At 35.1% G+C, this 72,089-nt stretch overlaps 1 protein-coding gene and 1 long non-coding RNA gene across 5 annotated transcripts; one reads left to right on the top strand and one right to left on the bottom strand.

Moving 5' to 3' along the window:
- Nucleotides 1-24,041: 24,041 nt before the first annotated feature.
- Nucleotides 24,042-42,401, bottom strand: LOC120086616. Of its 2 annotated transcripts, XM_039043351.1 has the most exons (28): nt 42,067-42,401; nt 41,645-41,873; nt 41,377-41,513; nt 39,440-39,556; nt 39,122-39,268; nt 38,212-38,915; nt 37,640-37,761; nt 37,447-37,538; nt 36,909-37,140; nt 36,730-36,799; nt 36,352-36,500; nt 36,169-36,242; nt 35,908-36,081; nt 35,734-35,805; nt 35,501-35,602; nt 35,297-35,386; nt 31,023-31,098; nt 30,826-30,922; nt 30,643-30,712; nt 30,364-30,543; nt 28,466-28,588; nt 28,057-28,140; nt 27,752-27,936; nt 27,534-27,672; nt 27,388-27,447; nt 25,225-25,329; nt 24,425-24,540; nt 24,042-24,206 (listed from the first exon to the last, which is right to left on the bottom strand). In XM_039043351.1, the coding sequence occupies exons 1-27, from the start codon at nt 42,163-42,165 to the stop codon at nt 24,427-24,429; spliced, it is 3,843 nt and encodes a 1,280-aa protein (XP_038899279.1). In that variant the 5' UTR covers nt 42,166-42,401; the 3' UTR covers nt 24,042-24,206; nt 24,425-24,426. The 2 variants fall into 2 exon arrangements, with proteins under 2 accessions (XP_038899279.1, XP_038899278.1); XM_039043350.1 differs by having other exon boundaries at nt 24,042-24,540.
- Nucleotides 42,402-49,788: 7,387 nt separating this feature from the next.
- On the top strand, nt 49,789-51,564 carry LOC120086387. Of its 3 annotated transcripts, none has more exons than XR_005484195.1 (5): nt 49,789-50,254; nt 50,349-50,414; nt 50,496-50,573; nt 50,660-51,401; nt 51,499-51,564. It is a non-coding gene; the product is annotated as an uncharacterized LOC120086387 (long non-coding RNA). The 3 variants fall into 3 exon arrangements; XR_005484194.1 differs by having other exon boundaries at nt 50,660-50,724; nt 51,499-51,562; XR_005484196.1 differs by lacking the exon at nt 51,499-51,564 and having other exon boundaries at nt 50,660-50,724; nt 51,239-51,492.
- The last annotated feature ends 20,525 nt before the right edge of the window (nt 51,565-72,089 follow it).

The raw sequence follows: 72,089 nt of genomic DNA, 5'->3' as shown, positions 1-72,089 counted from the left end.
GAACCATAACCCAATATCAACCCTAAAATAGAAAGAACTTGTTGTTGCAGAGCAAGATAGAATCGCAATAGGCGTAGAAGAAATAGGGCTAATAATAACAACGATCAAAACAACCAAGCAAGAATGAATGGAAGGTTTGGTTAACAACAGCAGGATCCTGTTTTCCAAATCTATATGACTTCTCACCTGGAATTGCAAGACCAACTGTTGATGAAAACGCAAGGTTTGAAATCAAGTCAGTAATGTTACAGATAATCTAGGATGCTGGCCAGTTTGAAGGACTGCAGGGGGAGGACCAATTGGTTGAGAGGTTCATGAAGAAGTTTTTTTCCCCTGTTGTTAACGGAGGAGATGGCGGGAAGCATTGAACTTTGAGCAAGTTGATAATGAAACCCTAAGTACTGCATGGGTAAGGTTTCGACGCTTAGTTAAGAACTGTCTGCATTTTGGTATCCCTGACTGTGTCCTTATGGAGACATTCTATAATGGACTAAACGGAGCAACTCAAGTAGCCGCAGATGCATCTGTAGTAGAAGGCTTCATGGACAAAACCTATATCGAAGCAAAGGTGATACTAGACCGAATCTTAAGAAACACTGATGACTGGATAGACGATGGCTATGGAGGCCAGGATGTTGAGAAGAGAAAGATGGAGGGCATAATTATTCCAGCAAATATCGTAAGTTCATTAGTTGCCCAGATGGTCGCAGTCCCATCCCTCCTTTAAACCATGGTGATAAATCAGGGTGCGTTAAATAGAAATGTTGCAGAAGTAAATAGTACGACGCAAGCTGCTATAGTCAGTTGCTCCAATGCGGAGAACCCCATTCAGCTGACGTTTTCCCATAAGACCAACAATCTGTATTTTCAATCCATAACAACCCACTTAACAATACATATAACCCTAATTGGAGAAATCACCCTAATTTTTGTTGAGGTGGTAGCACAGATCAGACAGGGATGAAGAACTCTCACCAAAATTAACAAGCACATAAAGGAAACCATCCTGGATTCCATCCACCGCCACAAGGCCACAAGCAAAACAAAAATCGACATTCGTATAATCACAATCAAGCATCTAGTTCTAACACTTCATCATCACTAGAATCTCTCTTGAAAGAATATATCCTGAAAAATGATGCGCTAATTCAGTCGTAAGCTTCGTCTATCAGAAATCTAAAATTCTAAGTCGGTCAGTTAGCTATGGATTTAAAGAGTAGGTAGCCAGGATCCTTACCTAGCAACTCAGAGGCCCCTCGTGGGAATGGGAAGGAGCAATGTCAAGCAGTGACATTGTGTAGTGGAAGGATAGCTGCCCCACAACCAGATCGCCTACCACAACTATTGAATCAACCCATAGAAACTATGGCTGAGACTACTAACATGGCCAACGTTTTACCTACTCCTCTACCAACAACACCAAAACTGAAGGAAATTGTGCATGCGGATTTCCATGAGCAGTGGAAGGATCCTTCCAAATTTCAATCGTATATATATTCACAATTACAGTCCACAAACGGAAACAATAGGCTATGTGTAAAACAGAAATTATGGCATGTTTTACTACACGATCAAGGGAAGAATTCACATACCTTTGAAGACTCATCTTCAAGATCCCTCGATCACAAATGCTCGATCAGCGACACTCGAATATTCGTACAACACGACCACTACACTGCACGATCACAGCGAACTCGAACAAACTGATCGCCAAGGTCACAAACACTCCGAACACCACGAACGGCCTCCACACAACCTCGACTGTGTCGATTGATTATGACACCACCAAAAAGGTTACCTTGGTAATCTCGGTGTGAGAATCTGGAGTGTGGGCTGTATGTGGACTTGGTTAGAGGCAGAGACTAGAGGAAGAGCAATCGTGTAAACGATTGAGCAAGTGGAAGATGTCAAAGCCTATCGTATAGGATGATGCCTAATTATTTAACAAAAGTTATGTGATCGTCTAGCTAAAGCTATGCGATCGTTTCACTCATCGGTCAGTTATCGTATAGAAACTCTCCACAATCTTCAAGTCTCTCCAAGCTGTCGTTTAGTAAATCTGATTTACTTGATAGTCTTTTTCGTGAGAACTTTCCGAGATTAGAAATCTCAAATTAACATTACTAAAATTAGGAAAACATTTTTCCTTTTATCTCACAGTTACCATCAAACTACCAATAACCTCCCACTTAATTGGTTATTAGAGAAAAAGAGATAATTATCCAATAATTAATATTATTATAAATATAAATGATAACCAACATATCATACTATATTTATAACCTATAGTTTTAATATTTCATCTCATGAAACATATAAACCATAGCTTTTTTTTTTCTATTTCATGGCACTTAATGTAAATCTCATTTACATTAACCCTTCACTTGATGTATCTCATACACCACATCGATCATATCATATATAATCGAATTACCTCTTGTCAATTTGAAACTTTCAAATCAACACCAAGAACTGATCCTCAACTTGAATCCATTGAGCTACCAAGGGGACCTTATGGACCCGTAGCTCAAAGCTCCAACGATACGTGAATAACTGACTAAAATCTTTGGTCACGGGATCCACCATCCGTTAACTGCCAAGCACTCCACTAAAGACCGACAGCTAAACTCTTCTTACTACAGATATATTATGTGCCCATCTTAACCAATCAGCAGCACGACAACCCTTCGCAGATCGCTCGTAAGTATAGCTCGACCAATAATCGTTATGCCTCTATAGTTACATCTAACTCCTTAAGTACCATCGATCCCTCTAATGAACATAAGTCATAGTCCTACTATGACTGAGTCCTCTTTTCTAAAGAGAAGTTATGGCCACTATGTTTAAGCCTCGGAATCAGCCCTTAAGGGAGCAATCTATCTACTTACCCCTGCTTCGGGGAAGGAGTGAATTCCATCTTATGTAATTGAGTTCCCAGCTCCCAAATCAAATAAGCCCCCAAAACGGTAGGCATATTGAGTTGGCAATCTAGCCACTCTCTCCTATACTAATCAAAGGACCGCCCTTAAAGGCAGGAGTTCTCAAAACACTCAAGATTGAGGTCATGTCACCTATGGTAGTTTAGGTGAGATGTAAGTCTCCAATATCAACGACATTATAAGTCTCCAATATCAACGGCATTATATACAGAGACGAATCATCTTGTGGTCTGGTCTTCTACAAACTCTTTGTATAGGATACTCCCGCTTGCATGTCTCCATATGAATGGTCAAGATCTATCATCTGTAGTAGTTTATAACACTTGTAGACCTCTACAAAGCGGGCCGTATCCGTAGTGTCACCAAGATCAGGTATCCCACTTTAATCATTGTACTACAGACCTATTTAGGTTATCACTTAAGGCATGATCTACTTGTATATCTCATATACATGCTTAAGTTTACATACAATAACCATGGAGCTTTGTTTATTGGATATGAGTAAATGCTAGAATGAAATAACACTTATTTATTCATAAAAATGTGTATAATTACAAAAAACGAGACTCGGGAGAATTAGGACACCAATCACAACAAAAACCATATCCAGAGAATGAGTCAACGCATACTAAATCTACTTCCTAGATCATTAGACCAACACACACTTTGTAAGCAACCAATAACTCTGAAGGGCAAGAATCTACTTAGGAAGTGAAGCAGGATCCTCTGCCATTCCCTAGTAGGTTGAGAAAAAAAGATAAAAGCAGACAATTCAAAATATTTTTGGATGTTTTAAAGCAACTCCACATTAATATACCCCTTGTGGAAGCACTGGAGCAAATGACAAGTTATGTGAAATTCCTTAAAGACATCCTTGCCAAAAAAAGTTAATTAGGGGAATATGAGACAGTGGCATTGATGCATGCAGTTACTGTTTAAGAATAACATTCTTGAGAAATTGAAAGATCCAGGTAGATTCACATTGCCATGTTCTATTGGAGGAAAAGAGGTTGGTCATGCATTATGCGACCTTAGAGCCTACATCAATTTGATGTTGCTTTCCATATTCAAGAAGTTAGGGATTGGTGAAGCTAAACCCACCACTATGACCTTGCAGCTCATCAATAGGTCAATAACGCATCCTGAAGGAAAAATTAAAGATGTTCTTGTGCAAGTAATCAAATTTATCTTTCCATCTGACTTTATTATCCTAGATTATGATGCAGACATGGATATCCCCATCATTTTGGGGTGCCCATTCTTAGCTATAGGACGTACACTAATTGACGTTCAAAAAGGAGAATTAACAATTCAAGTGGATGATAAGAAAGTCAAGTTCAACGTGTTTAATGTGCTAAAATACCTGGATGACATTGAAACTTTTTAGTACATTGATGACCTCAGAATAGAACATTACGACACAATGTAGAAAAAACTAGATGAAGAAGAAGTTGAAAATGATGCAATCATGTAAGAAATTTACATGTTGGTGAAAGCAGACCTTGGTTTTGAATCATTAAATCTATCTGAACTAACCATAGAAAAGACTAACCCATCTCTACAAGAGCCACCTACATTAGAGCTCAAAGCCCTACCAGCTCACCTCAAGTATGCTTACGGAGGGGATAACGACACCCTTCCTGACATCATCTCTGACGTATTGAGCAAAGAAGATGAGAAAGCCTTGCTAAACATACTAAGAAAATACACCAAGGAAATTGGTTGGACCCTAGCCGACATAAGAGGAATCAACCCTCTTATTGTATGCACAAAATTCGACTGGAAGAAGGAAAAGAGAGCTCGGTAGAGAGGTAGCTGATAACTTGAGAAATACAAGTTATTTATGCCATCTTATCTAGATATTGCGGCCAAAAGTTAGTAATTATTCGCCAATTGTATGAAAATTAACTTAGTATGACAATAATTATAAATGTTTGCAATTACACCCACTAACGCCAAAAAGATGGAGGACAAGCCAAACTTTACTCTGTTTTGTAGGAGACCAAGTCACCGCTTGCGCTCAAGGCTCATGAGAAACTAATCAACGCATCTCTATCACATTGCACCCATCAATCAACCTTGAAGAGACAATTATCGAAGTAACGGTGCAATGCGATGGTAGATCCATAGCTATGCTACGACCGCATGCGGTAATAAAAACAAACATCGCATGCGAACCTATGATCGAAAGATGCAACCGAGCAACGCGAAAGCGGAGGATTGAGACACGTGTACAACTAACGGTTGTGCAGAATTGATGGTCTGATTGCATAATAGAAGGAATAATATCCCTCCATCTACGAAATTACCATAACCATCAAGTGGGGACCACATAGCCGGAGTCAAAGGATCTGCTCCTATAAATACCCCAGAAAATTCAGAGAAAATTATGCTATTTGATACTGGGCTAAGTGCTGTAAGATTTTAGAGAGAAAAAGGCTGAGCTGAGTGCTAAAAAGAAGAAATCTGGGAAGAGAAAGAGATAAGGTCGAGAGGTAAATCTCAGATCCGACCAGCTGTATACCCAATCGAAGCTCTGTGCAAAGACCCCTGCTACCGGTGGAGCAAGCCTGAGAGGGAAGCTCTTCTTGCCATCAAAACCATCCTATCCGGCAAGTAGATCTCCATTGAATCTGTGCCAAGACATTGGCACCTAATTGTATCTGTTCTATCTCTCTTTCACTATATTCCATGTTTTCTTTATCTCTACATTCACACATCATGTATCAAACACTTAGTAGAAATATTAAATGTTTCGATAGATTTCATTTACCATTCTCTGTCTATTTCCATTCACCCATTAGTCACTTTCTCCATGATGTTTTCTTAGTCTCTTGATGAGCAATATGAATCACCAAAAACTTAATATGTATTAAAGTTATCAAATATGTTTAGCTAAAGCATGCTAGACGGCATCTTCACCTGTGAGAGCAGAAGTGAAGATGTCATTCTGATCTACCGAGAGAAGGTCAGAAGAGTGCGTTAACTAAAGCGAGTAGTACTTCCAGACATGGAAGCAACCTTGCGTTCATCACATTAGACTTTATTTCACCACGGACATATGGGAGACGCGGCCGATCACTGAAAGGTGTACGCCAAGAGAAGAGCAGAACAGTATTTGTACCTTCAATTCGATTAAGAACTTGTGTTGTTTGTAATACTTATCTTTCTCTTTCTAATCTGTTCACAATACTTGTCATCGCATTCCACGTCTTTGCACAACCTTCATAGCCAGCCTTAATCCTAGTATCTTGCATATAAACCTTGTATCTTGTAACATCTAGTTTAGGTTTATTGTATTTTCATGTTTTATCGCATCTTACTGCTTTCCTTTATTTTACTGTAATTTACATACTGTACACACTTTTATAAAGAATTGAAAAACCCGGTCGCATATACCATGAACATACCGCAATAACCGGCACCACTTTCTCGTGTTCGACCTCAGATCATACCGAGAAACTTGCGGTGGAATTACATTTGGTTTCATCGTAAGGAAACTTGTGACAACGTAGGGCATACTACTTGAGCATCTCTAATTAATGCATAAATAGTAGTAGTATCGCATCATCATGAGCATTAAATATCATACATACAAATCACGTTACAGTAACGCAGATTGAACCCTGCTATGCGCGAGGTAGTCAAGAAAGAGATTATCAAGTGGCTTGATGCGGGAGTCATTTACCACATTTTTTATAGTAGTTGGGTCAGCCCGATTCAATGCATACCTTAAAAGGGGGAATGACCATCGTGGCCAATAGCAAAAATGAGTTGATTCCCACATGAACCATGATAGAGTGGCACATTTTTATGGATTACCGCAAGCTAAATCCAGCCACAAAGAAAGATCACTTTCCTCTGCCCTTTATTGACCAAATACTCGATATACTCGTAGGGAATGAGTTTTCTTTTTTTCTATATGGCTACTCCGGCTACAACCAAATAGCTATTGCGCTAGAGGATCAGGAGAAAACCATCTTCACATGCCCGTTTGGCACTTTTGCCTTCCAACTATGCCATTTGGGCTCTGCAACAAGCCTGGCATCTTTCAGAGGTGCATGATGGCAATATTCTCTGAATTCTTGGAAATTTTGGTGGAAGTATTCATCTTGGAACAATGTCATAAGTCCCCATACGAAAGATATTTTAGAGGGCAAAGGACTGCAGCCAAAGTCATTCAATGTGGCTACTTTTGGTTAACTTTATTCAAGGATGCCCAAGCCCATGTAATAAATTGTGATCGATGCCAGAGAACTGTTAATATGTCCAGAAAGAACGAAATGCCGCTGACTTCCATCCTGGAAGTGGAATTTTTCGATGTGTGGAGCATAGAATTTATAGGTCCTTCCCCAAAATCAGAGGGGCATTAATACATTCAAGTTGCAGTTGACTATGTCTCCAAATGGGTGGAAGCAATCTCGTGCACCAAGAACGATGCGAACACAGTGGCGAAATTTTAAAGAAAAATATCTTTACGCGATTCAATACCCTCTGTGTGATAATAAGCGATGAAGATATGCATTTTATTAATCGCATCGTTACTAATATTTTATTGAAATTCAATGTTAGTCATAGGGTTGCAACAGCTTACCATCCACAAATAAGCGGTCAAGCAGAGGTTTCCAACAGGGAGATAAAGTCCATCTTGGAGAAAGTTGTCAGCACCTCCAGGAAAGACTAGGCACAATGATTGGATGAGGCTCTATAGGCATATCGTACTTCTTACAAAACTCCCATTGGAATGTCTCTATATGTGTTAGTCTTTAGGAAGACTTGTCATTTACCGTTAGAGCTGGAGCATAAAGCACAATGGGCACTCAAGAAGCTGAATCTAGACTTAACGAGTGTAGGGGAAGCCAGGAAACTTCAATTAAATGAGCTGGCTAAATGGCGCATCGCTACTTACAAGAATGCTAAGTTCTATAAGAAATAGACGAAAAAGTGGGATGACGACAAAATTTGTAAGAAAAACTTAGCCATCGGGCAACAAGTCTTATTATTTAATGCACGTCTTCATCTGTTCCCGGGTAAATTAAAATCACGATGGTCCGGGCCCTTCATCATCAAAAACATATTCCCGTAAGGAGTTGTCGAACTGACCAGTGAGGATGGAAGCAATGTTTTTAAGATCAATGGTCAACATCTGAAGCCTTACTTTGGAGGCTTAGAGGATCACAGCAAGGAGAACATTGTTCTAGCCGTGCAAGCTTGATCGCCTGCATGGATGCACTTTGCAGTATCATGTGTTATTATCTCAAAGGCATCCATCCCTACCCTTTTACTATTTTCCTAGATTAATCTATGATCTTGTCTTTTATTTGAACATGCTATTTTGCTGCTTACTCTAAGATTGGATTAAATTTATTTTAAATGGATTGTGATTATTTCTTACGATAATGGTCGCTTAACGCGCCCGTAATTCTGCCCCTCCCTAGTTCACGCGAATTCCTTAGGCGTCAGCACAATGACGGTTTATAGGTTACATTTTTTAGGCATCAAATATGCACCAATAGACGAAATGTCCTTTCGTCTACCAGGCATTTAATGATCCGCAGGATTTTGGGATTCCTAAACCTACCGATTATTCACTATTACAACGCTTGATATTCTCGATTGTCGATCTATTTTAACCCACCTCATTCCAATTCTCTTGCTTATACCTACATTTAGAGTAATCTACTATCTCTCGAATGTTAAGTCCTCAATTTTTCGATCACCCAAATCTCAGTTCATCCTTCGTGTCCTCTTCGAAATCAATGGCCAACCAAGCCTCCAACACCCATACTGCATAGACCTCGCCAATCGGAGTCCCTTCCTCCGTCTGGAGGGTCGCCATCCTTGTAGCCAGCTGCCGCGTTTCCACACAGCCAAAACCATTGCCCCGCCCTCCTTTTAAACCCAAAAAGTGAATCGTACCTTCCTCCGTCGTCGTCTCGTCGTCCCACAGCCGAAGGGGTCGAGTAAGGAGAGTGCCCCAGCCACCAATTCTATGGTGGTTGCATCACCGCTCCCATATAAAAGTGTGTTAAAGAGGAAGGATGATAAGGAAGTTTTTGGGAGCATTCTGAGTAACATGAAAGCGATGGTAGGTTGCCAGAGGCTAGAGTGGTGAATCAATCTATGTCCGATGAGGATACGGTAATTGTTGTACTGCATATTGAGGACCTTGCAATAATGGATCCCAAGGAGCATGCACCAGCAGACTCCAATGAAGGATCCATATGGGCTGTGATGGACGACGTAGAATCAAGACAGAGGGTTGACAAGGCTTAGCTTACCATAGAGAAGGAAGACTTGGAGGAATTGGAGCGAGCTCAACAAAGAAAAGAGAGAAGAGAAAAAGAAGGCTAAGAAGAAATAGTGCAACAAGGAAGAAAAGCGCATCAGGCGCAAAGAAGAAGAGCACCGTCAGTGGGCTAAAAGCCTGATTATTAAGGGAGAATCAACCACTGCAAGGATGGAAGAACCTTTGGCAGTGAAGAATGTTGAGCCAAATATGCCAAATCATCTCACATTCCCTCATGATTGTTTGGCTGCATCTGAGGCTCAACCGTGCGGCCCTCAGGAAGATGATGATGTGCCAGTTGCTCCACTCGTCCATCGATCAAGGAAGCGAATTGTAGAAATTAACAATGTCGAGATGGTGGATGCAACCCAAGCAGATGAGCTGGGAATAGACAGATAAGGGTCTTCTGTGGACCCAAAGAATGCGCAGGTACTTTGGCTTATAAAAAAACAAAGAAGAACGGGAGTGAGTGTTGATAGAAAAAGAAGCAAAGAGGGAGCAAGTGCGCCAAATCATCGCATCTGCAGATTTGGTAAGACGTTTACACGATGAAGAAATGCGCCGAGCAAATGCACTAGCAGGAGAGGAAGCTAAGAAAAAGCTTGAAGAAGAATGGCGCATAACAATTCCCTCTAAGCAATTAGGGCAAGAGTTGAAAGAGGAAGACAAAGCGGAGAGGAATGAGAAGGAAGAGAAGGAGACGTGTAGACAGGCGAAAGTCCATTGCAATATTGAGCTTAAAAGAAAAGAAAATGAAGAGTGAGAGAAGGAGGAGCAAGAACGTGAAAAGGAGAAAGCACGTGCAAAGAGGCAGAGGGCTCGACTTGTCGCTGTGTAAGTGAAGGGCAAGGAGAAGGTGGAAGGGAGTAGGTCATCTTCTGCTCGGGGGCATTCAAGATCTGGAAAGAAAGAAAATGATGATCTACTCATGGAGATGGAGTTCTTCCTGAAGTCAACTCGACTGCCAGATTTCATCATAAGCATTATGGTTGAGCTTGGATGGGAAGTGTTTTGCCAGTGTTCGCCCATCGTAATCCCAAGCATAGTGCGAGTATTCTACCAAGGCCACCTACATGAATCAACAGATGTGGTGGTCATTGGCGATTGGGCTTTTCCATTCAACTCCCAAGATATCAACTAGTTATATAAGTTAAAAGATTTCCCTGACGCACCCGGTAATTGGTTGATAGAGAGCCCTGATGACGAGCATTTGGAAGAAGCGTTGAGAGTGTTAGTGCAGCCAGGAACCCAATGGACCATTTCTTTGAACGGGATTCACACGGAAGCTTCCAACTGTCTCCTCCTCAAAGTGCGCCTATGGGTCTATTTGGTGAAGAAATGACTCATCTCAATAACACATGACAAGACTATTTCACAGGATCGAGTTATGGTCGCATATTGCATTGCTCATGGCATTCCAATCGATGTTGGACATTTGATCGCAAGGCAAATACGCGGATCAGTTGGTAGGCCTCATGCCAGCTTTTCTTTCCTTGGACTGTCACAAGCTTCTGCCTACCGATGGGATATGGAGTCAAAGAAGAGCCTATGGTTGAGGTCCACAGATTGATTAACACCAAAATCCTGCAGATTCTGCTGAAAGATTCGCCTCATTGCCCAAAACTCCCCAACCACCCAATCATTGACCTTAATGCACCACAACATCCCAAACCCAAAAGGTCACGCCAATCTTCCAAAGGGAAAGTAGTTTCTCTCGAAAGCCCCAAGGGCATCCTAATGGATGAGCACATAGACTCCCCTTCCCCTTTTTCAATTATCCCTCCAAATCCTCTTGCTCCTTTGTCACCTCTTCCAGAAGCCTTCACCAACCTTCTCCTCCTGCCTGATTGGGATCATCAGTCTCTAGCAACTTCACCCTACCAATCACTGCAACTCTATCCATCTCCTCCGTACTCGACCCATGTTGATGACCCACATAATTTGAATGTCAGTCCCTCTCATCAGCCCTAAACCACAGCTGGCGAGACATCTAGGGCATCGCCATATCATCAACTTCCCCCATCCATAGTTGTTACCATTGATGAGTTCTGAGCACTCATTAGCCACGAATTCTCCTTCTTCTGACAATTGCTTATGGAATTGCATTCTTACAATGCCACGTTGCACCAAGCTCTGGTGAATGTGCAGCACAACATATTCACCATCCGCCAGAATCAACGACAACAGGCTGAGCACAACCATGAGTACTTTAATTTCTTGACTGCATACTTACATAGCCTCGTGGTTCCTCCTTATTTACGTCATCCCTTATTCTTCCAAGAGCAGTAGCTCTTGCTCCACAAGCTCCACCCCATGATGCGCTGATAGCACCCCCCCCCCCCCCCGACAATGATCCTCTACCTCTATTGTAAATTTGGGGGTGTGTTTTGAAAGTTCTTCTCTGAATCTCTCTATTTCTTCTACTTGTAATTTAATTTGTGTTTGTTATAAGTATATGATAACTTGTAGAAATACAAGTTATTTATGTCACCTTATCTAGATATTGCGGCCAAAAGTTAGTAATTATGCACTAGTTGTATGAAAATTAGCCTAATATGACAATAATTATAAATGTTTGCGATTACACCCACTAACGCCAAAAAGATGGAAGACAAGCCAAACTTTACTCTGTTTTGCAGGAGACCAAGTCACCGCTTGCGCTCAAGGCTCATGAGCAACTAATCAACGCATCTATGTCACAATTGTGCTAGTTGATCAACCATGAAGAAACGATTACCGAAGTGACGGTGCAAGGCGACAGTCGGTCCAGAGCTCTACTTCGACCGCATGCGGTAATAAAAACAAACACCGCATGCAAACCTATGATCGAAAATGCAACTGAGCAATGCGAGAGCGGAGGATTGCGACACGTGTACAACTAACGGTTGTGCAAAATTTATGGTCTGATTAAAAAACAGAAGGAATAATATCCCTCCATCTTCGGAATTACCATAACCATCAAGTGGGGACCACAAGGCCGAAGTCAAGGATCTACTCCTATAAATACCCCATTGATTTCAGAGAAAAGTATGTTATTTGATACGCGGCTAAGTGCTGTAAGATTTTAGAGAGAAAAGGCTGAGCTGGGTGCTGAAAAGAAGAAATTCAGGAAGAGAACGAGATAAGACCGAAAGGTAAATCTCAGATCCGACCTGCCATATACCCGATCGAAGCTCTGTGCATAGATCCCTACTACTGGTGGGACAAGCCTGAGAGGGAAGCTCTTTCTACCATCGAAACCATCCGATCCGACAAGCAGATCTCCATCGAATCTGTGTCAAGACATTGGCACTTTTTTGTATCTGTTCTAACTCTCTTTCATTATATTCCATATTTTCTTTACCTCTTCATTCACAAATCATGTATCAAACACTTAGTAGAAATATTAAATGTTTTGATAGATTCCATCTACCATTTTCTGTCTATTTCCATTCACCTGTTAGTCACTTTCTTCATGATGTTTTCTTAATCTCCTGATGAGCAATACGAATGACCAAGAACTTAATCTATATTAAAGTTATAAAATACATTTAGCTAAAGCATGCTAGACGACATCGGTACCTGTGAGAGCAGAAGTGGAGATGTCATTCTGATCTATCGAGAAAGGGTCAGAAGAGTGCATTAACGAAAGCGAGCAGTACTTCCAGACATGGAAGCAACCTTGCGTTCATTACGTTAGAATCTGTTTCACCACAGACATGTGGGGAACATGGCCGATCACTGAGAGATGTACGCTAAGAAAAGAGCATAACAGTATTTTTACCTTCAATCCAATTAAGAACTTGCGTTGTTTGTAATACTTATCTTTCTCTTTCTATTTTGTTCATAAGACTTGTCGCCACATCCCACATCTTTGCACAACCTTCACAGCCAGCCTTAATCCTAGCATCTTGTACATGAAGTCTGTATCTTGTAACATCTAGCTTAGGTTTATTTTATTTTTATGTTTTATCGCATCTTTACTGCTTTCCTTTATTTTACCGCAATTTACATACCTGTACAAACTCCTTTATAAAGAATTGGAAACCTGGTCGCATCTACCATGAACATACCGCAATAACTGAAAACCATTTCCCCGTGTTCGACCTCAGATCATACCAAGAAACTTGCGGTGGAATTACACTTGGCTCCATCGTAAGGAAACTTGTGACAACGCAGAGCATACTACATGAATATTCCTAATTGACGCATAAATAGAAGTAGTATCGCATCATTTTGAGCATTTAATATCATACATACCTACGAGTTGACAATATATCTTACGCTCTATCATTTATACTTCTTAAATTCCAATGGAAATGCGTTTTTTTCCTTCCTCATATGTCTTTGTCTTATGTATTGCTCACTTATCCTCTTGAAATTCTTTCCTTTCAATCATCGTTTTGCGTTGTTTAGCAGTTATGACGTTATGTATGCAAGTATTTAATGCATCTCAGTAATCACATACTTCTTTTTACCCTCGAACCTGCTCCAATGATTCCCTCTTACCTTGTATTTCCACAAGCCTCTACTCAAGCCTCTTTTTCAAAACTTTTGAACAAGTGTGTTTTTTTTTTTAAATGCAATGAGGACCTTGCACCTCTAAATTTGGGAGTGGGAGATGTCTGAGCAGATGTGTTTACCTTTGATCTCAAAAAAAAAATACCAATAATGTATATATATTATATATATATATATATATATATATATATATATATATATAAATTAAAAAATCTAATAAACTCTATATATATATATATATAATAAAAAAATCTAATAAACTCCACTTTTAGCACAAAGGAAAAATTCTAACCTGATATGAGTTAAGTTGAGAAAGGAACTTGCCTATAGTTGGATACTTCGCATGACACCCGTGCAGGTAAGCCAAAATGAAAGTAGGCTACCAGGATCAACGCAATGCAAAAATAATAAAATAAAGGCAACTTCACTATCTGACAGGAGTAGAAACTTAGCCAAGGTAAGAGTTAAGTTGAGCTTGGAACATAAATGTAGATGGATGTCCGCATGACACCCGTGGGGACAAGCCAAAACGAAGAGTGTGACCAAGCTCAGCATCTTGAGTGCATAATAAATAATTTCAACCCAAATTATACCTCTCCCTACAGAAAATGCATGTTGTTTAAATCAAGAAAAAGAATTTTGAGCAGAAATTTGTTGAGTCTAAGGCTAAGAAAAGATTTCCTTGAAGAAGTGATAACGGGTAGAAATGCACGTTATTACAACGCAAATAAGTAAAACAATGAGGGAATACGACGGTAAAAAGATACAAAGTCATGTCCAAAAGTGTTAAACTGAGAAAATTGTGATCGCATGCACCCATCGCATAAAAGCAGTTAATTTACTTATTCTGTGCAGGAAAAATGCATTGGTGCAAGTAAAATTTCGATCCAAGGAATTAGGCGTCAGCGCGTATTGAAAGATTGCGATCGCAAAGTCATGCGATCGTATGCAATCGCGAGAAGTTTTTCAAGAAGGCGGCCGCATAAAGACTGCGCATCAAGGTGGCAGCATAATAAATCATGATGGGACGGAAAGCTAATGATGGTCGAATCCGAATTTAGTTGACAATCTGTTAAGACCACACTATAGCAAAGTACACTCAATTTTCGGTGACCATTAATCGGCGCATCAGAGCAAAAGATTTAATGACCACCCATCATTGCAATCATTAGAGAGAAAAGCTTCTTCACCTTGAGCTCTATAAATACTGAAGGCCACTAGGTTAACGGGGGGATCGTTATATAGAATACAAGATAGAGAGCCATTAGTATGTTCATATTCATACTTAGACTTAGAAGACGGAAATAAGCCAAGAGAAGAAGATGCCGAAAGATCATTCCCGGATAGCTCGAAAAACTGCCGGAAAGCGCTACAAAAGGAGAGAGGGTCAACATTTGCGAAAGCAACGATATTCATCTGGGAGAGTTGGAGTGAAAGACAGTGTAAAAGGCCATGGAAAGTAAGACATTGCTACCGGACTTCTTATCTCTACATTATATTGCTATTCTGTATTCTGCATTTAATTTATAGACAATAGAAATCTCATTTCAACTTATGTTCAATCTCTCCATATTTCGCATGAGTAGCTAAATTTCCGAATGGGTTGAGAAGTACTTAGCTATGACCTAAGATTTTCGCTTTATGTGATCATCTTGTCTTATGTATGCGTCATTCACCCTTTAGAGATACTTGAGAGAGTAGTCTAAAAAAATAATCTAGACTTGAGAGAGTCATATTAGAATCTAGGCTTGAGAGAGTCAGATTAGAACCGCATAAGCAAGAGATAGAAACTTAGACATAATTTTTGTTTGCTATTACGCATCGCATGCACCCTAGAAATAGGATATGATAGTATGCGGTCACCTTGTGTATATATGCATCATTTATCATCGCATAGACAAGAATAGAGGCTTAGACATAAGTCCTATCGACATTTTCGTATACATCACATGCGTCCTAGAAATAAGAATTATGGCATTTGCATGAGAGATGACATGTTGTTGTTTGTGTGTAGCATGATTGCATAACTTGAACGCAATCTTAGGAAGTGTTAGCTAAACCCCTTCTCAACTCGTTCATCACATACTCATTGTATTCTCGATTTTATCAACTCTTTATTCGAACTCCGTCGCATAGGAAACATACTTAATCAAAACACCATCCAACTTATTTGTTTTCACCACCGCAAAAGAATTAAAATTTACTATCGCATATTAACTCAGTAGTCTCTATGTTCGACTCTGGACTTACCAGGAAACCTAGTGAGGCTTATACTTGGGTCTTATTAGGAAAACTTGCATGTGCAATGCATAACACATTAGACGCAACTTCATACCATAATCTCATCACATTTACAACGCATCAAGAAGCGACCAAGAGTTAAAAGAAACAAATGATTTCAAAGAGTTTGTGTAAAAATGAAGCATTCTGAGCTAATAACTGGCATAATGCGATGATTTAAGTTGAGTTTGAATTTCTTCAGTATAAGATATGCTTGAGGACAAGCATTATTCTAAATTTGGGGGTGTGATAACGTGTAGAAATACAAGTTATTTGTGTCTCTTTCTTAGAACATGTGATAATGAGAAGGAAGAGAATGAGCCATTCATGAGTGAATTTATATGTAAAAATCAAAGTTGCGTGAAGGTACTTAAAATGCACCCGCTGACCGCATTTTATGGGCAAAGTACGCCAAAGCTTGTATTTTGTAGGAAAAATCTAGAGCATCGCATGCGCTGATCCTTTAAGAAGTATGCAGAGGACGCATGCCTTGGGATTTCTGAAGTCGTATCAACTGATACTCTGACAAATTTCCTAACCATTGGCCATGATGTAGCGGTGACGTTCTCACCTACCTTGACGAATGATAACAACCAATCACTGTGAGGATCCCAACATAAAGCAGAGCAAGGTTCTATAAATAGAGCCTCAGTGCTAGAAGAAAAGGGAGCCATCGACAAGCCGAGAGTCGCAAAGAATATTCTTCTATCACTTTCCATCCCATCTCATCAACGAAAAACAAAGATTCTGAGAGGACCTCCGCCACTTCATCCACTATATCAAAGCTAGCAGACTATTTATCGAGAGATTGATATAAATCACGAATCCATTTTCATTCTTCTGTTTTTAACATGCTGTAGTACTTGCTTAACTAAGACATTAGACAGCTTGTATTCGAATTCTTCTACTAACTTAATATCATCATCATGTTCATCTCTATCTCATTTCATAATTGCTCATTTGCCATTTCCTTCCCCATACATCACTAAACCCCATAGGACAAGAGGGAAAGTCACTCTTACGATTTAAATCAAGTTTCAAGGTTCTATCATGATTGCTTAACATATTGAGGTTACACTTGTCTATGAAAACAGAGCCAAATAGCATAACCATCGTCTCGAGAGAGAAATGGTAGCAAAACCTGTTAAGTAAAACAAGAAGTATTTCTAGAGATAGAAACAATCTTGCATTCTCCCTCTTGTGCGTCATAGAAATATGACCAGTAGAGGCAATCACCGAGAGTTGTACGCTAATCAAAGGTATGAACCATGATAGCATCTCAAATAAGATTTATTGAGTTAGTAGTCACTTTCCCTCAAGCCCTTTCACATCCATAAATTTCCCTCACTGAGTCTACGGCACCATACTTCTACTCAGTTGTAACTTTTACCCGGTTTCGGTTACTTAGAATTCCCTTGTCGCATTCATTTAAGCTTTCACATAAACATATCGCATCTTTTAATTCTCGTGCATGAATCACTGTTGTTCTGCAAAATCGTTTCAAATCCCTGTGTTCGACCTTAGGTTATCCTAAGCAACTCGTGATCATGTTTCACTTGACCGGTAAACGAGAAAACTTGTGATTGGTATATGTTTATTAAGATTTATCGCATAGACTCATTGTCATAACAGTTTTGAGCTACGAAATCATCACATATTTTATTTACAATAGGTACCTTATCCTAGTGACACTACAAATACAACCCACTTTGTAATTGTCGCAATTGTTGTAAAGTTTTATAAATAATCTAATCCTAATCATTCAAGTGGAGATATGTGAGTGGAGATATCCTATACAAAAAGTTGGTATAAGATCGGACCACGAAATGATTAGTCTCTCTTTATAACATTGTTACTTGAAGAGGCTTACATTTCACTAGGATGACCATAGGTGACTTGACCTTAATCCTAAGTGAGTTGTGAACTCCTTTCTATGAGAGCAGTCCTTTGATCTATATGGATGAGAGTAGTCAGTTTTACCAACTCAATAAGTCTACCATTTTGGAATTATTCCGAGGGGAAGTTGGGAACACAGCTACAAAAGGAGTTCATTCATTCCTGTTGCATAGAGTAAGTAGATAAATTATTCCTTTAAGGGCTGATTCTAGGTCTTGAACAACAAGGCGCTTACCCTCTCATTGGCTAGAGAGGGGTCTATTTATTTTTATGAGTTATTGGAGAATAAATTAACCAAAACAATCATGAAATAAAGTAAAATAAATATAAACATATGTAAAAATAATTGTATCATAAGTAAAAACAACCTACTTTTTAAAATTAATAATAAGTTTGGGTTGGTTTTGGTTATTATAAGTGAACCCATGAACCAATCCAACTCATAAAATTTTCATTTATTTGAACTCAACCCAATCTAAATGAGTTGATAACCCAACCCAAACCGTACAGGTTGGGTTAGGTTGATCAAAATTTTCAGATCATTAAGTTTTTTAACACCCTAGCAAGCACCACACTAGTTTGTAGGTTTTTTTCTTTTGCAGACCACTTTCTTCTCCCCTTCAAATAAATTTACTGTTAGTATCATGTGAAGGTCATGTGCATTTTCCTTGTCTAAAATTTGACATCAAACAGTTTTGAATATTCAAATATCAAATAGACACAAATTTTAAAGTTCAATGACTAAATTTATAATTTAACCTAAAATTTTATATTATGATTAAATTATAAGTTTAGTGTCAAATTTTCAAGTTTCTTATCAATTTCTTTTATAATATCCAAGAGACCCAAAAAAAAATATGAACTTTATTTTGGGCTGCATTGCACTGAGGATGGAAACTTACTTCTATAAGAAATTGATGTGTTATGGATTTAAAGACAAGAAAAAATGAGATGCCTTGCTATCGCCAATCTTAAATGTGGCATATGGATCCACCATTTCTTAGGCTTATTTCTCATTAAGTTCAACATGTTGATGTGAATTTGGACTTCAATTTTTTTTTTTTTTTTTTGTTGGAGATATAATGCTTCAACCAAGAGTTTACACACAATTGCAGCATTTATATTCTACCTCTGGCATTGATCACCAACAATAGTTAAATTGTTAAAATGAGTATAGCTCAACTGAAATACAAAATATACTATTAACTTTGAGGTCAAATCTTTGATTCTCCTTCTCCCATATCGTAAAAAATAAAAACAAAACAAAATTAAAAAAAAAAAAAAAGAAAAGAAAAAAAAAACAATAAGAGCATATTCGGTGGTAATTAAAAATACTCACTTTTTGAGTTTGGGAGTTCAAATGCGTTACCCTCATTGTACTAAAAGAAAAGGCAACCAACAATAATATTATTTGATGACTTTATATATGCACATGAGCATGTATTTATTGTATTTACTGTATTTGTTGTATTTATTATAATGAATGAAGTCCCTACATTTATTTAGTTCATACCATTTCCAATTAGAGTACATTAACCAATTTGGAATTGAAATAGAAAGGAATGAAATGAAAAGGAATTTAGCCATTACTTAAATAATGGTATTGTTTAGTTGCATTAGTAATTTATATTTCCTACATATATAACTTATAGCGGAGTTATATATTCGGGAATAAATTTATTTTAACACTTTCTTGTTTCAAAACAAAATAATAAATGATAAAAGGATTTCCAATAATAAACTATCCAATTTAATTAAAGTAACTGTTATGGATTTGATGAGTACAATGGCGCACAACGAGAATAGAATATAATATAATAATAATATATAATAAAATATATAAATATATAAAATAAATAAATTACAAAAGTAAATAAAATAACAAAGAATGAATTTCTCCACTCCTTCTTCCAATCTTTTTGGATTGATCACCAATATGTGTATTTCATAACCCACCAAATACCACTATAGGCAATTTCGCAAGTGAAGATGGATTACATGGACACTAATAGTATATAATCTTAAGACACATGGACAACAAATGGGGTAATAAATAAGTGACACATGGTTAATGGGCATCTACATTACACCTAATTTAACATATTTATAATATTCCCCTTAGATGCCCATTATATCTGAAATATGCCTCGTTAAAATCTAACTAGGAAAAAACCCAATGGGAAGAAAATCCTAGTGAAAGAATAAGAGTACATATTTCATATAATCTTATACTCTTTAAAAAGTATATTTACTCCCCCTCATGGAAACATCACTTGAGATCTCTGAGTTGCCGCATTCCAATGTTGTGCATCAGTTTTTCAAAGGTTACGGTAGGTAATACTTTTGTGAATAAGTCTGTCAGGTTATCTTTCAAACAAATTTGTTGTACAGTGATGTCATCATTTTCTTCAAGATCATGAGTGTAGAAAAGTTTCGATGAAATATGTTTTGTTCTATCTCCTTTAATATATCCTCCTAATTTTGGATATGCATGTTGTATTGTCTTCGTATAATATCGTCGGAAGATTTTTACTAGAAGACAAAGTACATGTTCCATGAATGTGCTAAGTCATTGATCTTAGTCATACACATTCTCGACTAGCTTCGAATTGCAAGAATTTCAGCATGTTTGAGGAAGTGACTGTTATGACTTGTTTCACCGATAGTCATGATATAGCAATTCCTCCACATGTGAACAAATTATATGTTTGAGATCTAACTTTGTATGGATCAAACAAATATCTAGAATCTACATAACCAATTAGATCAAAAATTGATTTATTTGAATAAAACAAACCCATGTCGATCGTTCCTCTGAGATAACGGAGTATATGTTTAATTCCATTCCAATTTCTTTTTGTTGGAGAAAAACTATATCTTGCTAATAAATTTATTTAAAATGCAATATATGGTCTTGTATTATTAGTAAGATACATAAGTCACCAATTGCACTAAGATATGATACTTCAGGACCAAAAAGTTCTTCATTATCATCTCGAGGTCGAAATACATCTTTCTTCACATCTAGTGAACGAACTTCCATTATAATGTTTAATGGATGTGCTTTGTCCATATGAAATCTTTTCAAAACTTTTCCTGTATAAGTTGACTAATGAATAAATATCTCATCTACTAAATGCTAAATTTGCAAGCCAAAAAAAAATTGTTTTTCCAAGATTTTTCATCTCAATTCTTTCTTAAAATATTCTATTACTTTTGAAAGCTTTTCAGGAGTTCTAATTATATTTAAGCCATCAATATATACAGTTATAATAGCAAATTTTGACCATGATTTTTTTATAAGAACACATGGGCATATTGGATTGTTTTGATATCCTTCTTTCAATAAATATCCACTCAGGCAATTGTACCACATTCGTCCGGATTGTTTCAATCCATATAGCGACCTCTATAACTTTATTGAATATAATTCCCAGGAATTTGATTTATATGTTTCAGGTACCTTAAATCCTTCTGGTATTCTCATATAAATATCATTATCAAGAGATCTATATAAATATGTTGTGACTACATCCATAAGATGCATATCCAGACTTTCATACACAGTCAAACGAATTAAATATCTTAGTGTAATTGCATCCACCACCGGAGAATACCTCTCCCCATAATCAATACCAGGTTTTTGTGAAAAATTTGTGCAACTAGTCTTGCTTTATATCTTGTGACCTCATTATTTTCATTTTTTTCCTCACAAATACCCGTTTATATCCCACAAGTTTGACATCTTCTAGTGTTCGAACTACTAGTCCAAAAACCTGATGTTTTGAAAGTGAGTTTAATTTTGCCTCGTTTGCTTCTTTCAACTGAAACCAATATTTTCTATGTCGAGATTCTTCAACATAGTTTGGTTCAGAATCCTCACTTTCAAATATATCAAGAGTAACACTATACACAAAAATGTTGTCAACAACTACATGAGTTTGGTTCCATCTTTTTCTTGTCATGACATAGTTTATTGAAATCTCATTATTATCTTATGTATTTTACCTTCCTCATTAGTCATGTCATGAATTTCTTCATAGGTATTTATATCCTCAACCAAGTCTTCTTCACTATTATTTATTTTTCTTTTTCGAGAATTTTTATCTTTGAAACCCACTGGTCTACCACGCTTCTGGTGTGTTCTAGACTCATTAGTGGTTGCTATGTTGGGATATCAATTTTCGATGAAAAAATTGCAGCTGATATATGTGGCTTAATTACTTTGCATCTATAAATGCATTTGATAACTAATTTATTATATTTTGCAAATGAATTGTATTTTGAACTTCAAGTTCACATTGATCTGTACGGGATCTAAATGAGGCAATAACGATGCATTCTATGTAATTTCTTTTTCCAACTTAATTTCTCCCCCTAATGTTGGAAAATTTGTCTCATTAAAATGACAATCAGTAAATCGTGCAGTAAATACATCACCCTTCAGGGGTTCAAGATATTTTATAATTGATGGAGAATTATATCCAATATATATTCCTAACCTCTTTTGAGGACCTATCTTAGTACGTTGTGGTGGAGCAATTGAAACATATACTGCACATCCAAAAATTTTCAAATGAAAAATATTTGGCACATGGTCATAAGCTATAATGGCGAGTACTTATGATAAGATACTGACCTAATTTTATCATCAATATCTTATCACAAGATACTGACCTAATGTGTACAAGTGATGTTGCATGCAAATAACATGTCCCCATACAGATGTAGGAAGCTTAGCTCACATAAGTAATGGTCTAGCAATTAACTGTAAACATTTTATGAATGATTATACATGAGCTATAAGATATTCAACACTTATCCTAATTAACATACAATAATTATCAAAAGTTTGGAATGTAAATTCACCAGCATTATCAAGATGAATGGTCTTAATTGTATAATCAAAAAATTGTGCTCTTAACTTAATTATTTGAACAAGTAATCTTGCAAATACAAGATTTCGACTTGATAATAAGCATACGTGTGATCATATGTTGGATGCGTCTATTAATACTATAAAATATCTAAATTCCACTTGGTAGTTTAATAGGTCTGCATGTATATATAAATTTATTCTAAAAAATGCAGGTGATTCAATCCCCCTTTAACTAGTGGTGATCTGATGATTAATTTTCCTTGAGAGCAAACATCAGATGATAATTCATTAAGTTCAAGAATCTTCTAGCTCTTCAATGAATGCCCATTTGAGTTCTCAATAATTCTTCTCATTATTATAAACCCTAGAGACCTAATTTGTCATATCAAATTGTAAATATGTTTGAATTCAAGTTCATTGTTACATATGTTCAATTACTCGTATATAACAATCCAGAAGATAAAGCAAACAACTCCTTCAGTATACATTTTTCACTGTAGATTTGATATAAAGATACTCCATATTATTCTTTTATCAATCTCAATATGATAACCGATAACCATTGCAACTTATATCTTTTAAAACTATGTAGATTTCTCTTTGCTTGACTAGAGAACGTGAAATCTAATATTGTATTGACTTTTACTGTGTAATACAGTGTATGCCAAACATAGATCCTCTTTACTTATTTTTTAGTCATTCAACATATGTAAATTATCCAAGTTTCTTCATTAAAAAAATAATTACAATAAGAAAAACAATATTTGAAATATGCAAAGATTAATATCTACTAAAAAGAAAAAAAAACAAGGAGATGAATAAAAAAAAACATTAGATCTAGATGTTTAACATTGAAAAGAAAATCTTTTTAAATTTAAAAAAAAAAAAAAAAAAAAAAAAAAAAAAAAAAAAAAAAAAACAAACAAACAAACAAACAAACAAACAAACCGAAATGGTTGACCCTAAACTTCCACTTCCATTCAATTAGACATTTATTTCACTGAATCGAAGTGCCACATATGCGATATGTTGAATTATAATTGACGTTGAAAAGATATTTTTTCAAGCAACATATTTTTAAAATGATATAAACATAATAAAAATGCAACCTTACTTCTGAACAGGAGGTTGTACAACTGTTCTTGAGTTATAAAATATAATAAAACATAAAACATAAAACATAAAAGTAGAGTAGAGTACTAGTTTATCTTCCATGAAAATATAGCGAGACAAATGTTACAAATTGTGCCCAGTGTAATACAAGCAAAAAAGAAACCATGTTACAAAAATGGGAATTATTACTTTCATTAATTAGTACAACATACATCATTTTATATATATACTGAATTTACCAGGTTAACCAGGTGCTACAGGAAAAGATGGAGAGGTTTTGGTCAAATTACCTAAGGAAATTGTAAAATTCCTACAAAAGCATGGAGAATTAAATAAATGAGGGTAGGAAAAAACTATATATGATACAATAAAGGGAATGTGGGGAGGGGAGGAAGGCCAGGGGTCAGGATCGATTTCCACACATCTATCCCCGATCTTCCACTCTTTTCGAGTAGTGGGGACGGGGTTTGGAAATCAAAGAAATGAAAAAGGAAAAGGGCAAGAAACTCTATACAAAGATACAATCACCTCTACATGAAGTAGCTCAAAGACTTCTTCTTCCTCGACCCACCTTCTCCATAGAGGTCGTTCCATTGGAGGAGCTCATTCATGTTTGTCGACTCCGATGAGACGCTCGCACACACCTAGTGATGTAGTGGCAAAGGTCATGGAATAAAGAAGACTAATAAATTTTAAAGAAAAACAAAAAACACATCAAGTCGTCTCTAGTTCTTTGGTAACCTTCTAGACTTGTGAAGCTATCCAAAGATCCCATGTGCAAGAGAAATTTAAGTGAAGAATTTGTGGTAGTTAAGGGTGTATAAGTTGGATTAAAAGAGGACAGGCAAAAGAGAGGATTTGTTTTGACTTTTAACTACATTTCTGTGTCGGCTCGGGTTGAACACCCCAGCAGTACTCGAGAAAAAAAAAGGCTACGTTATAGAATGCATGAAGCATTGAAACGAGGCTATCACCCCAGCAAGCATAACAATGCAGTTCCCCCAAATAAATGGTTGTGTTCACTTAGCATTTCTATAATTATTTCAGATCCTAGTTTTAATACTCCAAATGAAATAATAGAAATGCAGTGTACATTCTCATTCTACTACAACATTAATAAAGGCTAGAAATTTTTTGCTAATAATAGATGTAATCTCACTGTAACAAATATAACTAAAGAAAGATTTCAAGACATAAAGACAAGAACTTTGTAGTTGTCCAATTTAGAAACTCCGCAGGCTCTTCAAAGGGGGAAACCCCTTATTGTATCATCAATTGCCTTCACAACCCAAAAAATAAATAAATAATTCAGGGCCGTGTAAACCAACCTGCTCATGTGCAAATCTAAAGTCCTCCATTTTTAAAGGGCGAACGTCACTGCTGCTATATAGTGCTGGTAAGGGTTTGTTGTCAGTCAAAGCAGAGACTCTCTCCTGTAATTTATGAACAGAACTCATTGTACATCCATAAAAATACCATTATGTCATATAATTTTCTTTCTTAACATCAGAAAAGGAATGCCAGACGTGCTTGTTAGTTGAAATAAAAGAGGACAAAAGAATGCTTGCAACTACTGAATGTAAAAAGCAAAAAATGTTAAAAGGAGTGCCAGTTCCACTCCCTATCCAAGATACACCAATTTAAGTCAGTATACATTTTCCTACAAGGAGTGCCAGTGCCACTCCATATTTATTTCTTCAAATAACCTTTTCTTTTTGTATCATAAGGAAACCATAGAAGCGTGTCTTTTTCTCTAGCCTCTGTGCTGAATCTTGCTGGAAAGACAATCACTTTCAATACTTCCAATAGTATCAATATTAAGTAGTGTGTTCCTAAGAGCAGTTCGGTGGTGCTTTCCAAGGCATTGCAAAAGTCCAATGGACAAACACCATAGCAGCTTCATTATGGAGATTATCGTTCGAGAGGAACAAAGAACTCTTCAGGAGGAAAAAAACAAATGAAGAGGCTTTCGAGCTTTAGTCAAAATATTTGCACCTAGCTCCTACTTGGTGTTCCCTTTCAAGAACTTTCCGTAACCACACTTTTTCACCCAAATTTGTGCAAATGGGCAAGCCTCTTTGTCCTTGGCTTGATGGGGATTTTTCTTTTTTTAAATAAGAAACCAAACTTCCATTGTTGGAAGGCTATAATGCAAAGGAAAACAGAAAAGAAGCTGAAAAAACAACCAGCATCCCACCCAATTACAAAAAGGGGTCCCAAATATCCTCTCAGACCTCCCCACCAAACAAAAAATTCTACCATTCCTCTCAAACCAAATGCCCCGCATCAAAAAAAGACAAGACTGGCAAAAAGCCCACCCTTTCTCGTGGAAGGAAGGATTCAAGAGCACCTCCTCAAACTCCTAAGAACCCCTCCTATTATCAGCCGACACAGACCTGAAAATCTTAAAGAACCAATTCCACGATGAACAGATGAAATCTGGGGATACCTCAACTCCATGTTTTTTTACTACCTCTTTAGATGATGTTTTATTCCTTAGTAAAGAAAGAGGGAACTTCAGATATCTTTTAGATGTTTATAGGGAACTTCAGGGCCAAGGTTTTGGTTCTAACTAAGCTCCACAAGGTGCTCAAAAGGACTCTCCCAACGAACTCCTATACTTTTTACTAATGGGACACATGAGTAGTTAAGGCCTTCTATTACAGATCCATTGCCATCTTTCTGGAACTAAGATTGAAGGAGAAATCAATTGCCTCTTCCACAACATCCTCTGCTTCCATGTTTTTTGTCATTATTCTATTGATATGGTCTTGTATAGTTAGAGTCCTTGTGGTGGGATTCCCCCTTTTTGTCGGCTTGGTTTTTGTATGCCCGTGAATTCTTTCATTTTTTCTCAACTTAAAGTTGTTTTTATCAAAAACATCCTCTGCTTCCAGCCAGTAAACTTGCATCTCATGCATCCACTTCTGCACTTGTTTTAAATGATTTCCATCGTCAACTGAAGCCTCAACTACATTCTTCTAGACGCTCATTAGAGATAAGACACTAAATTTCCTGGCTATATTATCAATTCCTGTCATTCACTTTACTGACAGAGTGACAGTTTTCTTAGATCAAGCGCTCCAAAGACCTCTCTGCACCATAGCTTCTAGCTTCAGTGCTGCCTTGCTGAATTTGAGTTTCTGGTAAAAAAAAAGTAAAAACCAGTGCAACCTTGAAATAACAAATCTAATGACAACCTAGGACTTTCTAGTGAAGGACCAGGAGAAATGATATCATCATTCCACCATAAAATTCTGTTCCACAACTGCAAATGACCTTTAACCTTCAAACATCATAGTAGAAATTCGACTGAAAATATCCAAATTAGTATTCAAAATACATGTATGGAAAAATTAAAATCAAACTTGAACTACAATGACAGTATTCAAAACTAGAAGACCCTTAAATAGTCTAGCATAAGGAAAGTAAGAAACAATAAACGATGGCGCCTAGATACACAATCTAGGAAAACAGAATGATAGGCTAACCTTTTTCTCCTTGTCCAAAATTTCTCTGATGGGGCAGTGTGCTGCGGTTACACATAGATTCTGCAATCAAATATGGTAGGATGAGCATTCTTTTCAACTTTTTTATACAACTAGGAGATGGTGGAAACTTGAACAAGAAAGATGACCTTCAAATCACTTCCAGAATATCCATCAGTCATATTTGCAATTGCCTCTAAATCAACGTCAGTGGCCAATTCTTCTTTGGCCAGTATAACTCTCAAAATCTTCTCTCTATTTGGGGCATCGGGCAAGTTAACCATCAATCTACAGAGAACAGTCACATATTCAAGATCAGATGGATATTGATAACATAAGTAAAGATACCAGCATTACACAGAAGTACCTCCGAGGAAGTCTCCTAATCACAGCCTCATCAAGATCAAATGGCCTGTTGGTGGCAGCAAGTACCAGTACACGTTCTTTATCCTTTGTTCGCAACCCATCCCAATTCACCATAAATTCATTTTTCATTTTGCGCATAGCCTCATGTTCTCCCGGAATTTCACGTCTTCCTAACATGCTATCAACCTACAGCAGCAATATACTCATTTTGAGAACTATAACTATAGCGGAAAGATGCAACAATAGTGACAAAGAAATTCCTATGAAGTATACATGTTAGCGTAACCATAATTTTCCTTAACCAACCTCGTCAACGAACACAACACTTGGAGCAATTTTACTTGCTAGAGAAAACACTGCCTTCACGTATTTTTCACCCTCACCAAACCACTGCAAAGAAACACAGACAGTGCATAATATTTACAGAGAATAACCCCGGGATGATATGCAATCAAAGATTCTTTTTATGATAGAAATTTTCCTAAAATGAGATAAGCAAACTTTAGTCATTCCAATCCTTAGGTTTCCCCTTCTTTCTGCTTAAGGGAGTCCATATTATTTTGTTCATTTTATTTATTACAAAATATACATAACGGGTGGGTGGCTGGGTGTGTAGGTGGGGTGGGGGGTTGCCTTTGCCTCTTTTACACTTCTAATGGCACTATTTAGCAAATGAAGGACTTTTTTTTTCCTGTAAAAAATAGCATATATGTACCTTAGAAGTAATGCTTGACATGGAGATGTTGATAAAGTTCGCACCAGCCTCAGTTGCAACAGCTTTAGCAAGCATTGTTTTACCAGTACCAGGTGGACCAAAAAGCAAAATTCCTTTGCATGGCTGTCAGAGTAATATTTATACAGATGAAATACTAGGTATCAAAGTGCATAACAGCTGGTAAGCAACCAGTAAAGTGGTTCATACTTGCTCAACAATTAATTCAATAAACTTGTATATTTTTTTCTTCCCATGCGACTTTTCATTAAACTTCCTCCAAAAACAGACAAACGTATAGAAAAATATATAAAGCACAGGAGGTGACATCTTTCAACTGGAATACCAAACATTTAATTTACGACCTTAACTACCATATTTTGTAACGTAACTACAAATAGTTCCTGTTTTACTCATTAACCGGGTGTTTGGCACAGGAGTTGGAGTTGGGAGGGGTGGAGTTGTTAACTCTAACTCCATGTCTGGGCCAAGGAGTTTGTGGGCTACACGACTAAAAACATCAATTTCATGTCTTGTAAACTCCTTACATTGTAGGTCTACGACTTCACAACTCCCTCGATTTTTCGCAACTCCACTCTTTGCCCAAACACCTCCTAAGGGGGTGCTTGGCCCACCAACTTGAGTTGGTTATTTCCAATGACCCCACCCATGGGTACAAATTTCAACTACTTTGGCAAAGACCACCTCTGACAATCAACTCTAACGCTGACCACCTCCAGCGGCTAACTCCAACAATCACCCCAGCGACCAACTACAACCACCAACTCTATCTATCATCTAAAATCTCTACAACCAACTTGGCCGATCATACACTCAAAAAAAAATAATAATAAATAATTTTTTTAAAAAAAAGGATGAAAGTGTTTCTAAATACAAATTTGAAATTATTAGTTCATAGTGTTTAATAGTCATCTTTCACAGAAAATTGGCATTAATAGCAACCAAACATACTTGTGCACAAAGACATTTTTGAGAAAATGTAACCAAACGCATAGAAAATGAAAATGACTTTTAGAAAACACCTTTTTCCTAGGCAATCCAAATGGCCCTAATTCAAGTTTTTATGTTAAACTAAAAGATCAAATGGCATGCTAAAAGGAACATTAGCATTCCCTATTTCTTCTTCACCCCATAATACGTGTAGCCCACAGGAAAAAAAGATGGACAAACCTTATTTCTTAAGAAAAACCTATATAATACACATACATTTGTATTTTAAAAAAAGAATGATTCATTTTTTCAAACATACATTCTCAATTGTGGAACAATGATGTTAAAATTTCCTATGTCATGTTTATGAATAGTGGCACGTACAAATGCTCTAAGCCAACCAACACACATACATAATTAACCCTAACCTACCATTTGACATAAAGATGCCATAAAAGGCCCTAAATCCATCAATGACATACTTATTTTTGGTGCATGCCATTCCACAAATGTGAAGGTGTAAGTTTGTTTATCTTATGAAAAAATAGTATTTTTTTTCTACCTCAAGTATGATGGCTTCATGCATAAAATCATAAAATATATGATCGATGGTTAAAAAAAAAAGAAAGTTAAAGCAAATAAAAACAGGCAGCAAAACAAGCATACTTCTATAGGTTACAAAAAATCTACACCATATAACCCTAATTTAATAGTTTTCCTTAATACAAACTTCTTTAACCAACTCTGCACCTTGAACATAAACATATATTAAACCAACGCAACCCAAACGCAACTTAACTTTGTGCGTCAAACACACCCTAATTGGTTTTAATGGTATAGAACATTTTTTAAACATGTTTAATTTTTCTAAGAAATAGTCCGGGATAAGTATGAGCAAAAAAATCCAGTATACATCTATGAAAAAATAACCGTAGGTAAGAAGTGCAAACCTTCGTTAACTGCCCTTTGCAAAACAATTCAGGCCTTTGTAGGGGAAGCATCACCAATTCCTTCAACGTGTCCTTCACATTTTCTAAAGCACCAATGTCTTCAAATGTAACACCGATGTCACCAGGTGGAATAACATCAGCAAGAAGTTTCTTTTCGAATTCATTCTCAGTAACCACATCCTAAAATTGTTCAACCACACCCTAATTTAAATTTAAGAACCAAAAGACAAAGGAAAACAAAATTCATTCGTTCGAAGATCCATTGTTCTACAAGATTACCCTGAGTGACTTCTTCAAGCTCTTGTTCTCACTCTGAAGACCATGTAAAATGTTCAACCCATACTCAATACTGCAGTATAAAACACACCAAGTCACTATGAACACAAGAACATGATACATAATTCATTTTCCTTATTATAGTTTGATACAACAATTTGCTGCCACCAAGAAAAAGTAGACAACCTTTCTGTAGAAATGATGAGTTTAGTATCCTTAACCAACACTTCAGAAAAATGCATGAAATGGTGACTCAAAGCCCAGCCTACAACTTTCTCAACGGCTGTTAAGATAAATGCAGGATCAGTTTTAACTTCTAAGTTGCAATCAGTAACCATAGAAAAGTAATTACAAAAAAGAAAAAAAGAATCAGATGTACGAACTGTCAAGTGTTAGTGCTTGATCTTTAATGCAGAGAGTGTTGAGGTTAGAGCAATCCAAACCAATACGATTGAGAACCTGAAAGCACATCAAATACATGAATAAGAAAAGGGGAAAAAAATTAGCATGAAATATCCAAATATCATGAGAAAGGAAAGAAACAGTATATCCAGACAATAATTTTACTCTTTTTTTTCTATAATATTCGTGAGTGTCCAAGCTAACTTGTGCGCATCAAAACTATTCTCACTTACTCTATACCTTTTCACCTATGAGAAATCGAGCATTCATTGAAAAAATGAAAGAAAAAAAGGCCTGAAAACTAAGGATCTGTTTGGTAGACAACTCAGATTCTATTTCTTTTTTTTTTTTAATAGAAACTACTACTTTCGTTGAGAAAAAATGAAACGTCCTTAGTTTGGTAGGTTTTAGGGTTAGCTAGGGTGTGAGCTATTTTGTGCGATATTAGGGGGAAGAGGAATAACAGTGTTCAGAGGTGTGGATAGAGAGACTATGGTTGATGTTTAGACCTTGGTAAGGTCCATATTTCTCTTTGGGTTGCCATTTCGAAGACTTTGTAATTATCCTCTAGGTAGTATCTTACTTGTTGGAAACCCTTTCTCTAGAGGGGTTTTGCGGACTTTTTCTTTTTTGTTGCCCAAATTGTGTTTATTGAGTTTAGCAAATATGCATTTAGTAGGCAGTCTCGATTCTGTTATTGAAAACTGTTTCAGATTCCGTAATCTAAACAATGCAAATTCTAAAAACTAACATTTTTATGTTTTCAATGTATTCAGATTTTGAATTTGAAATTTTAAAATATAACATTATATTAATTTTTTCTAGAAACAACCATCAACAAATATAGTATTTCATGGTATAAATTCAATTATTTTTGTTAAACTAAAATATGTAACATATAATATATAATATATGATATATGATATTACGAGATAATAATTATACAATTTTTTAAACTAAAACAAGTTCATAAATTAATTAGTAGTAGTTTATATTCAACCTAATTTTTAGTGAGTAGCAAGAACTAGTCTTATGGTTTGCAAATATATTATCAAACACATCACGAAAAATTGTTTAGATTGGAATTTAAATGTTGAATCTCCTACCAAACACATATTTGAAAACATGAAATACTTATGTTTTTATTGAACCCTTTTGTTTTTAAATTTTTGTTTTTAGATTGCCTACCAAACAGACCCTAAGAAATCCAATCCAAAATCCAAAAGAATAAGACCTGACCAATAGTAATTACAAAAAAGTGGGATAATTGAACGCCCACGACAAGGCATTTAATCAAGCATATCCTACAACTCAAATGCCAATCCCTCCACACCTGTAAAAAAACCCTCCTTTTCCTCCCCATTAGACTTTTTTTCTTTTCTAAACGGAAAAGAACTTTTCGTTGATATATTGAAGAGACTATTTCTCAAAAACGAAGTTCAGAATGCACCGATATCCTCCCCATTAGACTTAGAACCATTCAAACTCCCTGTAATACAACAGAAGTACCCATCTACCTAACGGGTATTATTTTCTTTGAATAAGAAACTATTTCATTGATTGAATGAAATATTCACGAATATCCATAGGTACAAAAGTTCCCATATTATAGGGAGTATAGATGTTTCCAATTTGTAGTAAGGGACAATAAAATATGGCTTTTAAAAGCAGGTATATCTTTACACCAAAAAAGCATTAAAAATAGCATATTCAATGATGTCTTCAGTAGTCAAACAAGCACAAGTAATTGTGGGTATTATTGAAACACAAGGAACGACAAACAAACAACGGCAAGTACAAAGTTAGAGAACGTATGGAGGAATTTTTTGTGGGAAGAGGTTGATGAGAGGGAGGCTGACACTTGGTTAGTTGGGACAGTCCCAAAACCTATGGACCTTCAAGGGTTGGGCATTGGTAGTAAGATTGCGTAATGAGGTAATGAGGTCCAGATGTGATGTGAATCCAACCATTGATCCATTACATGTATCCGGAAGAGCTAGTACAAGAAGCAAGGCAAAGAAGATTCAAGAGGCTTTCACACTACATCTACAAAAGCTAGCTAATGCACAAGAAGAGGCCAAGATTTCAAGCCCAAATTTATGTGTAATGTTAGCTTAATGACTATATATGAGAATGAAGTGAAGATGGCACGGAAAAAGTTGTATGGTTTGGAAGATGGCACAAAGGTCAAAAAAACTGTGCAGAAATTGTTAAGGAAATGTTGTCAGGTGTACACAGTGATGGAATTCGTGATGTCAAACCTTGTCAAATGTGCACATCAAGCTTGGTGCCTACTGCCTTCTAGAGAAGATATTTAAGACTATTTGGAGCAGTTCTACATTTTCAGTTTTGTATTTTGACTTACCAATTGATGTGCTATTGAGTTTCAATTTCCTAGGTCTTATATTCACAATTTTCATTCATTAGGTTTTGAATGACTTTTGAGTTCATGGACCTTTGAACATCCATTTGACTTGTACTGCTCTTAAAAACTCACATTAATGATATCCAAAACCTTGTATTTTTTTCTACCCCTTGTCTAACGTGCACATCAAAAGCTTGGTGCCTTCCAGAGACGATATTTAAGACTATTTGGATCAATTCTACATTTTTAGTTTTGTATTGACTTCTCAATTGATGTGCAATTGAGTTTCAATTTCCTAGATCTTATTTTCACAATTTTCATTTATTAAGTTTTGATGATTAAACTGATACATCGCTCACTTGGTGTAAATTCACTCCATCTTCTTGTGATTATAACCTTACCTCTCTCATTCCACATTGGAATAGCATTGTGTAATCAGTCACAGCATTTTTGCCCTTTTGTAATTTCATACCATCAATGAAATTCAAATATCATTTCTCATTTTTTTTAAGAAAAAAAAAGGATGATTAGACCAATTCATCGGATTAGTTTTCACCCAACTAATTTTGGAGTGAATTGTAGGATCTAGGAATGACCATTGTAGATGCTCAATTTGATCTAACTATTCATCCTTCTAACTAAGCTCTTGGTTGGAATCATTCGTTAAGTTAGCCTTATTTGTGAGTGTTTGCAAGGATCCTAGAATGACCTCTAGCTTTGCATAAATCCAGCATATTGAGCGCTTATCAAGATGGCTAGTGGTAGTTGCATTAAGAGTAAATACAAGGACCTGGTTAGGAATGGTTGAACAGTGAAAACCCCTAGATTGCAATTTTGTAAGGTTTTCCTCCCTTCTCTTTAAGTTGTGAAATGTTCCACTGGGAACAGGACAAACGTGTAATTCTAGGAGCTGTAGGCGTGGGAGATAAACCTCTGTGCCTTTTTGTAACATCTGTTTAAGATGAGGTTGCATTATGAAGACCCAAGGAATTCCTCCTCAACGTTGGGCTTTCGCTATGCGCTTTCAAATGAGAAGACAATGGAGGTGTTAGCACCTTTATCTCTTTGTCCTTGTGACTCTAGGAAGGATAAATATCCTATTTGGTTCCTCAATCCTTCTAGGATCTTTTCTTGTAGTTCTTTATTCTGCCTCCTTTCCTATCCCTCAGGCCTCACTCACTCAACCTGGTGTTCCCCATGTCCTCTCTTTGGCATCTCCCCCAAAGAGGGAGAGTCAACACTTTTGGATCACATTCTGAGGTATTCCTCTTTCCTTTTGAGGCCATAGTGATGTCTTCTCTGCAAGGGAGCATATCTTTCACATTCTATGGAGCAGCCAATTTATTAATTGGAGGTACTGAGGCACCTCCTTTTTGGAATAAGGGCAAATATTGGGCAAGCTTGTTGTTTGGGATGTAGTAGATTCTCTAAAGGGGTCGAGAGGTCTGGTTTAAGGTGTGGGATAGTGTTAGTTTTAACTCCTTGTGGACTTCTACTACTCGAGTTTGTTGTAATAATAAGTTTGGTTTAATTTTTTGGGATTGAGTCACTTTGTTCGGTGGACTCCCCTTAGATGGGTTGATATTACATTGCCTTATAATGTTTCCTGTTTCTCAATCAGAGCGCGGGTTTCACATTAAAAAAAATGACACGATAAGTTCAAAGGGCATTAGTAATTCATCAAAAGTAGATTAACACCATATAATCTAGGGCAATTTGTGAACACGATTAACTGAAGTAAAAGGGGCATAGTGCATACCAAGAAGAATGAAAAAGAAAAGTATATAATGTGACAGAATGCGAGTTTTTAACGGTGAACCCAATGTAAACAAAAGGGTGTTTTTACATACAAAAAGAGAATTTAGAAGCAAGATATCATCCAGCACTCACCATGCGTATGCTGACGATATTTGCTTGTGTTTTCAGAGTTTCAGTATCACGTTCCAATTGTTGCTTCCACTCTGAAAGTAAGGCCTCCTCCTACCAACATTCACCCAAAAAAAAAAACCAAGAGAACAAAGAACAAAGAATCATGTGCTGAATTTGATAGACAGAAGCAGTAAGACAACAAAACCAGCAATAAGATCACTGTACCTGAGGAGGTAATATGGTCACTTTGTTAGGAAACAGTCGACTAAGTTGCTTCGTCGCTTTTGGAGTTTCTTTGTTCCTATCATGCAATCTGCCAAAATTATCCTGAATACGGAAACGTGATACTTACTGTTGAATACTACTAGAAGGAGAAGAAATACCACAAGACTTTTTTTAAAAAAAGATGGTCAAAGCTAATGCTACAAGAATGCATAAACAAAGAAGAAGATACATACTGGGAAAGCAAGATCAAGTAACGCTGTTTGATTGCTTCCAAACTTGGTAAATAGAAGACCCCCAGGATGGGACTGAAAATATACAGTTGTTTAGAGAAAAAAAAAATAAAACTAACCAAACATACGCTTAAAGAAATAAAGGGGGGAGGAGGCAAGACAAAATGCTCTGCTCACCTTTTCTTTCCGATTATCCATATGGGTGTGGGAGCCAATAACAACAACATTTCCTGGTAAATTTTCAAGCCTGCCCTTAAGAATAGAGTAAGCATCTGAGTGTCCCACCATTGCCTTTTCTATGTCTTTGACGAACAATATTAGCGAGCTGTTTTTACTCTCATTTGAGACAACCTACAAGGCCAATATTGTAGTGAGATGCTCATGTGAATGCCAAAAGAAAAGGAAACATAGCTCCAAGCAGTTTAGGGCAATGAGTACCTCAAAAACTTCATCAATAGCAAGCTTATCAGTATCATCACCTCCAGGACCATCCAGGCGAAGTAGATGATTAGCTGTGATGCCAATTTAGAACAATCATATCACACGCAAAGTTCTAGGCATAATATAATAAAATATTAGAAATGAACCCATGGAAAGGGAAAACAAGTAGGGAAGAATAACCAGAACAAAAGAAGCCATGATCTTCTTCACAAAGGCCACCTAGATCGTTACCGTCTGGAATTGATTTGTCAAATCTCACCCCTATTTTTGAGGATCCATTCTCTTCAAAAGCAAGGACAACTTTCCCCCGACTACCATAAGAGGGTCCCCTGCTTGAAATAGAAATGAAGCAGGAAACTAAAACTAATAGAATAAAAGACAAAAAATCTTCGAATAATTACAAACAGATTTTAAACAGAAAAAATGTCTTTCTATAAGACAGATACGAGTAAGATATACAAAGTAACAACATAACTAGTGGACAAGATGCAGATCAATTATCCAAAGCTTCCAAATCATCAGACACCAAAATCCAGTGCCAGAAGGTGGAGGAATTACCTGAGAGGACAAGTTTGAAGCGGAGGTGAAAGCGCAGAAGATAAGGTACCCACAAATTTAACTTTGTCACCTACCAATTAATGAAAGATTAATAATATTATGCGTATGACAGGTGGGAAACTGGGGATGGACCAGTTGCCATACCAACCAAAGTCACATAGTGACTAAAACGAAGATACCTGTCTTAAAAGCAGTGGTCTTTGATGAAGCCGTGGATGCTTCCTGTTTTGGCAAAGCCTGCGAGCTTAAAGTAGAACCACCTGCTATATCAGCCTCAACACTGGAAGTTGGTTTCTTGTTCTGTGAAGTGGTGGCGGCGGCGGCGGCCTGCACAGCTCTTTTAGCAAAAGCAGATGTCCTTTCAGCTCTCGAACTTTCTTTTACAATATCAACATCCTTGGGTGTCGGTCCCTAAATTCATCAACATAACCTTATGTGTCATGTTTCCAAGTGTTGCAAAACAAATATGAGATGAACAACCAACCCTGGGATTTACATGTCAAAGTACTTTAAAAGCTTGAGAAAAATACTATTTCCCTTTTCCCCTCCACTTCTCACGATCATGTACTTAATTTAACACTGATTCACAAGATTACACAAAATTTAATCTCACCTCTTCCCACCTGATGAGACTTTACAAGTAGACAAATTCATAAAAGAACATATGGATGAAGTTTCAGGAAAGTTAATGATAGAAGGTAAAGATTTGCATCTTACACCAGGCAAAAGAAGAGAATCCACCATTAGTAATCTGGCCCCAAAATGCCGAGCAAGTGCCTTCGTCAAAGTTTCCTGGTATATTTCTGAACCTGTAAGCACTCAAATAATAGACAATTCATGTCAAGGAAACGAATCAGATGGAAAGAAGAACAAAACTACAGTTTAAGGGTGAAAGGGAGACAGTTCCAACCTGCAGGTCCAGACAACAGCATACGTGGGCTCAAAATAGGAAGGTCTGAGGCATGCTTTACAAATTTATTACACTTCAAGTGAATGAACATGGATGCAATCAAAACATTTTTGGTGGTATCACTGAAAGAAGATGCAGAATCACATAAAAATTTAGAACACATCTCAGTCTAGATTTCAACACAATTTAATTGAGTTCTGGTTGTTTTTTCAATATGCTAAATGTGCTTTTGAATAATTTGAAGAAATGTCAGCGTTTTCATCGTGTTGAGCTACATATCAAGTATTTTTTAAATTTTTAAAAAGGAAAGCACCTGAATAGTGCCAAAATCACTTACTTCCTGTTATTTTATAAATATATTTATAGGGGAGAATTCCACCTTTAAACATTACTCAAAAGCATTCCAAAACACACTAAATCATAGTAGTCAAAAGTCAGAAGAGACTCCAAAATGTCAATATTGAGATGCCACCTACGGTTGACATATACCATGAACAATTGCTAGGTGATAATAGGGGAAAAAAATAACAATAAAGATATACTTAAATTGACAATTGAAATCACACTTTCACCTTAAATAATATGGGAAACTCTCTAAAGAAACATCAATGCTGTCAGGTTCAAGAATGCCTTGTTGTAATCTTTCTTTAAATGCTTGACGTCGAGTTGACACTGGTGTAGTAGGAGGGTTAAAATCCTTAAAGAGAATCCCCATGTCCCTTTGTTCATCAAGGATCTTGGAAATGTCCCTTTGTTCATCAAGGATCTTGGAAATGCTGCCACCATTTAGATTAAAGTCGGGAGATGCCGAACTAGCTAGAATTTGTAAAAGTGGTCGTAATTCATGAGTTCCCACAGGAACCTCCCTTATTTTTGCATGAATAGAAGCATCTAGAGCAAGCCTATTAAGACTGGGGCTTTCAGTCGCAGAATCAGGAATTGGATCAATATTTTTTATCATGGATGCATCACCATTTAGATCGTTATTATTAGTGCTACCATCTTTCAAATTAGTGTCTGTATTCTGTTCACCTGACACTCCACAAACAGAGGGCAACTCCACGTCTTCATTGGTTTTAGCTGGTGGGGAAAGCAAAGATGAATCTTTCTGAATATTTGAAAAAGATGCTAATATGGATGCGCCAGTTACAGCTGAGGCATCCCTAGACCTTCCTTCAAAATGAATCCCCTTAACAGGAGCACTATGGGCTTCTAAAATGTTTACAGAAGGCAGGCCAGAAACAGCAAAATCATCACTAGTGAGCTGCTGAAATATCTGACGGTTAAATTAAGGAATTTAATTCAGATACGCATTGTTGCATGCAAGATAGGTAAAACCCAATATTAGAAGGAAGGAGAAACAAAAAAAACGAATGCAAATTCTTTTTCTTCTTAACCTTCTCAGGCGTCGTAAGGAAGTGCTTTAGAATCGCAAGTTATAGCCTTCCCATAAGGTTATATGGCAACACTCCAAAAGGATACATAAGCATGCTTTCCAGAGGAAGTGAAGACGACCTCATCACCTCCATTTAAAATTACACTTGAATTTTTTTGAACAATCTTGCCATTAACAATGACAGCCCCTTTGCCTCCCGTGATTTCCAGTAAAGCAACAGAAGAGTTCCCACGCTGTTGCAATATAAGTGAGTTCTAAAAAATAATAATAATAATAAAACACGTCTAAACATTCCATAAAAAATAAATAAATAAAGAGAAACAAAATAAAATCAAGCATAAACTCAAATTTTAAGCAGCAGCATCTGCAGTAGTACGGTGAAAAAAAAATATAATTTCTCTAACCTTGATGTGCCTCAGCTTACACAAAGTTGTACTAACTGATGGATCTTTAAGACATAAATTACACTGACGACTCTGACCAACAGTGAACAGAGTACCACAAATCACCAAGTGTGGATTCTGCAGAAGCATAATAAATCCAGAGAGTCAGAGGACAGTGATTAATCTCAATATTTGAAGTTAATAAAACAAAAGGAGCAAAGTAAGTATATCATAGATGCGGATTATGGTGGGTAGGTAAGCTTAGGAGTTCTTTTTCTTTTTTCTAAATTCCGAAAAGGTTAATTACCAAAGCAGAGGCCTCACCTTTATACTTTATAGTTAAGCTTAAGAGCAAAAAATGATATTACATTAGTGCTGTCATCCTAGGTAGAAAATGACCTAACAAAATGAAATAAAATAAATTACAAATTTAACCACTCCCTGTCAAATTTACAACCTGAACCCTACAATTGGTACCCATAAATTGATATATTAAGTAAAGAAAAAAAAAAATTATTCATCAAGCAGCTCCTCCGTGCAGTCCTTACCAACTTAAGTAGTAGTGACTACAATCTCCAACTCCAACATGGAAATGATATCTCCTACCATTATTAACAAACTAATATCACCTATAATTTCTGTTACTCAAAAATGCTTTTGCTAGAGGGGTCCGAGCTCCTCTCTTGTGCCCATCCCAGGACATGCTAGTCCAAAGAGAACTTTTTATAGCTCCAGCAAATTTGTGAAAAAGGATCTAACGTTCGAGATCTAGCCGGGATTATAGCCGAAGAAGTGTTGGAAATAAGTTTTTGATTAGTTAGCAAGCATAAGGATGAGTATTTAAGTTGAAGGGAAAGAGAAATTGCTCGTCTTTTTACATTGGAATCTAATGAGATCAGCGGTAACGGTTAAAACAAGCTCTGGTAGAGCTTCTTCAAAATCCTTTTAACCATAAAACTTTTAGCGGAACTATAGGAAGAATGCAGGCTCAGTCAATTCTTTCACTCAGATAAGCATTTGCTTCAATGTAAAAACGGTGATAGAAAGTAATATTTTTGAAAGATGAAAAAGATGGGGGAGTTGCTACATTTGAAAAACAATGTGCCACAAAACATTGCACACCTGCAGTAATTTCTAGTTATGAAGGGTGGACTAAACTATGAGTTATTCCTTAAATGTTATGGAGAAAGGAAGCTTTTGAGCAAAAGGTTTCATCCCATGTCCACCACAAATGTACTTGATGTTTAGAAGCGTGTACAGGTTTCATTCCATACAAGTATTGCACATTCTTTTCAATTGGGTAATCCTGCCCAATACTGATCAGTTTACATATCCTACTCCAAAGTTCCAAACAGAAAGCAGCAAACACCACAGACTACTCTTTATGATCACTGTCAAAAGAACCCGTGAATTGCGTCCTTAACCATTCTTTCCACTCTTGCAGCTTGTTAAAGAAAAGGATTTAATTCTCCATACTAGGTCTTTTTAGTATATTACCTTTTAGCCACACAACTTCATTAGTCAAAACCTTTTACTTCATTAAAGAATCTAGATATAGGTAATCAAATTCATCCCTGCTCTGTACATTTCACTTCACTTTTCCGGAAAAACAAACCAAAGTTGATAGTTCATGTGAAAAATCTTGATCCATTTTGAGAGGGGAAAAAAAAGAAATGGCATGCAATTAAGAAAGAAACCAGGCCGGATATACTAAACGAGAAATCCAGAAAGGAGGTCAGCAGGTAGAAAAGAGGTTACAAAAGAGGCAACTCTCCAGCTCCGCAGCAATTCACTAAGCTGATGAAATAAGACCCCAAGAAAATCAATTGCAGAAAACAAAGAAAGACAAACAAGCCAAAATCCTGACATGCTGATGTTACTTGAAGAATTTCCATGCTTCAAACAACTAGTCTTAAGAACAACAAACTAAGAATCACGATTCTTGAGCAAGACTCTACCTGTGAACACTGCGAAAGAAGTTTTCCCCACGCCGGCTTCGAATTTGACTTTGCCATTCTCATCGTGCGCTTCTTTGTGCGATTGAGCATGGTAGCCACAACCGCCTTAGATTTCTCCGCATCGGCTGCAACATCACCTAAATTCAACATGAATTGATGAAATTGATCAAAACCCCAATTGAAACCCAACAACTCCAAAAGATTTAACATCAAAAACCCAGGTCCAAGCAATCAAACTACATGCATAGAACACCGATTGGGAAGGCACCTAAAGGTTGTGGCGTCATGATAGCCTGAGCTTCTGCCTGAAGATCGTGCGAATTCTCTGGAACAGCCTCATCGCATACTTTGTTGACCTTCAACGAATCAGTATCAAACGGATCAGCTGATTGTATGACTGGGTTTACAGGTTCAACCCCAGATTCCCCAACTGGGATCAAAGGCTCAACAGACGGTGCGCTCTGTACGTCCTCTGTAGACGACGATGCCTCAATCACCTACCGTTAAAACAAGAACGGATCAAAAACCCCACAAAACCAAACCCCAGAACTAAAATCCCAACCAAAAACCCACCAAGAACAAATCCCAAAAAAAAAAAAAAAAAAAAAAAAAACAAGAATTGGCATGCAAAACCCAAGTGGAAGAACAACCCCAAGACCCAAAAACGGCCAGAAATCCTGAAGAACAGACCTTAGATCTTTTGGGATTTGGTGGACCTGAAGGAGGGGAAGAGGCATGAGGTGAAGAAAGAGAACGTTTGGAGAAAGAACTACGCCTGGTTTCAACCATGGTAACAGAAGAGACGTTGAAGAATCAACTGGGTCTGTAAATTGATCCCTCTTTCTTTCCTTTCTTCCTTTCTTCTTCTTCTGAAGGATGACTTTTGGGTGTTGATAAAGAAGAAAAAAAAAATTGAAAGGAGAGCCCGAGAAGACGAGAGAAGACCGGGCGGAGGGGAAAGAGGAAGGAAAAAATTTATGCCAGAGATCAGTTAAGTAGGCCTCTGATTCTTACAAGAAGAAAAATAAGCATACTTAAATAATAATAATAATTTATTGAAAGGGAAATGGAAAAGAGGGGGTGGGAAGTTGGAAGAGGATTGTTTTTGGTTAGGCTAAAAATCATAGTTGTGGTGGTCAAGTTGGATGGATTTATTAGTATGGAGTTTGGTTGGTGTGTGGGAAATTTAGATATAGCAAATAAGGATTAAAATCCCTTTTGTATTTAATGTTGTAATATCATTGCCTAGTATGATTTTTTTCTTTTTTTCTTTTTTATTTTGATGATGTGTGAGGTGAAATTTGAATCTCCAATTTTTAAGTATATATTTTTGAGTAATTTTTAAATTGACTAAAAAATAATGTCTTAATTGCAAGGATTAAAATATCAATGTCGATATCAACATCGAGATTTCAATTTTACGAATATATCGATAAAATATCGATATCGACGGCTATTTTTGTAAGTCGCTAAATTTATAAAAATTTACTTGGATTGATCATTAAACTGTTCTTACTTCAAAACTAAGTTATAAATATTGTTATTAGTAGTCATATTTATATTTGACAAAATAGACGACATTTTTACGAGCATGTATAAAAAAATGTTGTAGATATCCATGAATATTTAATATTGATATCGAACTCTTCAATCTACGGATATATCGACATATCCATGGATATTTTTATCCTTGCTTAATTGTTGAACTATGTTTGTACCAGCGATTATTGTTAAATTTATCTATGTTAGTTTTTTTATGAAAAAAAAAAAAACATTGTTTTAAATTTTGGATTTAGTTCTAAGCTTTGAGCTTGATTTGAATTTAGTCAATAATTTTCAAAATGTTACAACTCTTGAGCCAAGTTTTATTTCAAATTTGTCCAAATGTTCTAAGGTTTACAATTTTTAACCACGTTTTTTTAGTACTAACTTTTGGATATCGACACTAATGTATATTGATTAGTTTAAAATAATTCTAAAGGGGCTTCAAAATTCATTTTAATATTGATGAATAATAATGAGAGCCAAATAATTATAGTTCTTTAAAAAAAATTAATTGATATTGATACTAAAGATAGAAAGTGAGTATTTCGTTAAAATTTGAGGTTAAAAATGAAAATCTATAAATCCAAACACTAAAAATCTCAAAAGTAAAATTGAAATATTCTAAAACCTAGGGACCAAATACCATGCTTAAAATTTAGAGATACTTTTTTTTTCTCTTTACATACACGTATATATATAACTTATCCTAGTTGTATAACTTAGTAGTAATTCACATATATTTATTCTCTAAAATATGAAGTTCAAATTTTTCAATCTTCATTTGTTGTACGGAAAAAAAAATATTCAACATAATTTGACTAGTCATAACAACCAATATGGGTATTCGACTAAAATGTTGGAAATTTAATGTTTTATCCATAGATATTAGACTAAAAACAAAATTTGATTAGAGAAGTATAAAGTTAGAGGTTGCTATCCCACTATCACTCGTTTTTGAACTTGGAAAAAAAAAATAGTAGGCTATATTTTGATTTTAAGTTTATTATTTGGTTGATGCAAGAATTTGACATGATTCTAGATTATGCAGGTAAGATCTTGTACCATCGTGGAATTTGAGCAACATTGAATTGAGCAGTTGCATTAGTAGGATTTGATCCCTCTATTTATACAGTTGCAAGCTAGGATATTGTTTGTATATCTCGTTAGTAAGGTTCGTACCTCTATTTATATGACTTCCTTTTTTATGTGTATAGTCGTGATAAGTCAATTAGAATCTTCGACTGATTTTCATCGAATTGCTAGATTGCATCTTACAGAATTTTATGCCTCAATGCATTCTATAATATCCTCTTTAAGTGCCTATTGGCCTGGATGGACCCATTAGGGCCTTCAACTATTTTAGGTACATCAGCCAAGGCGACCAACCCAATAACAATTTTTATTTTAGTTGAGTAAATATCATTTATTGGTAGAAGAAAAATTGGAAGACACAATGGACTTCTATTGTTTGATTTCAAATGGGATATTGCTCATGCAAACATTTAATCCATCATTTTATCATCTAACCACTTGTTCAAAAAACTAAGATCAAATTAGAGTCTAAATCCAATTAAAATGTCATAATTTGAGCTCAAATACTAACCCAACTCATTTATTTGTAACCATACATATTCTCGACTTTAGCCTCAAGCTAACTTTTCAGCAAGGTACATCGACTTTAATCTTATAATCATTATATTTAAAAATAAAAATAAATATTTTATTTTGCTATTTTTTAGTCAAAATACCTTGGGAACCATATTCCTAAAAATATGCACTTTTTAACACTTTGATACATTTCTCTTTTCTATAAAACCGTCTTTTGGAATTTAGTTGAGAAGGTTGAAAATCCAAATTAGGCATCTTATTTACAATAGTTGAAACCAAGTTAAAATGGATCATGTGTCTTATTTATTTACTTTATGGTAAAAAATGCATTTTTTTCTCTTTTAAATGAAAATTCATGATGTGAATGTGAATCCATCAACGATTCATTGATACGTGTTTCGTTATCTATAGAATATTTGTTCTAAATACTTCAATTGACATAAAGTATAAACAATCGATCAATAGGTCAAAGGTTCAAACCCCCTTTATATTGTCATACTTAAAAAGTAATTATATTTAATTAAGGAAGAAAAGAAAACAATGATTTTACTCCAATTTCACGTTTGCCCTGGATTAAGTTATTTTATATCATATACATATTGCATGAAATCGTGTTCCTAGTGGGTAAGATATATCAAAAGCATTGAAGGTGTAAAGCCGTCTTACTATGATGTTAAAGTATATGGTAACTAACCGAATGAAAAGAAATGGACAAATTTCTCTTTCAAGTGTTCATAATAGGTGTATTTGATATGTGGCTTGTGAGATTTTAAAATATATATTTTTTGTCCTCAAAATTTTATTTTTAGTTTTTTTTTTTTTAAAAAAAAAATAGTGTTAAGAACATCTAGATGACTAAAAATGCATTTTTTTAAAAAAAACTTCGAAGATAATCACCTATGTTAACATTTTTATTATCATAGGAAAAAAAAACAAAAACAAAAAACACTTCCATCTATATCTATATTATATTAAAAGGGGCAAAATTGTGAGAATCTTTGACTCCCCATTTTGCCCTTCTTTCTTTTCAAAATTCTCTCTTTACCCTTTTACCCTTTTGCCCTTAATTTTTATTTTTCCTCAATTTTTTTTAAAGCCTCATATTTTGCTCTTCAAATAACTGTTTTTTTTTTTTTTTTTTTTTTTTTTTTGTAAGCCTCATGACCTTGCATTATAATACCTTTCAACCCCTTCCTTTTAATACCTTTCAAGTATAACTCATTCTTTATAACACAATGAAAACTTTTCATGAACAAAAACTTTCATAAAATTAGTTTGTTGCACGGTAATTTTTTCAATAAAAGTTGTGGGATCCCAAGACCTATGTTCAAGATTTCTTTTGTGTTGCTTCACGTAGTTTCATAATTTTTAAAATTTTGACGATGGGCATGGATTAATGGCCATTGGATTCACGTACCATTCATTCATTAGCATGGTTTATTCAAATTTTCTTACTCCTTTCCACGTGTCTTTAGAATTTGTGTGAATTAAGGATTTTCGTGGATTTGATTTTTTTTTTTTTTTCAAAAGTAAACTATTAACAAATCATTTGAAATTTGTGATCATGTTATGAAGATTAGGTTTGTGTTTGATTTGACTAGTTTTTATTTATCGAATGTAGATTTTTAATTAGATTGTTTCTTTTTAGATTAAACTCCTATATTTTTTTTTAAAATTTTGATATATTTATAAGTAGTTATATTAGAGAATCTCTCGTTTTTTCCCTTTTTTTATTTGTTCATAATAATAATTTGTAGATTTCTATTTTGTATCTTGGTTGCAAATATATGCATGTTACTCCTCATGCATATTTATGCAATTCCCGAAATTCTTGTTATAATGCTTAAAAAGGTATAATTATTTGTTATTTTCATTTATATACATAAAAAATACGTAAATCACGTTGTTCTTAAATTTTGGATTTGAAGGGCAATTTAAAGGATATTATGATATTTTGATATACAATTTTGTTTATATAGGTTGTGTGAGTTTTTATGGCATATGTTTGTCCATCTTTTGGTATATCATTAAGCAAGCAGAGATTTTATTCTTATGGATATGTTTTATTGCTTTTTTTTAATTATAATTTAAGATAAGTTTATTTTCGATTGATCTTCATATTGTAAAGATAAAGAAGAAAGTTGGTTGAGATGATGAAGAAAAAAAATAAAGAGAAAATAGGGAACTGGGGGATATGAAGGGAGACTAGAGAAAATTAGGGAATGAGTGAAGAATGAACAGAGATGACAAAAATATGGAGTTATTATGTAAAAATTTATTTAATTTTATTCTTAATTTTAAAGGTACAATCATCTATTGGATTCCATCTCCATAATCTCATAATTTTAGGTCTCCATCTCCATCATCTCATACTCATAATTTTAGAGTATTTATTAACAAAATTAAATATTACTATTCAACAAAATTCATCCTAATATTTTAACGTGTCTATAAATTTGGTAACTATACACCGATATATTAAAATCAAAATCATTATTCTTCGGTCATGAACAAGTTTATACTTTTTAATATTATTATTCAAATTAAATATTAATTTGGATCAGTTCTCTTAATTAATATTTTTTTAGATTCCAAGCAATTGAAATTAACGTTTTTTTTTAGATTTTAATTAGATGAAGATTTATTTGATTATGAGCTCGAGAATCCATTAATTTATTTAATGTTATTATCTCAACCCTCAATTTTTTTTTTTTTTTTTTTTTGTTAAATCTTCCATTTTATCCACATCTTAATTAATCTCTTTTAGATATTGAAAGTTTTTTTTTTCAATAGTAAATCATTTATTTATTTAATGTTATTATTTTGACTTTTTTTTTTGTTTGTTAAATCTTTAATTTGTATCAGTTATTTTTTAGATCTGTAACCATTATTTTTTTCCTTAATTAATTAGATTTACTTGATTATGAAAAGTCAACGTGCCACAAAATTTGTTAATTAATTTTTCTCCATGTGTCGTTAATGTTATTATTTCAACTTTGAATATTTATGCAATTTATTTAATTTTTTATATTTCTTTTTTTCCTTTTTAGATTTCCATTGTGTTCTAATGATTATTTCTATTATTCCTCTATTTTTCTTTCAATAATTCTAAGTTTTCTTGTATTTGTTTTTCACAACATAAATTTATAAATACAATAAAATATTTTTTAATTTTCTTGAATTAATAAAATAGAATAACCTTTTAATTTTATCCACTTATGTATTGTATTATTTAGAATTTAGGATTGTTTTCAAATATAGAAAAATGAATCAAAATATTTAAACTAATAGTAAAATATCATAGTCTATCTGCGATAAACTACGATCAGATAGTAGTCTATTGTGATCTATCGTAATCTATCAGATAGACTATGATATTTTATTATTAGTTGTAAATATTTTCAACAGCTTTATCATTTAAAATAATTTCCCTAGAATTTATGACACATATTTCAAATGATTATTATAGATAATTTAAATAAAATACAACAGAAAGAAAGAGACTATGATGAGAGTTAGAGGTTTTATAAAAATAAATAAATAACAAAAAATGTTTTCTCCTATTGATCTAAAAACAAATCCCCGTAAACAAGAAGTTTATTTTAAAAAAATTCATAAAAGTTTGGTTTTTATTTGTTCTTTTCTCTCTTCAAATCACTACCTTGTGGAACTACTTCATGAAATAATAATTAAGATGGATTATTATGTCACTTTTATATCAACTTTTATCGTAAAATCTATTTGCATCATATTTTAATTTTATTCATATATATATATATAAGAAAAATATTTATCCATATATTTTTATATATTTTTCTCTAAAATAGTTTTAAAGTGGATATCAACTATTTAAAATTTAAATAGGTCTGTAAATCGATCTCTAAGGATAACTTTTTGGAAGAAAAGATTGAAAGGAGAGCCCGAGAAGACAAGGAGAGGATCGGGCAGAGGGAAAAGAGGAAACAAAAAGTTATGTAAATAGGCCTCTGGATTCTTACAAGAAGAAAAAAACATATTTACATAAATAGAATTTAAAAAAAAATCAACTATTGAGGAATTAAAAATTTATTGTAAGGGAAATGGAAAAGAGGGGGTGAGAAGTTGGAACAGGATTGTTTGGTTGGGCTCAAAATTATAGTTGTGGTGATCAAGTTGAATGGATTTATTAGCATGGAGTTTGGGTTGATGTGTGGGAAATTTAGATATAGCAAATAAGGATTAAAATCCTTTTGTATTTAATGTTGTAATAACATTGCTTAGTATGGTTTTTTTTTTTCTCTTTTTTATCTGATTGATGATGTGTGAGGTAAAATTGAAATCTCCAACCTTTTTCGGTATATGTATTGAGTAAGTTTCAAATTGACCAAAGAAGTAGCGTCTTAAATTTGTTGATCTTATACTTTTTCTTTTTAGATCTTGGGTTTAATTTCTATTTGGTCATGAAGTTTTAGGGATTTGTTATAAATATGTCTATAATTTTATCTAGCGGTATAACTTAGTGGTAATTCATATGTGTTTATTCTCTAAAGTATGAAGTTCAACTCCCACTTGTTGTACTGGGAAAAGAATATTCAACATAATCCGGCTAGTTAAAGCAACTGATATGGGTATTCAACCAAAATGTTGGAAATTTAATGTTTTACCCATGGACGTTGAACTAAAAAACAAATTTGGTTAGAGAAGTATAAAGTTAGAGGTTACATCCCACTATCACTCATCTTTGAACTTGAAAATAATAATAATAATAGGCTATATTTTGATTTTACGTTTATTGTTTGATTGATGCAAGAATTTGACATGATTTTAGATTATGCATGTAAGATCTTGCTGTCATGCTCATACTTAACTTAATATCTAGACCAACATTAAATTGAGCTATTACATTTGTAGGATATGATCTCTCTGTTTACATGATTGAAAGCTAGGGTACTGTTTTTGTATATGTAACATCCCACACCTTTTTATTTATTTATTAATAATGTAATACTTTTCATTTTTCAGTAATTGTCCTTAGTTGAAGGGCATGTTTGGAATTTTGAATTTAAAGTATAAGTGCGAAGATTTAAGTGTTGTCGGGGAAATTATTCAATTTTCAAATTCAATTTGAAAAGTTATGGCATGAATTAATTATTTTTGGAAAAAGGAAAGGAATTAAATAGTATAAAGTGGGTTAAGGAAAAGATTTAATTAGTTATACTATTTTCCTTTTATTATTATTATTATTATTATTATTATTATTAGTTTTTTTTTAAAATAAAAAGGACACCCAATCTCCTTCACGCGTTCTCTCTCGCTCGAGTGCCCCGCCCCCCACAGCCGTCCGCCGCTGCCGAGCCCACTTCACAACACAGACTCGCCTTTCTCTTCAGATCTTGGCAGGCGCCACCCTCCTCCCCAGATCCGGTAGGCGAACCCTCCTCACCAAATCCGACAGACGTGCCGTCGCCCACCACTCGAGCCAGACCTGCCGCCGACCATCACGACTCCCTCACTTTCCTCCCTTCTCCGCACAAGCCACCGGACCTGCGTGCCGCCGGTCGCATCGCTGGATCTCGCCCATTCGGTTTGAATCGCCGCCGCCGCCTCCAGCCCTTAACCACCGCCACTCCGTCGCTATCTCCCAGCAGCTTGAAGTCAGCTGCCGCTTTCGGCCGGTTCCTCCACCGTCCATCGTCGCGCTGCCTATCTCTTGTTGCGTGGGTCTTCATCGAATTCTTAGATTTTGGTAAGGTCTATTTTGTGGTTGGGTTTCTTAAAAGATTTTAGATGCCCACTAAGTTGGATTAAAGATTAAATCAATAGCATTATCTTGATTTTAGATTTTAGATTGGAAAATTACAGCAGCGACTGTCCAGCGGATTCAAGGTCATTCGACAAGAGTTTTGGTAAGAGTTATGGTCTTATTGTTGGTTTGTGGGCACGCTTTGATTACTGAATTAAGTTGACTTAACCATCGTATCTTTAAGGTTCCAAGCTGTCGTCCATTGGGAGTTAAAAATCTGTTGGAAGGAGATTTTAGAATGGTTGTTAATCAAGTTCCTTGGGTAAGCTTTTGGGGTGTTGTGGTTTTGAACCCGAGGTATCGCAATTATTATTGGACTGAAATTTTATGGTTGTATTCGTATGGTAGGGTCGTTTCTTCAAATCACGGTCATCGTTTGGTTGTCAGAGTTTATCTATGGAATTTCGATTAAGGTAAGTAATCTTACCGTTGGAACTGCCCACAGGCCAGGTTTTATTTGTACTCGCGTGATAAGTGTATATTATGGTAAATATTAGCATGTTGACTGATAGTATGACCTGAATTAAGTATGTTCTGGCACGGGTTCTGTTTTGTTTAAAGATACACCTAGGCATTTGATCGTTAGTATGGAATGGTATGTGTTTTCATATGTTGATATCTGATCTGCTGGTGTTGAGGCATACTTGCATGCTGTGGGTTATGATGTAAGGTATACATGAATGTAGTATGATATGTTGTCAATAATCATGTGTATGTGATGGAGCCATGGTATCAAGGATTTTCATGTATGTCCTAGAACTTTATAATGTTGATTCTTAGAACGTTGAGACTGTGTGACTATCCTTATTGATTAGTTAGACGCTCACTAGTTTGTGTTTCCTTCGGGATTCACCAGTCTTGTGTTTCCTTCGGGATTCACCAGTTTTGTGTTTCCTTCGGAGTTCACCAGTTTTGTGTTTCCTTCAGGGTTCACCAGTTTGTGTTTCCTTCGGGATTCCCCAGTTTTTTGTTCCCTTCGAGATTCCCCAGTTTTGTGTTCCCTTCGGGGTTCACTAGTTTTGTGGGCATACTTAACTACAACAGGATAGGACTCAGTCTTTCGTTTGTTCCATTTATTTATGTGCCATAGGTGGGTATCTAGAGGACATAGATGCCTAGCTTGACCCCAGTGGTGGGGTTACTTACTGAGTATTTCATGCTTATTCTTTCTTATGTTGATGTTTCAGGTAAGGGTAGAGATGCACCGGCGATGGCGCAACGGAATTCGTGATCATGCCACTGGGACTAGTTTTTTTATGCTTCCGCATCATGACATTTAGAGTCCTTATTTTTTTTCCTTAATGTTTAGTTTTACTGTCTTAAACTTATTATTACGGATTATTTCTTTTATATACTTTTAATATTCTTTACGAATTATGGGTACTCTATTATTGTTTTAACAATTTGCATTTAATAAATGTCTTTTGAACTTAGCTTGTTTAATTAGCATTTATTTCAACATAACTGAGCGTCGTTTTAAATTTTATGCATGCATTTATTTTAGTAACGATCTAACCTAAGTCCTAGGGGGTCGGGTCGTTACAATATATCTCATGAGTAAGCTCGATTCCTCTGTTTCTATGACTTCCTTCTTGACGTGTGTAGTTGTGATAAGTCGATTAGAATCTTTGACCGATTCTCATCGAATTGGTTGATTGCACTTTACAGAGTGTTATGCCTCAATACATTCTATAATTTTCTAGTGCCTCTTGGCCTAGATAGACCCGTTAGGGCCGTCGACCATTTAAGTCCATGGGCTAAGGTGGCCAACCCAATAAATTTTTTTGTTTTATTTAAGTAAATATTGTTTGTTGGTAGGAAAAAATTGAAAAACTCGAGCGACTTTTTTGTTTGATCTCAAATGGGACGTTACTCGTGCGAACATTTGATTCATCATTTTATCATCTAACCACTTGTTCAAAAGACTAGATTAGAGTCTAATTCCAATTGAAACACCATAATTTGAGCTTAAATACTGGCTCAACTCATTTATTTGCAACCATACATTTGGCAACATACTAGTTTCTGTATGTAGAAGCATCAACTTTCTAGCACATGCATTTAAATAGTCAGATAGAAAAGGTACATCAATTTTAATTTTATAACCGTTATATTTTAAAAAATTCCTTTTCTTTTGCTCTTTATTTAGTCAAAATAACTTGGTGATATTATAAATGTTATAGAAGATAGATGTCCATCCCAAAAAAGACCATGTATTCTTAAACATGTTATCCCATGTGTCACAAATTTATATATGATTATTGTCCTAATAGCCACATCCTACTTGTCAATTCTCCTCTAAATAGTGGTCATTTATGCATTTTGTAGGATGTTGAAGATTGGTGAGAAATCCAAACTCTTGGAGAAAAATTTAGAAGAATTTCATGATTTTATGATTTTATGATTTTCTTTATTTCTTTATCTTATTTAAGTTATTTATCTTATATCTATATATTTTTATATTCTTTTGTTATTTAATTGTATTATATATTATTATTATATTATATTTTCTCCATATTCTTGTTCAGTTGTGCTCCCCAATTTTATAACGCGTTATCAGTACGAGCTCCTATCGTTTTTCCGCTAAAAGTAAGTCCTAAATGTGTGTCGTTTTTTCTCTCTTTGATATAATTAATAAATTAAATGTTGTTTTACATATTTGATATATATTAAATTTCTAATATAAATACAATATATTGTAATAGTGTTACTATGAAAAATATTATAAAATTAGAATTTGTAGTATTTGATATTAATGGTAATAATTATTTGTCATGCGTGCTTGATGCCAAAATACACCGAGATGTTATAAAAATGTGATCATTAGAAAATAATTTTTCGCCATAAAGCTCGTCGTAAATGGATGCACTTGAGGCTCTAAAATTTTAAATCAGTATATTAGAGAAGACATTTTTCTACATGTCAGATATGCTCATGCAGTACTAATATCGAGAAAAATATTTTAAAAGTATTTTGTACTCATCTAATGTCTTCTCACGGCTTAATGAAATAACGAGTTATTGATTTAAAGAAAAAAATGAATTGCAGCCAAATAGAGCAACGACATTCCCTGAAGTGAATGTTGTAAATTTTAATAAACGTGGATGAAAAATCATGAATCTTGACCAACTGGAACAACAATATTCTCTAAAGTAAATACTGTGGATTTTAGTAATCGTGGTCAAGATCATGGTCATGGTCAAGGTCGTGACCGTGGCAAAGGAAGAAATAATTCTTATTTTATTTCAAAAGAACCACACAAAATGATGATCACAAAGGAAAAGCTCCACAAGATAAGAGTTCAAAAAGTGTTGAAAATAAATGCTTTTAATGTTAAATGACTAGCATTGGTCACATGCATGTCGTATGTCAAAACACTTAGTTCATCTCTATCAAGCCTCCCTGAAGGAAAAAGAGGAAAATGTGAAAGCAAATTTTGCATATCAGGAAAATGACATATTTGACCCATCCCATACGACAAATTTGGATGTGACAGACTTCTTTCAATCTCGTGAAGAGAAAATCTGTAGAATTGATAGAATATCAAGTGTTTCTTTCGACTTTGAAAATATCTAGACTTAATATTGCTTTTTTATTCATCTCCATGTTTTGTTCTCTTAGTAGACTTTTACCCTTGTATATTCTAAATGTTGTTTTTCTTATTGTAATTATTTTTTTTTAATGAATAAACTTGGATCATTTTTATATGTTAAATGATTAAAAAATGAGCAAAGAAGATCTATGTGTAGCAGACAGTGCAACTACACATACAATACTTACAAGTAGAAAATATTTTTTCAATTTGACAATGTTGGACGCAAAAGCAAATACAATATTAGATTCTGCAAACCTGGTTGAAGTATTTGGAAAAGCAAATATTATTTTGCCTAGATGAACAAAATTTACAATTGACAATGCATTGTTCTCTAGTCAATCAAAGAGAAATCTATTTAGTTTTAAAGATATACTTTGCAATGGTTATCATATTGAGACTAATAAAAAGAATAATATGGAGTATCTTTATATCATATCTACTGTCTCATATGAAAAATGTATACTGAAAGAGTTGTCTGCTTTATCTTCTAGATTATATTATACTCATATATGAGTAATTGAAACATATGTGACAATGAATCTGAAGTTCATGAGTCCAGACATATTTACAATTTGGCATGATAGACTAGCTCATCCAAGGTCCATTATAATGAAAAGAATTATTGAGAATTCAAATGGACATCCATTGAAGAGCCAAAAGATTCTTCAATCTAATGAATTATCATGTGATGCTTACTCTCAAGGCAAATTAATAATTAGATCATCACTAACCAAAGTGGGAATTGAATCCCATGCATTTTTAAAAAGAAATTATTGTGATATATGTAGACCTATTAACCCACCAAGTGGACCATATAGATATCTTATGGTATTAATGGACGCATCGAGCAGATGGTCACATGTGTGCTTATTATCAAATTAAAATCTTGCATTTGTAAGATTACTTGCTCAAATAATTAAGTTAAAAGTATAGTTTCCTGATTATATAATTAAGATCATTCGTCTTGATAATGTTGATGAATTTACATCCCAAGCTTTTGATAATTATTGTATGTCAATTGGGATAAGTGTTGAACATCTATAGCTCATGTTCATATACAAATGGTTTAGCGGAATCATTCATAAAACGTTTACAGTTAATTGCTAGACCATTGCTTATGAGAGCTAAGCTTCCTACATGTGTATGAGGACATGCTATTTTGCATGGAGTGTCATTTGTATGCATTAGGCCAATATCTTATCATAAATACTCGCCATTACAATTAGCTTATGACCATGAGCCAAATATTTCCAATATAAGAATTTTTGGATGTGCAGTATTGAAAGAGTTAAATAACATGCAGCGAAAGTATCAAGGATCCATAAGCATTCAAATTCACTAATTTTGGCAGAAACTAAAGCATGCTTTTCTAAAAAGCGGGGTTTAAGATCATACCTTTGAAAAACTCTCCAAGAAAACGGGTGTACAACAACAGTCTTCTTTTGATATCACCTTGAACCACTACAAAGCCTTCCCTATAATGCTTTTGGAGCTTTAGGCAGAGTTGTGGGACTCAAGAACAGCTTGAAGAAGTGAAGAACCAAGAAGAACTCACAGCAACCGAACAAAGAAGATGATCTCTTCTCATAGAAATTTTTCTCTAAAAAATTCAGCCTTCATTATCCTCATATGACTCCAATCTTCTTTATATATAATAGATGAACATGCAAAGAAGTGGAGTGCATGGCTTACAGCTCATGCTTGGAGAATCAATGTAGAGAGGATAATGGCTTTTGTGTGAGCATGAAGATGAAGGTAATGGAGAAAATTTAATCTCCATTTTGTGCAACCATGTAAAACGATTTTCCATTTTTCTTTTAAAACAAAAATGATTTTAAAACCATTTTAATTCAAAAATGATTTTCTTAAATTAATTTAAAATATTAATTAATTTCATAAATTAATTTAATATCAAATATTAAATTAATTTTTGCACAATAATCATCTTCATATATTTAAATCATATTTAAATATATATTCTCTTGTTCAATTTAATTTGAATGTTTCAAAATAATTTCTCAATCTACCCTAAAGCTTATCCATTTACGAGCTAGTAGGGGGACCTCGCGGACCTACAGATCATGGACTCCAACGATTCGAGATTAATCGGCTAAACTCATTAGTCCGATATAACCTGTGTTCGTTAACTAATGGGATACTCCACTATAACCCATAGTTGAACTCCTCTCACTATAGATATATTATGTCTAGTTAATAACCATAATCAGTAATTCGATCATTCACAAGTTGTTCGTAATCATAGCTAGGTCAAAAATACCGTTTTACCCCTGTGAATACATCTTGTTCCTTAAGTACCTACTGATCCTCTAATGAACAATTCAGATTCATAATCTTTGTGAATCAAATCCTTTCTCTATCATGAGAAGGCGGGGCCCCGATTGTTCAAGACCTGGAGTCAGTACTTAAGAGAACAACCTATCTGCTAACCCTAAATAGGGTAGGAATGAATTCCATCTTGCAAGGCTATGTCCCCAACTATTCATCCGGTCTTAACCCCAAAATGGTAAGCTTATTGAGCGATGCTGTTGGACTACTTGTACCGTTTGCAGATCAAAGGACAATCCCGAACAAATAGGAGTTCATAGCTAGCTTAGGATTAAGATCGAGTTAACCTAGGTTATATAATAAATGAAATAGACAGTTTTAACAGTAAATGGTCGTTATAAAGAAAAGTGATTATTTTCATGGTTCAGTCTATATGCAAACTCATTGCATAGGATGCCCCCACTCTCATGTCTCAACATGAACGTTTTGTGGATCACATCGTTTGTAACACCTTACAACTTCTTGTAACAACTATAGAGTGGGTCGCATGCAATAGTGTTACCAGAATGAGATACCCAATTTCATCTATATACTTATTAGACCATTTAGGCTATATATTGTCAACTTGATCATGTTTATGTCACTACATAAAGTTACAACATTCATACTATAGTCGGGGATGCGTTTATTGGATTTTCATAATAAGATGCAAAATCAACAGGTCATTATTATTGATAAAATATAATGTTTAACTTGAACTACAAGTTCTAGGACATTCCCAACAATCTCCCACCTGGACTAAAACTCCAATGAGAACAAATATATACAATATAATGTTGAGATACATAATGGGAAAAATACAATAAATTAGGACATTTATAATAACATAGACATTCTCCCACTTGCCTTAAATTATACTACTCGGAGTCTTAGTCCAACTAGGTGGCCCTTGAAAACTTTAGCCAAGAGGGCCTTGGTGAATGGATCAGCAAGGTTGTCTTCAGAGGCTATCTTTGTGACGAGCACATCTCCTCTGTGTATGATCTTCCAGATGAGATGGTACTTTATTTCAATGTGTTTTCCATGCTTGTGACTCATGGGTTCCTTTGAGTTAGCAACTGCACCACTGTTGTCACAATACAGTGTGATAGGCAGGTACATATTTGGAACGACTTCCAAATCAGCTAAGAATTTGTGTAGCCATATTACTTCTTTAGCAGCTTTACATGCACCCACGTATTCTGCTTCCATGGTAGAGTCGGCGATACAACTTTGCTTGATGCTTCTCCAAAATATAGCTCCTTCATTAAGAGTGAAAACTGATCCTGAGGTAGATTTCTTGGAATCTACGTTAGTCTGAAAATCAGAATCAGTGAGTCCTGTAAAGATCAAATCCTTTAGTCTATACACAAGCATATAGTCTCTCGTTCTCCTTAGATACTTGAGGATATTTTTTACAGCGGTCCAATGACCGTGTCCAGGATTAGATTGGAACCTATTGACGATTCCAACTGTAAAACATATGTCAGGGTGTGTACACAACATAGCATACATTAAACTCCCAACTGCAGAAGCACATGGAATTCTGTTCATCTCTTCAACCTCTTGAGGTGTCTTAGGACATTGTTCTTTTGAAAAGTGAATTCCATGCCTGAAAGGTAATAAACCTTTCTTGGAATTTTGCATATTATACCTTGACAATATCTTGTCAATATAAGATGCCTGAGATAGTGCCAATGTTCTATTCTTTCGGTCTCGAAAGATATCTATTCCTAGAACATACTGAGCATCATTCAAATCTTTCATTTGGAACTGTGATGCTAACCATCTCTTTACGTCAGCAAGAAAACTTGTCTCATTCCCAATGAGCAAGATATCATCAACGTATAGAACTAATAATGCTACAGTTTTGTTGACTATCTTCTTGTATACACAAGGTTCGTCAACGTTATGTTCAAAGCCATAAGATTTGATCGTAGTGTCAAATCTTATATTCCAGGATCTGGGCGCTTGTTTCAATCCATAAATGGATCGATTAAGCTTATAGACTTTCTGTTCCGGTTCTTTTTCGACGAACCCCTCTAGTTGAGACATCAAAAATACTTTCATCAAGATAGCCATTTAGAAAAGCTGTCTTGACATCCATTTGTCATATTTTATAGTCATAATATGTGGCAATGGCAAGAAGTATTCTTATTGATTTAATCATGGCAACAAGAGAAAAAGTTTCTTCATAATCAACTCCCTCTTTGGGTAAAACCCTTTGCCACGAGCCTGACTTTATAAGTATGTACCTTGCCAGTTTGGTCTCGTTTTCTCTTGTAGATCCACTTACAACCTATAGGTGTAACACATTGTGGTTGATCTACAAGTTCCTAGACTGAGTTGAAGTACATAGACTCCATTTCATCGTCCATGGCTTTTATCCATTGTTCCCTGTCAACATCTTCCATTGCCTGCTTAAAAGTTAATGGATCCTCTAAACCATCATGTTGTATGATGTTTTGAATTTCTGTTAAACCCAAGTAACGTTCAGATTGTTGAATAACCCTCCCACTACGACGAGGCATTCCCAACTCTTGGGATGGACGTGACGGGACAACAACCGTTGTTGATGGACCAGCTTGATCAACAACTCTTGTTGATCTTTCTGTAGTATCTTTAGACAGTTCTTGCAATATTAGATTACTGCGAGGTAGATGATTTTTAATATGATCCTCTTCCAAGAATGTTGCATTTGTCGATACAAACACTTTATCTTTTTAGGGATCATAAAAGTATCCTCATTTTGTTTCCATGGAATATCCTACAAATAGGCATAATTTTGAACGTATTCCCAATTTTCTAGGATTCTGTACCAACATGTGTGCTGGACAAACCATATGTGAAAATGATATAAACTCGCTTTGCGTCCTTTCCACAATTCATATGGTGTTTCTGAAACACTTTTGGACGGAACAACGTTCAGAATATAAACTGCGGTCTGTACTGCATATTCCCAAAAGGATTAAGGTAATTGAGCATAACTCATCATGGACCGAACCATGTCTAACAAGGTTCGATTTCTCCTTTCTGTAACACCGTTTTGTTGTGGTGTTCCAGGTGCTGTGAGTTGGGATTGAACTCCATGATCTACTAGACAGTTCTGGAATTGCAAATCCATATACTCACCATTTCGATCAGATCGAAGTGTTTTAATTCTTTTACTTAACTAATTTTTAGTCTCAGCCTTGAATTCCTTGAACTTTTCAAGAGTTTCAGACTTATGACTGATTAAGTAAATATAGCCATATCGAGAGAAATCGTCAATAAAACTGACGAAGTATTGATATCCTCCTTGAGCTTTAACATTCATTGGACCACAAAGGTCTGAATGTATAAGTTCAAGAGGTTCTTTGACACGAAAAATTTTGTTAGAAAAAAATATTTTCGTCATTTTCCCCTCAAGACATGATTCACATGGAGGTAGGGAACTGTCTTCTAATTGATTTAGATGACCATTTTTACCAATCTCTTAATCCTGTTGAGATTAATGTGACCGAGCCTGAGGTGCCAAAGATAGGCGTTAGGAGAAATTTTCTGCTTTTTATTATGAGGTTCAGCCGTTTTAAACATCTCTATATTTAAAACAACTTTTGCTTCCATTCGTTGTAATATGTATAAGTTATCTGTAAGTCTAGCAAAACAAACACGAACACCTCTTGAATAAACAAACACTTCATTATATTCAAAAGATACACTATACATATTCTTTAAAAGACAAGAAATAAAGATCATATTCCTTTTCATCTTAGGTACAAAAAACACATTCTTGAGTTAAATAAAAGAATCTCCAAAAAAAAACTTCAACTTTCCCACTGCTTCAGCTGAGATGACTTCACCTGTGCCCACCTTGAATGTCATCTCATATTCAGAAAGTCTTCTCAAGAACTAGTTTTCTGTAGAAAAGTACAAACATGATTAGCGACGCTTGAATCTAATATCCAAGTAAGGTGAGAGTTTTCCACTATACATGTTTCAACAACTAGTAAATCATATTTACCTTGTTTAGTCTTTTTTGCTTACTTTTCAGCCAGACTTTTGGGCAATTACGCTTCTAATGCCCAACCTTTCCACAATGGAAACATTTTCCCTTGGGATTTTTGTTTTTGTTTTTCTCCGTAGCGGTTTTCTTTTTCCCCTTTTCTTTCTTTTTCATCTGTACGGTTTTATCCTTAGAAGAAAAAGAAGGACCAGCTTTCTTATCATCAATGGGTTTCGTACCAGACGTGGACCCTTTGTAAAACTTTTTCGGTTTAGAAATAACATTCATTTCTTTTTCCTTGAGTTTCATCATCGATTGATAAGTTTACAACTCATTCAACAATGTCGTTAAGTTATAAGTTATTTTGTTCATGACAACATTTGTCCTGAATGGCAGATAGCTCTCAGGAAGAGATTCCAGTATCATGCTCACTTGACTTGTTTCGTCTATCATAGTCCCGTGAGCCTCTGCAATGTTAAAATGGACCATCATGTTGAGAACGTGTTCTCTTACGTTGGTTCCATCCTTCATACGTGTCACATACACATATTTGATGGCTTCATGTCTAACAGACGATGACGGTTGCCCGAACATCTCCTGTAATGATGCCATGATCTCATGAACTGTGGGCATAACCTCATGTTTCTTGTTGAGTACATTAGATATACTCTCCAAGATATAGGCCCGGGCTTTTTCGTTTGCCCTCACCCACTTCTATCATAGACATCCTGAACATTTCGGGTCGCCATTGAACTGGGAACTGGAGGACGCTCCTCCGTTAACACAAACTTCAAATCATCTACTACTAATATTGTATTGATATTCGATTTCAAATTCGAGTAACCCTCTCCTTAAATTTGTCAGAAACAAGCAGTTGTATAATCGAGTTCAACATTATTGAAACACTTTAAACAAACTCTATTAAAATATTCATCTAATTCCATTTTAGCAAAACTAATAAAGTATCCAATAAATCTTTATTTATTTGCTATGATACTTAAGTGATTTAGAACAAGTGCTACCGTGGGGCAGTCAAGAATTCCTTCACAGAAGCATGACAGTTCTTGACCAAATAGTATTATCTAGAATAACTCATATTCCAATAGTTCTTTTGGTTATCGTTTTCGGTCAAGATCTTTACTAACACTTAGTAATTCTTGTAAGTATGGCTCACCATTTTCAGATCTTATAGGATGGTATGAATATGCCTCCGAGATAGAAGACAATATCCAAGACGAAACTATAAGACCCTATTCATTTTACTAAAGTCTGGGTTGTTCTGAATCCTATGTTAAAACCCTCCGCAGGGATCGCCGCAGTTAACGACTAGCTAGTGCTGCATAAAAAAGGCGCAACATAGGAATCTCACGGTTCAAACTAATGGAGGAGACCATAGGACAATGTTGACACATTTCCTTCACTCACTTACTATGAACTACTTCCCTCGTTCACCTTGTTATTGACCCATGCAAACACTTTCCGTATGGAGCAGTCGAGGTAAAATCGATAAGAAGTCGAGCTAGATCTCACGGTGTGAACTCTTGAGGACGTGAGAGCTAATAACTATATATCAAATATATTATTAATCTCCCACTGAAGTGTTCTAAATGTTTGGGTAATTTACTTAGGCATGACGACTAATTTCATACAACCTAAGTCTAAGAGGTTTATCCAAATATAACTCTTATAATTAGATTTAACCTACAATGTCTAGGTGATAAACCATTTTATTACCTCACATCACTCACGCAGCTCATAAAATCAGCTAACAACTTTCAATTGTTCGGTCATAATCCCCAGGTAGGAGGTATTCCATAAACCGTCAACTTAAATACCCCCAGCCTTAGACAGGTTTATGAACTGATATGAGTTTGTAACTGTATTTTATAAGGTAACAATATATTTTAACATTTAAAATTAGTTGTTAACCTAAGTAAGCATGCAGTTGTTCTTTGTTATGAATTTTAAACGTCTAACCAATTTTATAACAACTTACAAAATTTAGACATGCTTAACATCCACAACATTCAACAAAGATATCTAATATAACTATTATATTAAACATAACCCTAACATGCATACTATATATTATAACAATTATAACATAATGTCAATGCATGTAACATGCTTCCTATGGTGGGGTTTTAAATCTACATGGCCTACTGTATTCATATACATGAATTATTTAATTATCACATACATCTCATGCATAAACAATTAAATACTAACTGTTATGGTTTTCGTTTTGGCATAAACAAGCAAACAAATTGTTAACTATTACAAACAGCTTCATATCTGTCTTTGAACCGCTCGAACAGCTCCAAACCGAACCCAAAACAACTTGAATCGGGCTAGATGAGTCTGAACCGGACCAATCAAAACCATTTGAGGTTGAACCGGATTGAACATTGAGTAAACCGGTTGAACTGGCTACTCTCGGTCCAACCTCAATGTGCTGCTAAGGCTGATCATGTAACGCCGGGAGGTAATTGTCTAGTGTCATTGCTTTGGGTTGAGAGGAAGTACACGATCGCATAGGACAAGACAATCACTTAGTTCCATCGCAGTGCAATCGCTTAGCTCCATCGCATAGTACTAAGTGATCGTTTAATACCATCGCCTAACGCATTCAAGTCATCATTTAGTATCCGCCGCATCTAAACGATTGCTTAGCTCCATCGTATAGAACATCATCATGTCGCATAACATTTATCTACACGATCGCTTAGCTCTGCGACCAAACGATCGCTCGGTGCTATCACGTAGTATTTCATCGCATCGCTTAGTGTGCATTGTAGCTAAACGATCGTATAGTGCCATCGTTTAGCAAAATCAACGTATCGTTTAGTTCCCATGACAAAGCTAAACGATCGCGTAATGCTATTGTAGAGCAAATGAACGCCGCTTAGCTCCTGCAGGTACACGATCGTTTAACGTTTAACATCACAACCACCAGTGAATATTACTAAACGATCATCTAGCTTTTCTTCTCATCATGTGACGTCTGAAGCTAAACGATCGCTTAGCAACTGGACCTCAGCAACAAATTTGAGCAGAAGCTTAAAATACTGGAACAGTAGCTCGACCTCCTTCGCTTGTTTCTTCAATTACATCTTAATTTCATCTCTAATGACTCTAAATAAATTACAGACTCTTCTAACACATAAATGCTCATAAAAAAAGAGCCAATTATAAATTTAATTGAGAAATTAAAGATAATTAAGATGCCAAAACTCAGAAAACCATAGCAGTGCATCAGTTTCATATATCTCATGAAAAACACCCACCTTGCCAAAATTAGACCGAATTGAAAGCTTAAAAGATGATCTGATACCAATTGAAAGAGTTAAATAACATGTAACAGAAGTATCAAAGATCCATAAGCATTCAAACTCACTAATTTTGGCAGAAACTAAAGTATGCTTTTCTAAAAAGTGGATTTTAAGATCATACCTTTGAAGAACTCTCCAGGAAAATGGGTGTACAACAGCAGTCTTCTCTTGATATCACCGTGAACTACCTCAAAGCCTTTCCTACTATGCTCTTGGAGCTTTAGGCAGAGTTTTGAGACTCAAGAACAACTTGAAGAAGTGAAGAACTAAGAAGAACTCACAACAGTCGAACAAAGAAGACAGTTTATTCTCACAAAAAAATTTCTCTAAAAAATTCAGCCTTCATCATCCTCAAATGACTCTAAACTTCTTTATATATAGTGGATGAATATGCAAAGAAGTGGAGTGCATGACTTGAAGCTCATGCTTGGAGAATCAATGTAGAAAGGATAATGGCCTTTGTGTGAGCATGAAGATGAAAGTAATGGAGAAAATTTAATCTCCATTTTGTGCAACCATGAAAAACGATTTTCCATTTTTCTTTTAAAACAAAAAATGATTTTAAAACCCTTTTAATTAAAAAATGATTTTCTTAAATTAATTTAAAATCAAATATTAAATTAATTTTTGCACAATAATCATCTTCATATATTTAAATCATATTTAAATATATATTCTCTTGTTCCATTTAATTTGAACATTTCAAATTAATTTCTTAAGCTACCCTAAAACTTATCCATTTACGAGCTAGTAGGGGGACCTCACGGACCTACAGATTATGGGCTTCAACGATTCGAGATTAATCGGCTAAACTCATTAGTCCGATCTAACCCGCATTTATTAACTAATGGGACACTCCACTATAGACCATAGTTGAACTCCCCTCACTATAGATATATTATGTCTAGTTAATAACCATAATTAGTAAGTCGATCCTTCACAGGTTGTTGTAATCACAGCTAGGTCAAAAATACCGTTTTACCCCTGTGAATACATCTTGTTCCTTAAGTACCTACTGATCCTCTAATGAACAATTCAGATTCATAATCTTTGTGAATCAAATCCTTTCTCTATCATGAGAAGGCGGGGCCCCGATTGTTCAAGACCTGGAGTCAGTACTTAAGAGAATAACCTATCTGCTAACCCTAAATAGGGTAGGAATGAATTCCATCTTGCAAGGCTATGTCCCCAACTATTCATTCGGTCTTATCCCCAAAATGGTAAGTTTATTGAGCGGTGCTGTTGGATTACTCACACCGTTTGCAGATCAAAGGACAATCCCGAACAAATAGGAGTTCATAGCTAGCTCAGGATTAAGATCGAGTTAACCTAGGTTATATAATAAATGAAATAGTTAGTTTTAACAGCAAACGGTCGTTATAAAGAAAAGTGACTATTTTCGTAGTTCAGTCTATATGCAAACTCATTGCATAGGATGCTCCCCACTCTCATGTCTCAACATGAACATTTTGTGGATCACATCGTTTGTAGCACCTTACAACTTCTTGTAACAACTATAGAGTGGGTCGCATGCAATAGTTTTACTAGGATGAGATACTCAATTTCATTCATATACTTATTAGACCATTTAGGTTATATACAGTCAACTTGATCTTGTTTATGTCACTACATAAAGTTACAACATTTAGATTATAGTCAAGGATGCATTTATTGGATTTTCATAATAAGATGCAAAATCAACAAGTAATTATTATTGATAAAATAGAATGTTTAACACGAACTGCGAGTTCTAGGACATTCCAAACAAGTATATGTTCCAGTTGCTCCACCACAACGTACTACGATAGGTTCTCAAAGAAGGTTTGGAACATATGTTGGATATGATTCCCCATCAATTATATCTTGAACCTCTGAAGGGTGATGTATTTACTGCATGATTTGCTAATTGCCATTTTAATGAGACAAATTTTCCAACTTCAAGGGGAGAAATTAAGAAGTTGGACATGCATCGTTATTGTCTCATTTAGATCCCCATACATATCAGTATGAACTTTAAGTTCAAAAGATAATTCATTTGCAAAATATAGAAAATCAATTACCAGATGCATTTATAGATGCAAAGAAAGTAACTAAGTCACATATACCAGCTGCAAATGTTCCATTGAAAATTGATATCCTAACATAGTAAGTTGTCACTAATGAGTCTGGAACTCGCCAAAACCATGGTAGACCAGTAGGTTCCAAAGATAAAAATCGTCTAAAAAGAAAAATAATTAATAGTAAAAAAGACCTCATTGAGGATGTACATACCCGTGAAGAAATTCATGACATGATTAATGAGGAAGGTGAAATACCTAAAGATAATAATGAGATTTTAATAAACTATGTCATAACAACAAGCAGATGGAATCGAACTCATAATTATTGACAACATTTTTGTGTATGATGTTACTCTTAATATTATATTTGAAAGTGAGGTTCTGAACCAAAATCTGTTGAAGAATGTTGACATAGAGAAGATTAGCTTCAATGGAAAGAAGCAATTGAGACATAATTAAACTCACTTTCAAAGCGTAAAGTTTTTGGACCAGTTGTTGGGAATGTCCTAAACTCGCAGTTCGTAAATGTTGTTAACATATTCTATTTATAAAAAAAAATGTTGTTGAGTTTTTTATTCAATAAATTACTATTGATATTGCATTCTTTCATGAAAATCCAATAAACGAATCCATGGCTATAACATGAATACTTTAACTTTATGTGGCGACATAAAAATGGATCAAGTTTTAATATGTAGCCAAAATGGTCTATAAGTATATGAATGAGATTGGGTACCTCATCCTTGTGACACTATTGGATGCGGCCCATTTTGTATATTTGTATAAATTATGTGATCCAAAAACCATTCATGTAGAGACATGTGAGTGGAAGCATCCTTTGCAATGAGTTTGTATAAGAAAGGACCTCGAAATAATAACTTTTCTTTATAACAACTATTTACTGCTAAAATTGACTATTTCAAACTCAATGACCTAGGGTAACTCGATCTTAATCTTGAGCTAACTATGAACTCCTGTTTATTTGGGATTATCCTTTGATATGCATAGGTGAGTGTAATCCAACAACACTACGTAATAAACCTCCAATTTTGGGGATAAGACCGGATAGATAGCTGTGGACACAACTTTGCAATATGGAATTCACTCCTACCAGATTTAGAGTTAGTAGATAGGTTGTTCTCTTAAGCGCTGATGCTTTATCTTGAACAACAGGGCCCCACCCTCTCATGGAAGAGAGGGTTATGATTTATAAGTTAGACTATAAATCAATTGTTCAATGGAGGATCAGTGGGAGCTTAAGGAGCAAAATGTATTTGCAGGGGTAAAACGTAATCTTTGACCCAACTATAAATATGAACGATCTGTGAAGGATTGACTTACCGATTATGGTTAAAATGAATAGAAATATATCTACAGTGAGAAGAGTGCAACTATCGAGATATAGTGGAATGTCTTGATAGTTAACGAATAGTGATTAATCCAGTTTAAAGAGTTTAACCAATCAACTATAAATCGTTGGAGCTCATGATCTGTAGGTCCATAAGGTCCCTCTACTAGATTATAATTTGGATTAGTAAATTGAGTAATCTTGATGAGATTTGAAATTAGGGTTTAGAATTTGAAATGTTCAAATTCAATTAGGGTTTCTATTAATTGTATTCGATACAAATGAAATATTTAATTTTATCGAAATTAAACAAAACTGGATAATCAATTAATGTTTAAATTATGATTAAATATCAATTATATGAAATTAAATTCATTATAGTGAAATTGGTATTTTATTAATTAATGTTAGATATTAAATTAACAAAATTAATTAAAAATTTTAATTAATTAGTTTTATTTAAAATTAATTAATTGAATTAATTTTTTTATAAAATTAATAAAACAAATAAATTTGTTTATTTAGAAAAAACCAATTTCCAAAAACAAATTTGAAAATTCAAAGTGGAGATTTCCAAAAGTTGGACTCTCCACTATGGTGCAAAGTACCTTATTCATCCAATTCCACTTTCTCCATGAGGAAGAAGTTGTCCTTCATGTAAGCTTTGAATTTGCGTGATGAAAGCTTTATAAATAAAGTGTTGGGCTGAATGATGAGCTTGCTTTCAAGAACTTCTTCAAGAACTCTATAGAATTCGAAACCCTCCGAACTCTCTTCATATCTTCATCAAATCCAGCTCAATTTAGTGTTTCCACCACACAATCCTTGCAAGAGAATAGTAAAGAAGATCTTCGTGGTGGTCTACTAGTAGATTGAAGCACATTTACGTGGAACTCAACTGGTGTTAAAGAGGTTTCATCAAAGGTATTGTGTTCAGCAAACCCTCTTCTGTAATAGTTACTTTGAAGCATGTTTTAAACTCAAATTAAGTATAATTAGAGTGCTTATTGATTTTGATTTTATCTGCTGCATGTTAATATACTCTATCAATTAGTATAAGAGCATGATTTAAGCACTCAATTGTCGTTAATTTGAGTATGGAGGGTGTTTTTCATAAATTGTATGAAAATGGTGAACTGATTTGTTTTTCTAGTGTTTTGGCATTTGAATCTTTTCATTTATGTAGTAACTCTTGTAATTGGCTCTTGTTTGATGGGTCTTAATGTGTGTTTAAGTGTTTGTAATTTATTTGGAGTCAACATCGTTGCAATTAGGATGTATTTGAAGAAAGAAGTGAAGAAGGTCGGGCAGTAGAAACTGAAAATTCAAATTTCTGCCAGATACTTGATGCTGTATGGAATACTTGATGGCATACTCGATGGTATTTCATGAAATACTCAATGCATGATGCCATACTCGATGGTATTCGATGCGTTTACTTGATGATATTTCATGAAATACTCGATGCATTATGCCATACTCGATGGTACTCGATGCATTCACTCAATGATATTTCATGAAATACTCGTTGCTTGATGCATAATGCGTTACTCAATGGTCGACGGCGTCTATTCGATGGTATTTTGTGAAAAATTTGATGTTCGATGATGCTTGATGTCATACTCGATGCACACTAGCATACTCGATGCTGGGTGGTATGCTCGATGGTATTCATTGCTTGCTGATACTCGATGGGTTTTGCCCGGTTCAAGCGGTCCAGAAGGTTTTTGAAGTCGATTTTGTTGATTTATATAATAGGTAGGCCGCTTTTTGCTTGGAAATGCCAAAACCAGAACTATACCATTTTTTGTGTTTAATTATTTATACATTTGATGTATGTTATAATTAAATAAATCTTGTATGTGCATAAAATATGCCATGTAAAATTAAGATCCCGCCATAGGAAGCATGTTACATGCATTGAAGTATGTTATAAAATTGTTATAATATATAGTATGCATGTATAGGGTTTCAATTGTTTTAATATAAAGGTTATGTTAAATATTGAATGTCTTTGATGTGTGTTATGGATGTTTAGTATGTCTATTTTTGTAAGTTGTTATAAAATTGAATTAGACATTAAAATCCATAACAAAGATAAAAAGCATGTTCACTTAGATTAACAACTTGTTTTAATAGTTAAAATAGGTCGTTATCTTATAAAATTTGGTTACAAACTCGATCAGTTCACAATCCTGTCTAAGGCTGGGGGTATTTAAGTTGACGGTTTACGAAACACCTTCTACCTGGGGATTATGACTGAAATAATGAGATTTGATAACCAGTATTATGAGCTCGCGTGAGCGGTATGAGGTTTTAGAATTACTTTTAACCTAGACATCATAGGTTTAAATCCAAATGTAAATGTTATACTTGGATAATAAACACATAGACTTAGGTTGTTTAAAATTACCCATAAAAAACCTAAGTTAAAGAATACTCAAACATTTAGATCACTTCAGTGGGAGATTAACAATATATACGATATATCATTTTTAGCTCCCACGTCCTCAAGAGTTTACACCGTGAGATCCATGCTCGACTTCATGTCGATTTTACCTCGACTACTCCATTCGGAAAATATTTGCATGGGTCAATAACAAGGTGAAGGAGGGAAGTAGTTCGTAAGTAAATGGGTGAAAGAAATGTGTCAATGCATCTTACGGTCTCCTCCATTAGTTTGAACCGTAAGATTCCTATATTGCGCCTGTCATTTTTAGGTGGCACTAGCTAGTCATTAACAGCGGTGATCCCTTTGGAAGGTTGTAACATAGGATTCAGAACAACCCAAGCTTTAGAAATGAATAGGGTCTTATAGTTCCGTCTTATAAACTGTCTTCCAATTCGGGGGAATGTTCATACCATTTTATAAGATCTGAAAATGGCGGGTCACACTTACAGAATTACTAAGTGTTAGTAAATTCTTGACTGAAAAATGGCAGCTAAATGACTGTCGGAATATGAGTTATTCTGGAGACAGTATTTAGTCAAGAATGTCTTGTTTTAGTGAAGGAATACTTGACTGCCTCAGGTAGCACTTATTTTAATTCACTATAGTATCATTGTGAAAAAATAAAGATCTATGAGTACTTTATTAGTTTTTGCTAAAATTGGATTTAGATGCACTTTATTAATAGTTTAATTTTTTAGCATATCAAGCTCAATAATACAACTTCTAGCTTCTAACAAATTTAGTGGAGAGGGTTATTCCAACTGAAAGTCACATTTAAACACAATATTAGTAGTTGATGATATGAGGTTTGTGTTAACGGATGAATATCCTCCTATTCCCAGTTTGATGACAAACCAAAGTATTCGGGATGCTTATGATAGGTGGGTAAGGGCAAATGAAAAGGCAAGGTCCTATATCTTAGCGAGCATAACCGATATACTCAACAAGAAACATGAACCCATGCCCACAACCTGTGAAATTATGGCGTCATTACAGGATATGTTCGGACAACCGTCATCTTCTGTTCGACACGAGGCTATAAAGTATGTTTATAACTCGCGAATGAAAGATGGAACCAATGTCAGGAAACATGTTCTAGATATGATGGTTCACTTTAATGTCGCAGGAGCTCACGTGGCTACCATAGATGAAACTAGCCAAGTTAGTATGATATTAGAGTCTCTTTCGAAGAGCTACCTAACCTTCCGTACTAATGCCATAATGAATAAAATAAATTACAATTTGATTACTTTATTAAACGAACTACAAACAATATTAGTCAATGATGAAATTGAAAGAGAGTGAAGCAAATGTTGTTTCACGACAAAAGAACTTTTTGAAGGGTTCATCGTTAGGAATGAAGCTCGTTGACAAAAAGAAGTTTGTCTTCATCATCTAAAGACAAAAGTGTACAAATGAAGAAAAAGGGAAAATGGAATAAACAACCCACTGAAAAGAAAAACAAGGCTTCCAAAGGAAAATGTTTTCATTGTGGAGAAGACGGGCACTGGAAACGAAACTGCTCGAAGTATTTGGCTAAGAAGAAAGCGGAAAAGGCAAATCAAGGTAAATCAGATTTACTTGTAATTGAAACATGTTTAGTGAAAAATTCTCACTTGACCTGGATATTAGATTCAGGAGTTGTAAACATGTTTGCACTTTCCTACAGGAAACTAGTTCTTGGAAACAACTTTCAGAGTACGAAACGATTTTTATGGTGCGAATAAGAGATGTCATTTTAGCAGAAGTAGTGGGAGATGTCAAGTTGTTTGTTGGAGATTCTTTTGCCTTGTTAAGAAATGTATACTATGTACCAAAGATGAAAAGAAACTTAATCTTCATATCATGTCTACTTGAAAATATATATAAAGTATCTTTTGAAGTTAATGAAGTGTTTGTTTCTTCAAGAGGTGTTCATATTTGTTTTGTTATACTTGAAAATAACTTGTATGTGCTAAAACCAACTAAAGCAAAAACCATGTTAAAAATTTCTCCTAACGCCTATCTTTGGCATCTGAGACTTAGTCACATAAATCTCAACAGGATTGAGAGATTAGTTAAAAATGGTCATCTAAATCATTAGAAGACAGTTCTTTACCTCCTTGTAAGTCAGGTCTTGAGGGAAAAATGACTAAAAGATCTTTTACTGAAAAAGGTCTTCGTGCCAAAGAACCCCTTGAATTTATACATTCAAACCTTTGTAGTCCGATGAATGTAAGAGCATGAGGTGGATATGAATATTTTTTCAGTTTTTTTTATGACTATTCTAGATATGACTATATTTACTTAATAAGTCAGACTCTTGAAAAGTTTAGGGAATTCAAGACCGAAACAGGAAACTTATTAGGTAAAAGAATTAAAACACTTCGATCAGATCGAGGTGGTGAGTATATGGATCTACAATTCCAGAACTATTTGATAGATCATGGAATTCAATCCCAAATCACAGCACCTGGAACATCACAACAAAACGGTGTTGCAGAAAGGAGAAACCAAACCTTGTTAGACATGGTTCGATCAATGATGAGTTTTGCTCAGTTACCTCAATCCTTTTGAGGGTATGCAGTACAAACTTTGGTATATTTCTAAATATGGTTCCCTAAAAAAGTGTTTCTAAAATACCGTATGAGTTATGGAAATGACATAAAGGTAGTTTACATTACTTTCGAGTCTGGGGATGG

Source organism: Benincasa hispida, chromosome 9 (genome assembly GCF_009727055.1).
Source record: "Benincasa hispida cultivar B227 chromosome 9, ASM972705v1, whole genome shotgun sequence".
NCBI classification, from domain to species: Eukaryota; Viridiplantae; Streptophyta; class Magnoliopsida; order Cucurbitales; family Cucurbitaceae; genus Benincasa; species Benincasa hispida.
This window is presented reverse-complemented; position numbering and strand designations above follow the sequence as displayed.

What these genes read in the sequence shown, in the direction of transcription:
- LOC120086616 (XM_039043350.1), bottom strand. Translation starts at nt 42,165, where the DNA reads ATGGTTGAAACCAGGCGTAGTTCTTTCTCCAAACGTTCTCTTTCTTCA. An exon ending in TACTTGATCTTGCTTTCCCA is followed by an intron (nt 35,603 to 35,733) that starts GTATGTATCTTC and finishes TTCCGTATTCAG; the next exon opens with GATAATTTTGGCAGATTGCA. An exon ending in TGTCAAGCATTACTTCTAAG is followed by an intron (nt 28,141 to 28,465) that starts GTACATATATGC and finishes GTTTCTTTGCAG; the next exon opens with TGGTTTGGTGAGGGTGAAAA.